Source organism: Hibiscus syriacus, unplaced genomic scaffold, assembly GCF_006381635.1.
Source record: "Hibiscus syriacus cultivar Baekdansim isolate YM2019G1 unplaced genomic scaffold, ASM638163v2 tig00110783_pilon, whole genome shotgun sequence".
Lineage (NCBI taxonomy): Eukaryota > Viridiplantae > Streptophyta > Magnoliopsida > Malvales > Malvaceae > Hibiscus > Hibiscus syriacus.
In genome coordinates this window covers 1,731,158-1,803,246 of record NW_024062861.1, presented here as the reverse complement: position 1 = coordinate 1,803,246, position 72,089 = coordinate 1,731,158, and the positions used below count along the sequence as shown (strand labels likewise).

Here is a 72,089-nt window from a genome sequence, read left to right as displayed (position 1 = left end):
CCACAATACTTTGACCAATGGAATAGTCTTATTCCTTAGTTGTTTCACTTCGTGAGCTAATATTTGAACATGTTCTTCCTCATAAGTTAGGTCAAATCGAACCTCGATCTCTTCTGGTGTCACGATATAAGTAGGATTAGATATATATCTTCGAAGAATTGAAACGTGAAAGAATCATGTATCTTTTCCATCTCAGGTGGCAGATCTAGTTGATATGACATAGGTCCTACTCTCTTTACAATTTCATAAGGTCCAATAAATCTAGGACTCAACTTTTCTTTTCGACCAAACCGTAATACTTTCTTCTAAGGAGATACCTTCAAGAAAACTTTATCTTAAACTTCAACTTCAATCTCTTTTCTTTTAAGATCAAAATATGACTTTTGCCGATCAAATGCCAATTTCAGATTGTTCTGAATTTCTCAAACTTTCTCTTCCACATCTTGAATCAAATCCAGACCAAGAACACTTCGATCTTTGAGCTCATACTAGTTTAATGGTGTAACATCCCAAAATACGGGTTAGTGACTAAATCATAAAACTTCAGAGTTTAGTGATTTAAGTATGATATTTGTATAGTCCAATGATTTGTTCAGAAATGTTTCCTGAAAGTTATTAGTAATTATCAAAGGAATTAAAGGGCAAAATGGTCATTTAGCATGAAAGATATTTTTCCCCCCAATAATATGAATGAATCACGTGGGGGTGGGGGAAAGAGTTATCTGAAAACTCTTTCTTCTTCCTTTCTTCTTCTCCCAACCGTGGAAGCTAGGTAAAGGTAAGGGTTTTCTGATTTGTTGGTTATTTGTTAAATTAAATGTTAGGTTTTGATCACTAAATAATAACTAAGCTTAAGGAAAGCTTAAGTTGTCTTATAATCAAAAGATGAAGAAGTTATAAAAGATTTAAAAAAACGAGTTTTTATATGAAATCATGGAAAAGAGTTGATAAGTTGAATTTGAAGTTAAATTTGACTTGTCATCATGCTAATTAAGGAATATGAAGTGTTAGAATGGTATTTAGAACATATTGAAATTTGAGTATGATTCTTGAATTACATATGAAGAATAGGATTTTGAAGTTATAAATGATTTTCATGGATATAAGTTGGTCTAAGTAATGGTAGTTGAGTTTAATGACATGATAGGGGTTTAAAATAGAAGAATTAAGTGAAGAATTGATGATTTTCGGGGTTAAAATATAATTTTTGGGTAGAGGGAACCGATACCCTATGAAGGGAATCGATTCCCCCTTTTGGACGAAAATTCCAGTATGTGCAGGGGGAACAGATTCCCCCCTGGGGGGGTATCGATTCCCCGGGAACAGATTCCCCCTGGGGGGTTTCTATTCCCCCCTAAATGAAAAAATAGAATTTGATTCATTAAACCGATTTAAGTTATTAACATCAAGTTTAAAGTTTAGGCTTCTGATAGTTGTTTTGAAATGTTATATTTATGTAGATATTGAGCCTAAACAAGTTCTGGAATAATCAAAGGATTAGAATTGATTCAAATCAAACAAGGCTAAGGTGAGTGAAATTTTAATTGTACTTATATTATTGAACGAACATTGGCTTGCGATGAGCCAATGATGGAGTTACTACGGTAATAAGTGACTCCTAAAATGTTATTTGATATGTGATTCTTATATGTACATGAATACATGATATGCATAAACATAAGAGCATGAAACATAAGATATATGATATGATATACATGATTATATGCATATGTGATATATGCTATGAGATATGACCAATGTGAAATGAAATAAACTATGTGAATATATGAAATGACATATGAATATGCAATATGTGATATGATATGAAATATATGGTTACACATACATGTGGTATGTGACAGAAGAGAAAGAATAAGTGATGAGAAATATATTCATAATAAATGCCCATAGTATATGATACGAGAGCTATAGGTATAGTTGGCATGCCAAGAGTCGAGGGTATTGTAGTCCTTCGGGACGTAGTCCTTCGGGACGTAGTAGACCTTCGGGACGTAGTGGTCCTACGGGACATATATAACAGTCCTTCGGGACGCATACTGAACAAATGTTCGGTGCCCCATGAGGGAATTTATACGAGCTGTGGTGACAGCATTAGTGCACAACCACAATGTACTCACATACCTATATTCTCAATAATATACATGGGCAACAACAACATCAATTGAAATATAAATTAAAGTGAAAGTGATGCAAAAAGGTAAGTTTCATGTGTGCATGACTTGATTATATATGTCATAGGAAATATATCCATGCATAATTAAATATCATGATCAAATAGTAAGAATGCATATTCATGAATCTACTGTTACATGTTTATTTATTGCCTCACTAAGTCTATGACTAAGCGTGTAAGTGATTTACACGTAGGTACCAAGAAACGTGAAGAGCAAGAATAGACGTAGCAAGGATAATATTATTATTAGAAGATCATATCAGAAGTAATCGACAAAGTATGTATTTTGTTGTGTATAGAGTGTTGGCATGTAATAAGTCGTTAATTATGAGTACTCTGATCAAGTTTGTATTTTGTGGTATCTTTTATGTAAATTAAAGTATTTTGTTTTAAACAAGGTTTAAATTCCCCGGGGTTTTTCTTTAAGTGTCAAGGTTTGAAAAGTCAATGTGACACCTCAGACTCGTATTCGGGTCGGGTACGGGTTGGGGTGTTACAGTTAATGGCATCAGAGCTAAGGTTTAGTCGATTCTCGGCATAAACCGGAGTCTAGAGTGTTTTATAAGGTATACATGCCAACAAAATAGTGAAAACTTCTGATCTGATGGAATAGTAAGTGTATTGTCTTGCTAATAGAATTAAAATATTATGTTATATTAGATATATGATCATAAGAGTTTCTAAAGTGAAATACAAGGTGATAGATCTGAAGGTAATAGCATTCACCTGCCCTGGCCAGGCAGGGAGAAGAACGAAAACCTCAGGGAATGCCTGTATAAGATTAGAGAGTGATTCATGATGTTGAATGATATTATGATGTGTTTTAATTTTATACTTCTATAATCCATAGAATTAATGTATTGAAAAGAGTTGAGAACACCCGAGTTTAAGAGCGAATTTTAGAAATATTCCATTGTTATGGAAATTTGATTAAATGGTAGGAAGATAATATTAGAAAATTTTCATTTCTCCACAGTGGAGAAGTTAAATTGAGTAGTTTTATTACTACGTAGGTGAGCTAGAAGTATGGTGAATAAATGTCACCATAAGAATATTAAAATATCAAGTGACATGGTTATCAATTGTAGAAGAATTTATGAATAAGTACATGAATGATCAATTCATAAAACAAATGAAGATCGAATATATGAGATTAACAAAGAAATTACACATGCATTTGTATGAGTATAAGTTTAATAAGTTAAACTGATTTATTGTTGTGTTAATTTTGATTAGGAAGGATAAGGAAGAACATGTGATTGGTTGTTTAGGGCTTGCGCCTTAAATTAAAAGAGTGTTACTGGTTTTGAAATTGTTCTCAATTCAAGAAATGATTAATCACGTTAAAATTCTATAGAGAACTAAGAATAAAAGGATTGGAGAACAAAAATTTCAGATGATTAAGAGAATTAGTGTTTAATAGAGTTAAGCACCATTAAAGAAAGATAGAGATTCTAGCTTTCAACTTCAAATCAGATATGAATTAGTTGCATTCTCATCCAGAGAATCAAATCAGATGAGAGTCAGACAGACTAAAGCGGTAGGGTCTGATATTTGAATATTAAATAAGGAGTTAATTGATGATAAGTCAGGGTTAAAGACAATCTTTGTGAATTGGGTTAAAAGCTCTGTTAGAAGTTATGAAAATTGAAGAAAAAAATTATTTTAAAGGGATATAAATAAGTTTAAGTATGTGTATGTGAGATAAGGATTTGAATGTTCAAGATAAGATACAGAGTAATAGAAAAGTTTGAGAATGAGTAAGTCGGTGAACAATTTATAAGATAAAGGAAGTTATAATGTTCGATTTTAATCAGAGAAGTAATATTGCGTGTGAGTAAAGTCCAAGTTTGAAAAGTTGAGTAAGATATCATTGGATATATATATATATATATATATATATATATATATATATATATATATATATATATATATATATATATAATAATAATAATAATTTGATTGAAAATATGGTATATGATTGAGTGGATAAGGGTTGTACCCTAGATTAAAAATTAAAGATTTCGTTTAAAAAATTAAGGTGCTATTAAATAATGTTAAAGGATATCCACTATTATAAAGTGGAGAATTTAGATGAGATAATTTAGTTGCTATGCAGTTGAGCTAAAATATGGTAAATAAATGTTGTAATGGGAATAATGAAAGATTTATTGATGTGAATATTGTTTCAGAAAAGGTTTAAGAAATAGATATGTCAGTAATTATTTTATAATATGGAAGATGTTGAAATGTTGAGAGTGAACAAATAAAATTTCATGATACATGAGAATGAATATGGATTTGATAAGTTAAGTAAACAAAAGTTGAGATAATTCTGATTGGAAGAAAATATAAAGTGAATTAATCAAGTATGATATGGATTTGAATATGGTTAGGTATTTGGATCATATATATATATGATTAAGGCAATGAGAAGAGTATTTACATGTTTTAAAAGGCGCTTTGAGAAATAAAAATAATGCAAGTATAAGAAAGGATAAAGAATAAAGTTATGTGAAAATAATGTTAAATATTAAGGTTATGAAAATGTGATAAATATTAGTAATCAAATATAAGTATAACTGTTATTATGATGTTTTTCATATAGATATGAAAAATGTAATGGAGTAAAAAAAATGAATGAAATGATTTAGATTGCAAGGAGATTTTGATTTGTGAAGGAATAAAGAGATAAGGAAATTAAATGATAGAGTTTAAAGGTTTAAGAATGAAAAGGGTTATGATAAGGTGTAAAGTATAAGTTTGGTATAAAAGTAAGAATTTTTCAATTCTAAGTGGAAAGGATAAAGAGTTATGAATTTTGTATCAGAATTTCAGTAGAGACTAATTTTGGAGGTTTATGAAGAAACTGATTAAGTTAGTAATCCTTTATCATGCCGAGGTAAATATTTCTTGGATAAGTATGTAAGGTTATATGAAAAGATTGTTGGATTTTGTAAATTGTATGTCTTAATTATATTTGATGAAGACTTAAGATTATCTCAAAGTTGTGGAAATCTTTGAAAATGTCTTAGGAATTTAAATTAATTGTAGCATTGATATCTATGCATAGACAAATAGTGAGTTTAACATATGATTCATACTTTAAAAAGGGTATGTATGATTGAGTTCAAAGAATCATGGGAATATTATTTACCTTTAGTAGAATTTGTCTATAATAATAATTATCAATTGAGCATTAAGATGACTCTGTATGAAGTTTTATTTGGGAGAAAATATCGGACATCATTAATTTGGTTGAAGTTAAAGGATCATAATTTTATTTTCCAGGATTTATTGAAATTGGTTGAGGATAAAGTAAAGATAATTTAAGATAATTTCAAGATGACATCTAATCGATAGAAGTATTAGGCATACTTGAGATAGAAATAAATTGAATTTTATGAAGACAATAAAGTTTTCTTAAAGTATCGTATTAGAAAAAAAATTAATTTCAAAGGGGAGCGTATAATAGAGTTTAAAAGATCGGAAAAAGAATGTCAGACTAAGTTAACCAAGTGTAACATGTATTGGTTTAAGGTTGTGGTTCTTAGCCATGTAAATATAGTAAAAGAGATAAGGATTTATTTATATATATGAAGGAAACTTGAGATATATTTGAATGATAGTATTCTCTCTAATCAAGTTGTTAAAGATAAGTATGTTACTTTTGAGATGAAAAAAAAAGAGTATTGACATCAATTTCAAGATTGATATGAGTAAAATTTAGAAAGAAAGGTGTATAATAATTTGGATGAAGATGGTATAAGATTAAATGTTTGGTTTATGTTGTAAGTCATTAGAGATGGATGAAAGAAATCAACGGACTCATGATGTTGAGTGATAAGGATTGAGATTACCGTATGGATGGAACCTTATTATTTCCATGATGAGCGACATTATATTTATACGAATTTATAAAGATTAAAAGGTGTAGAATCGAATGAGTGAAAAGATAAGAATGAATGTAATTCCTTGTTGATTGAAAATAAGCTTAGTAATTGCAACCACGAATGGAAATTTAAAGACTTAAAGTCAAATATGTTGTCATAGGAAGAGTTATTATTGAGTTTATTTAATGAGTAGTAGGTTCGCAAGTAAAGAAATATATCAAAATAGTTTTTTGTGACATTGTGTAAAAGAAATGCTGGAAACTATTAAGTTAGTTGAATAGAAATATTGAGATTTTGTATGGACGGATTGGATCAAAACAGTTGAAGAAAAGTGGAAAAAAATTAATTAAGATAGTGGATAGTTAACAGAGGTTTTATATATATATTTAAAGAAAAAAATGGAAGTGCAAATAAGATATAAGTAGACAGTTCCCATCTCTTTGTACAATGAAAATTCGAGGACGAATTTTCTTATGGGGGAGAGATTTATAACATTCCAAAATACGGGTTAGTGACTAAATCATAAAACTTCAGAGTTTAGTGATTTAAGTATGATATTTGTATAGTCCAATGATTTGTTCGGAAATGTTTCCTGAAAGTTATTAGTAATTATCAAAGGAATTAAAGGGTAAAATGGTCATTTAGCATGAAAGATATTTTCCCCCAATAATATGAATGAATCACGTGGGGGTGGGGGAAAGAGTTATCTGAAAACTCTTTCTTCTTCCTTTCTTCTTCTCCCAACCGTGGAAGCTAGGTAAAGGTAAGGGTTTTCTGATTTGTTGGTTATTTGTTAAATTAAAGGTTAGGTTTTGATCATTAAATGATAACTAAGCTTAAGGAAAGCTTAAGTTGTCTTATAATCAAAAGATGAATAAGTTATAAGAGATTTAAGAAAATGAGTTTTTATATGAAATCATGGAAAAGAGTTGATAAGTTGAATTTGAAGTTAAGTTTGACTTGTCATCATGCTAATTAAGGAATATGAAGTGTTAGAATGGTATTTAGAACATATGAAAATTTGAGTAAGATTCTTGAATTACATATGAAGAATAGGATTTTGAAGTTATAGATGATTTTCATGGATATAAGTTGGTTTAAGTAATGGTAGTTGAGTTTAATGACATGATAGGGGTTTAAAATAGAAGAATTAAGTGAAGAATTGATGATTTTCGGGGTTAAAATATAATTTCTGGGTAGAGGGAACCGATACCCTATGAAGGGAATCGATTCCCCCTTTTGGACGAAAATTCCAGTATGTGCAGGGGGAATAGATTCCCCCCTGGGGGGGTATCGATTCCCCGGGAACAGATTCCCCCTGGGGGGGTATCGATTCCCCCCTAAATGAAAAAATGGAATTTGATTCATTAAACCGATTTAAGTTATTAACATCAAGTTTAAAGTTTAGGCTTATGATAGTTGTTTTGAAATGTTATATTTATGTAGATATTGAGCCTAAACAAGTTCTGGAATAATCAAAGGATTAGAATTGATTCAAATCAAACAAGGCTAAGGTGAGTGAAATTTTAATTGTACTTATATTATTGAACGAACATTGGCTTGCGATGAGCCAATGATGGAGTTACTACGGTAAGAAGTGACTCCTAAAATGTTATTTGATATGTGATTCTTATATGTACATGAATACATGATATGCATAAACATAAGAGCATGAAACATAAGATATATGATATGATATACATGATTATATGCATATGTGATATATGCTATGAGATATGACCAATGTGAAATAAAATAAGCTATGTGAATATAAGAAATGACATATGAATATGCAATATGTGATATGATATGAAATATATGGTTACACATACATGTGGTATGTGACAGAAGAGAAAGAATAAGTGATGAGAAATATATTCATAATAAATACCCATAGTATATGATACGAGAGCTATAGGTATAGTTGGCATGCCAAGAGTCGAGGGTATTGTAGTCCTTCGGGACGTAGTGGTCCTACGGGACATATATAACAGTCCTTCGGGACGAATACTGAACAAATATTCGGTGCCCCATGAGGGAATTTATACGAGCTGTGGTGACAGCATTAGTGCACAACCTCAATGTACTCACATACCTCTATTCTCAATAATATACATGGGCAACAACAACAACAATTAAAATATAAATTAAAGTGAAAGTGATGCAAAAAGGTAAGTTTCATGTGTGCATGACTTGATTATATATGTCATAGGAAATATATACATGCATATTGAAATATCATGATCAAATAGTAAGAATGCATATTCATGAATCTACTGTTACATGTTTATTTATTGCCTCACTAAGTCTATGACTTAGCGTGTAAGTGATTTACACGTAGGTACCAAGAAACGTGAAGAGCAAGAATAGAAGTAGTAAGGACAATATTATTACTATAAGATCAGATCAGAAGTAATCGACAAAGTATGTATTTTGTTGTGTATAGAGTGTTGGCATGTAATAAGTCGTTAATTATGAGTACTCTGATCAAGTTTGTATTTTGTGGTCTCTTTTATATAAATTAAAGTATTTTGTTTTAAATATGGTTTAAATTCCTCGGGGTTTTTCTTTAAGTGTCAAGGTTTGAAAAGTCAATGTGATACCTCAGACTCGTATTCGGGTTGGGTACGGGTTGGGGTGTTACAAATGGCGTACGAAATTTTCTTCTATATAATGCCTCATAGGGTGCCATCTTAATACTAGACTGATAACCTTTGTTGTAAGCGAACTCTACCAGTGGTAAATACTTCTCCCACGACCCTTTTAACTGAATTACACATGCTCTCAACATATCTTCCAAGATCTGAATAGTCCTCTCCGATTGTCTATCAGTCTGAGGATGAAAAGACGTACTAAAGTGTATGTGAGTTCCCAACGCTCCATGTAGGGAGTTCCAGAATCTTGAAGTAAATCAAGGTCCCAGTCTGAAACAATAGAGACAAACACTTTATGCAATCTAATAATTTCTCTAATGTACAATTTTGCGCACTTTTCCATAGAGAAATATGTTCTAACTGGAAGGAAATGTGCTGACTTAGTCAATCGATCAACAATTACCCAAATTGAATCTCTTTTGTTTGGAGCCCCGAAACAAAATCCATCGTCACATTTTCCCACTTCCATTGTGGAATGGAAAGCGGTTACAATAATCCTGACGGAACTTGATGTTCGGCTTTGACTTGTTGACATACTAAACACTTAGACACAAAATCGGTGATGCTTCGTTTCATCCCTGGCCACCAATACCTACCCTTCAAATCCATATACATCTTGGTTCCACTGGATGCATTGTCAATGGACTGCAATGAGCCTCTGTCAATAAATCTTTCTTCAAATCCTCATTGTCGGGTATCACAATTCTTCCTTTATAATACAAATTCTCATCCGACCTAACCTCAAAATCTTTAATCTCTTTATTCTTTACTTGCTCTATTCTTTTTAAACACATTTCATCTTTACTTTGTAATTCTCCAATTCGATCTAACCACGTTGGTTTAAGCTTTAACTCTGCACATAGACCACCGTCTCTATTTAAAGATAATCTTGCGTCCATAGCTCGTAAAGCTGCAAACGTTTTCCTGCTAAAAGCATCTGCTACCACGTTAGCTTTTCCTGGATGGTAGTCAATTATCACATCATAATCTTTTAAGAACTCAACTCATCTCCTTTGTCTCAAGTTAAGCTCTTTTTGAGTCATCAGATACTTCAAGCTCTTATAATCCGTATACAAGTAACATCATAATCCGTAGAGGTAGTGACGCCATTTCTAAATCATGGGTGGGGTAATTCTTTTCATGTGGTTTTAACTGTCTACATGCATACGCTACTACTTTCCCCTCTTGCATTAATACACATCCCAACCCATTATAGGACGCGTCATTGTATACCACAAAATTATTTCCAGATTCAGGTTGAACCAATACAAGAGCTTCTGTCAAAATTTTCTTTAAAGCCTCAAAACTTTCTTGGCACTCTGAAGTCCATACAAATAGTACGTTCTTTCTCATCAGCTTAGTTAAGGGTAGCACTATCATTGAAAAATTCTTAATGAATCTTCGATAATAACCTACAAGTCCAAGAAACTCCGAACTTCAGACACATTCTTTAGAACTTCCCAGTCTATTATAGTTTTTATCTTATGAGGGTCCACCCTAATCCCACCTGCAGAGATCGCATGCCCCAAGAAAAATACTTCATTTAACAAAAATTCACATTTGGACAGTTTAGCATAAAGCTTCTTATCCCTGAGAATTTGCAATAATATCCTCAGATGTGCGCTATGCTCTTCATGTGATTTCAAGTACACAAATATGTCATCAATAAAGACAACTACATACTAGTCCAAATAGGGCTGAAAAATCCTGTTCATAAGGTCCATAAAAACAGCATGTGCATTTGTTACTCCAAATGGCATTACGATGAACTCATAATATCCATATCTCGTTTGAAAAGTTATCTTTGGAATATCTTTCTCTTTAATCTTCAATTGATGATATCCAGAGCATAAGTTAATCTTCGAGAATATTGAAGCTCTTTTAATTGATCGAATAAGTCATCGATTCGGGGAATGGGATACTTGTTCTTGATTGTCACCTTATTAAGCTATCGATAGTCAATGCAAAGACGCATCGAACCATCTTTCTTCTTAACAAATAACACTGGAGCTCCCCAAGGCAACACACTTGATCGAATAAATCCATTCTCTAGAAAATCTTGCAATTGTTTCTTCAATTCCTGTAATTCTTTCGGAGCCATACGATAAGGTGTCATTGCAATAGGAGTTGTTCCTGGAATTACTTCAATTTGAAATTCTACCTCTCTATCTGGAAGTAATCTTGGCAACTCAGCATGGAACACATCAGGAAATTCTCTTACTATCGAAATCTCATCTAACCCTTTCTCTTTAACTCTTGTATCTACTACTTTTGCAAGAAAACCTTGACATCCTTGTAGCATCAACTTCTTTGCTTCCATTGTTGATATTACATTTGCTAAAGGATTAGACCTTTCACTAATCACATTTACTTTTATCCCTTCTAGACTCTTCAGTGTTACCTTTTTCAATCTACAATCAACATTCCCATAATAAAAAAACAGCCAATCCATTCCTAGAATCACTTCGAAATCATCAAAAGGTAGTTCCATCATATTAACAGGGAGTTTAATTCCCTAAATCCTTATGGGACATCCCTTACAGACTTTATTCACCCGAGTACTGTGCCCTAAAGGGTTAGTTTCTATCACCTTATTACTCGTAGCTTCTAATGACATTCTCAATTTCTTTATTAATTTACTAGTAATATAAGAATAATTGGAACCCAGATCAATCAACACCAATACTAATTTATCATACAACTGAAAAGTACATGTTATAACATCGGGATCATCACGGTCTTCACTTGTCTTTAAATTGTATACTCGTGCAGTTGAGCGAATTTCAGGTTGTGCAGAGGATTCATATTGATTCCTCCCTCTACATCTTCCTTGTCCTCTTTGGGAAGTAGAAACATTTCTTTCAAATGGTGCAGACTCACCCACCATTAATGGACAATCCCGGATAAAATGTCTGGCATCTCCTCATCGGAAACAGACTCCAGAAGCCATTCGACATGTTCCAAAATGATTTTTCCCACAATGCTGACATAGTCTCGCTTGACTTTGAGTGGCTCTCCCAGTACCGGATCCCACTGATTGCGTCTGTCGAGCTCTCATCTAACTTTCTCCTCTAGCAGAGGATGCAATTGATTCTGATCTAACTTGAGGTCAGAATCCCGAATCTCTTCCTCTTTTTGATGGTGCTACGCTTGAAGAAGCACCAGTCCTCTTAGATGTCTGAACTCTTGAGTCCCCAAATCTCTAGTTCTGATATCTCTCAAGAGCTTTAGTACGATTAATAACCTCCTAAAATAATGACAAATTCAGTACTATCAGCATCTCTTTCAATCTAGGGCGCAAGCCCTCCACAAACCATTCACAAGCATCTTTTTCTGTAGTCACAAGCTCTGAAGCAAACCGACTCAGCTTATTAAACTCGCACTTGTATTCATATACGGAGCAATTCATCTGTTTCAAATTCATAAACTTCTGCTTCATTTGCCTGATGAATTGATCTCCAATATATTTGTGCTTAAATTCTTCCAAGAACATAAACCAAGTTACTTGATCACTTGACACCCTCATGGTGACATTCGTCCACCATATTCTACCTTGTCCTTTAAGTAAAGACACAGATCCATCCAGCTTCTGCACTTCAGAACAGTGGAGACCATCTAACATGATTTTCAAATCATTTAACCAAAGATTCGCTACAACTGGACCTTCCTCAGCTTCTCCATTAAATTCGAAAGCTCATAATCCTCTCAACTCCTTTGCTACATTTACTCTAGGAGTTGATGGAGCAGGAGGTTGGAAACGTGTCAGTATCACATCTAATGTTCTAAAGAACATATCTTGATCAGTTACAGGCACTACAGAAGGTGTATGTTCTTCACCTTGCCTGGCCAGGGCAGGTGAATTACTACTCTCAGCGGGCCGATCATCTCCCACTTCACTTCGATAACTATCATGTCCGGACATCTATTAAGAATAAACATATCATTCTATTAGCAAAACAACATACTCATTACTATACCAGATCAGAAGTTTTCACATTTCTGTTGGCATGTACACATATAAATATACTCTATACTTTGGTTTATGCCGAGAACCGACTAAACCGTAGCTTTGATATCATTAAATGTAACACCCCAACCTATGTCCGACCCGGATTCAAGTCCGAGATGTCACATTGACTTTTTAAAACAATATTCATATGAAATAAAAAAAACATTTGAACTCAAAATAAGAAAATACAATAATATACTATTAAATTATGTTTCATTATAAAAATTTAGGGCAAAAACGTATTTATAAACAGTATCGTGAACAGTAATGAATAGTACCATTAACAGTGCTACAATGTACCGATGCACTGCTACAGTGTACCGATGCACAAAAACATCAAATATAAATTGTGTATCGATGCACTACTACAGTGTACCGATGCACTGCTATAGTGTACCGATGCACTACTACAGTGTACCGATGCACTGCTACAGTAACTTTCGTAAAACGTACTTAAAACTCATAAAAATTTACTCTTTCATCGTTATACATTTACATAAATACGTTTAAAACATTACAAAACTCGATCAGAGCATAAATACTTAATTTACATAAATACGTTTAGAACATAAATACGTTTACATGCCAACCTATTTTCACATAATAAGACGTACTGTTTAAGTTTCTTCTGATCAGATAGTTGTAGGAGTAATGTTGTCCCAGCTGTCTAACCTTGCTTGTCTATCTTCTCTGATCCTACGTGTGAAACACTCACACGCTAAGTCATCGACTTAGTGAGGCATAATAATAATGACAATAAAATATAATGAAATGTCATAATGAAATGCAATATCATGAAATCATATATTCAATTCATGCAAAATTGCATAATCATGTATCTTACCTATAATCTGATCAAACTAACCATCATGAATTCATATAATAAGTTCAATAGCCCATGATACAATACTGAGAACATGAGGTATGTGAGTACTGTGAGGTTGTGCACTATGCTGTCACCACAGCTCGTATAAATTTGCACCGAAGTGCCACGTAGAATTTGTCCCGAAGAACTGCGTAGAAATGCACCGAAGTGCCACATAGAAATGCACTGTAGTTCCATATAAGATTTGTCCATAAGGACCACATAGAAATTCCTTAAGAATCATATACATTTACCAAAGATCAAGTAGGTGTCTCAAAAGACCTCATACATGTTCCAAAGAATACATATATGTTCCGAAGGACCACATAGAATTTGTCTAGAATGACCTCGTGGACCCTCTACTCTTGGCATGCCAATTATACCTATAGTTCTCATCTACATAACATGGGTTTTCACAATTCACATAGTGTATCTCATACACATATTATTTCCATATCACATAGACCTATCATTTCCATACTTTTATCACATAGCTCATATAACTTTTCATGTATATTCATGTCACATAATGCATATGGTATGAACTCATATCATATATCATAATATGGAATGTGATCATGTATCAAAATATTGAATCTAGACTTATCACAAGTCTAGAACTGATTATAATACTATATTCATGCTATGCATACGCACTCACCTATATCTCTTTGCCTTTTCCTCGATCGATCTTACTTATCACTTGTTTCGGAACTTGTTTAGGCTCTGTATCTACATAAATATAATTTTCAAGATGATTATCAGAAGCCTAAACCTTATACTTCGATGCTATTAACTTAAACGAATTTAATAAACTCATATTCTTAATTTCCTTTAGGAGTGTACCGATGCACTATGGGTGCATCGGTACCCAAAATAGCTTCAAAATTTCCATGCATCGATGCACCCCTTAATGCATCGATGCACCTTCAAAATTATTCTTAGTGCATAGGTACCCATTCATAGTGTATCGATGCACATGTCAATAATAATCTGATTTCACCCAAAAATTTTACAACTTTTCATTAAATTTCCTCATATAAAACTCCTTTCATATCACTAAACTCAACTACAACCATTTTAACTAACTTTTATCATTCCAACACTTTAGAATCTCCCATATTTCATCCAAATTCTTAAAGTTAAAATCGAAATTTACATGCATCGATGCACCCCTTAATGCATCGATGCACCTTCAAAATTAGTCGTAGTGCATATGTACCCATTCATAGTATATCGATGCACATGTCAATAATAAACTGATTTCACCCGAAAATTTCACAACTTTTCATTAAATTTCCTCATATAAAACTCCTTTCATATCACTAAACTCAACTACAACCATTTTAACTAACTTTTATCATTCCAACACTTTAGAATCTCTCATATTTCATCCAAATTCTTAAAGTTAAAAATCATACCCAAATTTTCATGTTATCCAAACTTTGATTTAACACTTATAACTTCTTATTCACACCTATAACAAGTCAATTTCAACTTCTAAATCCATTTATACATCCTTATTCAAAATTTCACTTATTCACTTCCTATCTTTAATCCTTCATAACTTACAAATCTTTGAGTTTTTATGACATTTTTTATCTCCATCATCTGTCCTAAAGCTTCATGAATCAAAACCATGCTTGAATTTAAAGGATTAACCAAAAGAAATCAACTCACCTTATCTTAGCTTTGGCTTCACGTTGGAGAAGAAAAGAAGATGAAGATGGGAGAAATGTCTGGAAATTTGATTTCCCAACATATGCTCCACATGGGTATTATAATACCCACTAATTATTATTTAATTATTTTCCTTGTTCAATGACCCATTTACCCCTTTACTTCTCCTTCATTTATTAATTCATCCTACACTAACATCTTTCAACTAATTCTTGAACTTTTCAATTTATTTATATGGTAACTAAATTTTAAAATTTCACACTTTGGTCACTAACCCGGTATTGAGGATGTTACAGTTAAGATATATTATTCTTATGATTTTATATTTTTCTTGTACAAATTAATTATTTTGTAATTTCTTTGACATATCACTAAACTCATTTTTACTCATTACGAATCTTAATATCCATATTTTTTTGGGACATGGCAGAGCGTAGGATTACCAACATGTGGGTGACTTTACGGTTCAGGTCGCCTGTATAATTTTATGTTTGGAGTGAAGTTATAAAAAATTTTAGAGGAACTAATTTATACTGTAATTAAAAATATATATTGGAAAATTATAAAATAAAAGAATTTCAAAATTTTTGAAGAATAATTGTCCTCACTTGTCCCTAGATTCATCCCTAATTAGAGAGATTGTGTTTGTGCGTCGTTCATTTTAATTAGTGTCTATATTGTTTTTGGAATCACAAATATAGATATCTCGTTAAATTTGCTCAATACTCATCAATCATAATTACGTGCGTTCAATCGGTCGGTTTAGTTAATTGATCGAATTGAATTATCCAAAATCCATCAATCAAAAATATTTTCCCTTTAATCATTAAATAAATCGATTTTTTTTTTCAAAATTTTTTAATTAAATCGAACAAAGTCAATTAATATGGTCGATTACTTGAATTAACCGAAATCATTTATAATTTTTTAGTTAGACTAATTTAAATTTATTAGATGTATTTTCTCAAAGTTTAAAAGGTCTAGTATAATTAAAATATAGTTAAATATTAATTCTTAAAGAGTTTTGACTTAAAATATATATTCCTTGGCAGTTAAATTCCTTTCATTATAGGGCCATGCTTCCCTACAATTTGGAACATTCTCCACAAATTCCTCAAGAACATTGGTGATCTCAACATCGTCTCACTCATTGGGACGCTCCTTTAAACAACGACACCACATATTTCTCATGGTGCAAACTTCTTCAAAACGCTACGGATGATCCTTCTACAATCTCTGTATTTGTCTCACCTCATCAGCAGAAAATTTACGCGGGGCCGCACAACGACTCTTCGTCGGCTTGCTCAAAACTAGAGGAAATGGGAACTGCCCAAACTGCCGCTCCACCTTAATAAACTTCGACCGATTCAGGCGAATATTGGAAGACATTCATTGATGGTTCTTTCTCATGAAGCTTGCAATTCAGAAATTAAGTCATCAAAATCCACCAACTTGACCCAACCGATTGCCCTGGCGGGGTTTCAAATCACGGTCCGAAAACATGATTTCGTCCGTGAAATAGCAGTTTCACCGCCGTTCGAGTTAACCGCTACACTCGCAATAGCGCCCGCGACGGCCACAATCATAGTAAACATGTAACATCCTCAATACCGGGTTAGTGATCAAATTGTAAGATTTTAAATTTCAGTGACCAAACTAGATAAATTGAGAAAAATTCAAGGATTTAATTGAAAATTTTGATGAAGGATGAATTAACAAATGAAGGAAAAGTAAAAGGGTAAAAGGGTCATTGAACAAATGAAAGAATAAAATATTATTTGGGTTTATCTTATAACCCACGTGAAACATAATTGTGGGAAACAAATGTTTTCAGACAATTCTCTTCTTCTCTCTTCTTCTCCATCGTGAAGCACCCCAAGCCCAAGGTGAGTTTGATTTCTTTTGGTTAATCCTTAAGATTCAAGTATGGTTTTGATTAATGAAGATGTAGGAAAGATGATGGAGAGAAAAAGGGATTTAGAAATTCAAAGAATAGCAAGTTATGGAGGATTGAAGATACTAAGCATTTAAGTGAAAATTTGAATAAGAGGGTTTAAATAAATTTGGAGGTTGAATTTGACTTGTCATCTATGATAATAAGAAGTTATAAGAGTTAGAATTAAGTTTGGATAACATGGAAAATGTGGTAAGATTCTTAGTTTTAAGAATTTGGATGAACTATGGGAGATTATAAGGTGTTGGAATGCTAGAAATTAGTTATAGTGATTATAGATGAGTTTGATAGCATAATAAGGGTTTTATACATGAAAATTTGGGTGAAGTATTGACAAATTTAGGTGAAAATAGTCTATTATGGGCAGGTGCATTGGTACACTATGAAAAGGTACCGATGCACTCAGACCAAATTTTGAAGAACATCTTTAAGGTGCACCGATACTTGTGTATCGATGCACACATGCATGAATCAATACATGGAAATTTCGAACCTAATTTGGGTACCGATGCACCCATAGTGAATCGATACCCCCTAAAGGAAAAAGTGAATATTGGTCCATTAAATTCATTTAAGTTATTAGTATCAAATTACAAGGTGTAGGTATCTGATAATTGCCTTAAAATTTATATTTATGTAGATATTGAGCCTAAAGTAGTTCTGGAACATTTGGGAAGTAAGAACGATCAAGGGAAAAGCAAAGAGATCTAGGTGAGTGCATATGCATAACATGATTATAGTAGTATATCCAGTTCTAGACTTGTGATAAGTCTAGATTCAATACCTTAATACATGATTCATTCCATATTATGCTACATGATATGAATTCATATCATATGCATTATGTGACATGTTTTAAATGAATATGCATGAAACGTTACATGAACTATGCGATAAAGGTAAGAAATTATATGTCTATGAGAGATACTATGTGAATTGTGAAAAGCCCATGTTATGTAGATGGGAACTATAGGTATAGTTGTCATGCCAAGAGTATAGGGTCTACGCGGTCCTTCGGGACATATATGTATTCTTTGGAACATGTGTGAGGCCTTTTGAGACACATACTTGATCCTTGGCATATGTATATGATTCTTAAGGAATTTCTATGTGGTCCTTATGGACATCTTATATGGCACTTCGAAGTATTTCTATGCGGTCCTTCGAGACAAATTCTACGTGCCCTAGTGGGAATTTATACGAGCTGTGGTGACAGCATAGTGCACAACCTCACAGGACTCACATACCTCAGGTTCTCAGTATTGTATCATGGGCTAGTGAACTTATTATATGAATTCATGATGGTTAATTTGATCAAATTATGGGTAAGATACATGGTTATGCAACTTGCATGGATTAAATATGTAATTTTATTACATTTCATATCATTATGACATTATCATTATGCCTCACCAAGTCTATGACTTAGCGTGTAAGCGTTTTACACGTAGATACCAAAAAACAGAAAGATCCAATATAAGCTCAGCAGAACAACATATCTCCACTTGAAGATCAGATCAGAAGTAAATTACACAGTATGTCTTGTTATGTGATAAATAGGTTGGCATGTAAACAAAGTCGGTAAATTAAGTATGTATGTTCTGATCGAGTTTTGTAATGTTTTAAACGTATTTATGTAAATGGTAACTTTATAGTGATGAAAGTTTAAATTTTTATTAGTTTTATATATGTTTGGCTGAAATTACTGTAGCAGTGTATCGGTACACTGTAGCAGTGCAGCGATATACATTTTAAATTTGATGTTTTTGTGTATCGGTACACTATTTACACAATATCGATATTATTCATACAGTATAGTACTATTCATAAAATATTTTTTCCTTAAATTTGTTATAATGAAACATAATTCAACAGTATATTATCGTATTTTCTTAATATAAGTTCAAATATTCTGTTATTTTGTAAGAATATTGTTTTAAAAAGTCAATGTGACATCTCGGACTCGTATCCAGATCGGGTACGGGTCCCGAAATGAACGAAAACGTGACCGCGACCGCAATTTTAAACCCTGCCCGACGCTACGCCAAACCAATTGAACCAATCCACGAAAAAAGTAGTGGAGTGGCAAGTGAAACCCAACCTTAAAAGCATAGAGTGGTATAAGAAACAAAGCATGGTTCTCCTCGCCGATTTCACTCAAACAGTGAAGTCCACGAAGCAGGTTAAACTGATATAGGAAATTACCCCACGAGCAACCCCCTACGCTCCAAAGTCCATGTCATTTCCTCATCAGACGCATTACCTTCGTATTCATCACTAATTACTGCCTCCAATGATGCACCAGAAGCTATAAATATAAGTAGAACAAAGGAGCAAAAGAAGCAAAAGGAAAATTACCTACTCAGTTTTCCAAAAGTAAAGGACGGAGATAAAACAGAAAAATTCTTAAACCCATAGACTCTATTATTTATAAACCCTAAAAAACTTCTTCAAAATATTTCACCTTCTAGGTCGAAACTGCTCGTTTCATTAAAACATGTGGACGTTTAACATACTCAAATATAGTCATGTAACTCAAAATTCAAAAATTCAGAAATTACAACACCACACATTTTAGCGCTCCAACTTACCGTTCATTTTCCAGGTTCGTGGATGTCACTTTATAGCCTCCCCTCACCTGGGGGCAATTGTTTCTACCTACAAACCTCCAGCTCCGCGATCCTCCATATAAACGAACTGTTATTATTTGCGATCCTCCATATAAGCGAACTGTTATTATTTGCGATCCTCCAGTTTCGTGATCCTCCATATAAGCAAACATACCACTCGTACAAATCATCGGAGATACGAATGTAAGATCCATGCAAACCCTCAAACACGTGTAGCACACACTACAGTAAAACAGGTTTTTGGCGGCGTTTTATTTTACCTATAACGGTGTTTTTAAGCGCCGCTAAAAACACATGCGGCGTTATGACAAATGTCACAAAAAGCACTGCTGAAAATAGCGCCGCAATAGGTGACAACATAACAAATGCAACAATAGGTGTTGTTATTTAGAGGCGTTTATCAGAAAAACACCGCAATAGGTGTTGATGTTTTGTGGCATTTTTCTGGAAAAACGCCACAGTAGATGTTGATGTTTAGCAGCGTTTTTCCTAAAAACGCCGCAGTAGGTGTTGAGATTTAGCGGCGTTTTACTTACAAACGTAAACGCCGCAGTAGGTGTTGATATTTTGCAGGGTTTTCCCACAAACGCCGGAGTAGGTGTTCATGTTTTTTGCCCACAAACGCCGCAGTAGGTTTTCAAATTTAGCGGCGTTTGTATCAAAAATGATGCAATAAGGGTTGAGAATTAACGGCGTTTTTATCGAAAACGCCGCTAAATAACACAAAATTTAACGGTTCTAAAAATAATGCTTGATTACCCCAAATCTATTTTTTCAACCTGTTCCATTATCAAACAAACAAAACAACAATAACATCAAACTCTATAAACATAACAAATAACATCAAATCTACTATAATAAATAAAAGTTTTCATTAACGTAATATAAGTTCAGTTAAACAAGGTTCAGTAACATTAACAGAATGCTCATAACATAAATGAGACTACGATGGTGGATTCTGAGGTTGCGTTTTCTGTATCATCAGCATCATATCATTGAGTCATTTTTCAAATTCTTCACATCTCAGCTGATATGTTATTTCTCTCTGTGTTGCCGCTGCTTCTCTATGTGTTGCCACTACTTCTTTCTCTGCTTCCGCTGCTGCTCTGGTTGCTTCCACTGCTGCTCTCTCTGCTTCCCTTGCTTCATTCTCCGCTTTCAAGTTAGCCATTTGTTGATCCATCTCAGCCAACTTTTCTTTTAAATGACTAACTTCGTGGTGGGAAGATCGAGACTGCGATGACATGTACTATGATGATCTGGATCCAAAATATTTGGTGGGAGTAACGAATAATCCTTAACAGCGCACCCGACCATATATTTCAGAACCTAAAACGTCATTAATAGCTTGGTATTCAATGTCATCATCATTAACAATACCTCGACTCGAAACAGTAGCATGATTCTCCCTCATTTTTTCCTAATAATAAAGTGAATAATTAATTAAAATAAAAAATGCCATGGTACAAATATAAATAAAGTCAGGTAAATTTAAAACATCTACCCAATAAACGTACCATAATTTATGCAGCGTCAGCAGTCATAGGAGTGTCATCCTTCTTCGTATGTGTCATGTCGAAGAGTTGGATTCGACCAACTTTAGAACCGGATGTATTTTCCTACAATGTACCATAATATAATTACTATGAGTTAGTATGTACATGGAATACAAAAAACTATTTCAATAATCTATAATACCTCCTCATGAGCTATACAAGCAAAGCTCTTTGATCCAGCCGTGTGCGTAAACTTTTGTTGTTGCCTGCTAGCAACACCAACATGCTCTCGGTCTTACAATGTCAAACAACCACTTTTAATGATGATTTAAAATTCGTTACAATTATTTCTGAAAAATACATCATACATGTCCTTTTTGTGAACTCCAAAATCTGACTGCATCTTCCCATTGATACATGAGCATTCCTGTAACACCCCCAACCCGTACCCGACCCGGATACGAGTCAGAGATATTACATTGACTTTTAAAACACAACTCTTAACAAATAATAGCAAAATACTTGAACTTATATTAAGAAAATACGATAATATATATATGGTAATATAAGTTTACCAAAATATTCAGAGCATACACAACTTAACCCTTTAATTACATGCCAACTTCCATTTACATAACAAAATGACCTACTGATTAAGTTGCTTCTGATCTGATGGTTGCAGGAGTAATATTGTCCAGCTGCTTAACCTTACTAGCCTACTTTCTCGGATCCTACGTGTGAAACACTCACACGCTAAGTCATCGACTTAGTGAGGCAATATAATAACAATGAAATATAATGGAAATGTCAACATGAGATGAAGTATTAAGATAATATATATATATTCAATGCAATAACCATAATCATATTTCATACCTGTATACTTATCAAATTAACATTCCTGAGTTCAACTTATTAAGTTTACCAGCCCACGATACCATACTGAGAACCTAAGGTATGTGAGTACTATGAGGTTGTGCACTATGCTGTCACCACAGCTCGTATAAATGCACCGAAGTGCTGCGTAGAATTACACCGTAGTGCCATATAATAATGTCCATAAGGACCACATATAATTCCTTAAGAATCATATACATATACTAGGGATCAAGTATGTGTCTCACAAGACTTCACACATGTTCCAAAGAATATATACATATCCCGAAGGACCGCGTAGAATTTTATCCCGAAGGACCGCGTAGACCCTCTACCCTTGGCATGCGAACTATACCTATAGTTCTCATCTACATAACATGGGCTTTTATATTTCACTTAGTTATATCGCGTAGACATGTAATTCTTACCTTTTCACATAGCTCATATAACTTTTCATGCATATTCATGTCACGTAATGCATTTTGTATAAATTCATGTCATGTCTCATAATACAGAATATGATCATGTATCAAAATATAAAATCTAGACTTATCACAAGTCTAGAATTTAGTATAGTTCTATAATCATGCTATGCATATGCACTCACCTAGATCTCCTTGTTTTTCCCTCGATTGTTCTTACTTCCCAAATATTCCAAAACTGATTTAAGCTCGGTATCTACACAAATATACAATTTAAGGCAATCTATCAAAATGTAACCTTAAAATTTGATACTAAAAGCTTAAACGACTTTAAGAAATCAACATTTCCATTTTCCTTTAGGGGGTATCGATACCCTACTGGGGGAATCGATACCCTCATGACATTCTGGAAATCTGCTAGTTTGAGAGGGTATCGGTACCCCTTTGAATGGGTACCAATTCCCCCTAGCCCAGAAATCATTTTTGAACTCGAACATTCCTTCATTTCCAGCTCCATACCTCATACTTCACTTCCATTAATATTCCTAACTTTTATACACATAATTAAACTCGTTTCTACTCCATAATCACTTCCTTAAACTCTAAATCCTATCTTTTACATGATATTCAAGAATCATACTAAAATACCAACATGTTCTAACTTTAATTCTATCACCTTATACTTCTTAATTAGCTTGATAACAAGTCAAATCCAACTTATAATTCTCATTATGACCTCTAATCCAATATTCCATTCAATGGCTTCTAACCTTTAATCTCCATTAACTTATAATTCTTTGAGTTTCTACACCTCTTTTTCCTTCTATAATCTTTCTTAAGGCTTCCATAATCAAAACCATGCTTGAAGTTGAAGGATTAATCAAGAGAAATCAAACTCACCTTAGCTTGAGCTCTTCACGTTAAAGAAGAAAATGAAGAAGAAAGAAGAATCAAGAGTTATCTGGAGACTCTTGTTTCTTTCACTTGGGTATTATAATACCCATTATCTATTATTTAATTATTACCTTTGCTCAATGACCTTTTTACCCTTTTAATTCTCATTCACTTAATAATTCATCCTACCCAACATCTTTAATTAATTCCTTGACTTTTCGATTAATTTAATTTGATCACTGACATTTTAAAATCTTACACTTTAATCACTAACCCAGTATTGAGGATGATACAAATCTCCCCTCCTTAAGAAAATTCGTCCTCGAATTTTTCTTGCACGAACAGATGGGGGTATTGATAACGCATATCCTCTTCACGCTCTCATGTTGCTTCCTCTACTTTGTGATTCCTCCAGAGAACTTTAACCAACAGAACTGATTTATTCCTCAACTGTTTAACTTCATAAGTCAATATTCTTACTGGTTCTTCTTCATAGGTTTGATTTGATTGAACCTCTACTTGATCTGGTGCAACTATATGAGAGGGATCAGACCTATATTTTCGTAACATTGACACATGGAAGATGTTATGGATTTTCTCCATTTTCGGTGGCAAGGATAACTGATATGCCACAGGTCCTATCCTCTTAACAACTTCATATGGCCCAATGAACCTAGGAGTTAACTTTCCTTTCCGACCAAAACGTAATACTTTCTTCCAGGAAGATACTTTAAGGAAAACTTTATCTCCAACCTCGAATTCAATCTCTTTTCTTTTAAGATCAGAATAGGACTTTTGTCGATTAGAGGCTACTTTGAGGTTATGTTGAATTTCTCGAACTTTCTTTTCTACATCTTGAATTAAATCCGGACCAAGAACACTTCAATATTTGATTTCATACCAATTTAATGGAGTACGACATTTCCTCCCATATAATGCCTCATACGGGGCCATCTTTATACTGGACTGATAATTATTGTTGTAAGCGAACTCTGCCAGCGGTAAATACTTTTCCCATGATCCTTTGAATTCCATTACGTATGCTCTCAACATATCTTCCAATATCTGAATAGTTCTCTCTGATTTCCCGTCAGTCTGAGGATGAAAAGTCGTACTAAAGTTTAAAAGAGTTCCCAACGCTCCATGCAAAGATTTCCAGAATCTAGAAGTGAATCGAGGGTCTCGATCAGAGACTATGGAAACATGCACTCCATGCAATCTAATAATTTCTCTAATATACAGCTCAGCGTACTTTTCCATAGAGAAATTTGTTCTAACCGGAAGAAAATGCGCTGACTTAGCCAATCGATCAACAATTACCCAAATTGATTCTCTTTTGTTCAGAGTCAATGGTAACCCCGAAACAAAATCCATCGTAACATTTTCCCATTTCCATTGAGGAATGTAAAGCGGTTACAATAATCCTGATGGAACTTGATGCTCAGCTTTGACTTGTTGACATATTAAACACTTAGACGCAAATTCAGTAATGCTTCGTTTCATTCCTGACCACCAATATCGATCCTTCAAATCCATGTACATCTTAGTTCCACCCAGATACATCGTTAACGGACTGCAATGAGCCTCAGTCAATAAATCTTTCTTCAAATCCTCATTGTCTGGTATCACAATTTTTCCTTTATAAAACAAATTCTCATCCGACTTAACCTCAAAATCCTTAATATCTTTATTCTTTACTTGCTCAATTCTTTTCAAACACGTTTCATCTTTACTTTGCAATTCTCCTATTCGTTCCAGCCATGCTGGTTTAAGTTTTAACTCTGCACAAAGACCACCGTCTCCAGTTAAAGATAATCTTGCATCCATAGTTCGTAAGGCTGCAAACGTTTTCCTGCTCAAGGCATCTGCTACCACGTTAGCCTTTCCGGGGTGATAATCAATTATCACATCATAATCTTTTAGGAACTCAACCCATCTTCTTTGTCTCAGATTAAGCTCTTTTTGAGTCATCAGATACTTCAAGCTCTTATGATCCGTATACAAGTAACAACGCTCTTTGTAAAGATAATGACGCCAAATCTTGAGAGCAAATACAACAGCAACTATTTCTATATCATGGGTGGGGTAATTCGTTTCATGTGGTTTCAACTGTCTCGATGCATACACTACCACCTTCCCTTCTTGCATTAATACACAGCCCAAACCATTATGAGATGCGTCACTGAATACTATAAAATTCTTGCCAGATTCTGGTTGAACCAATACAAGAGCTTCTGTCAAAATTTTCTTTAAAGCTTCAAAGCTATCTTGACATTCAGAAGTCCAAACAAATGGTACATTCTTTCTCATCATCTTCGTTAAAGGCAGCACTATCATCAAAAAATTCTTAACGAATCTTCGATAATAACCGGCAAGTCCAAGGAAACTCCGAACTTCATATACGTTCTTTGGAACTTCCCAGTCCATTATAGCTTTAACCTTCTGAGGGTCCACTCTAATCCCATCTGCCGAGATCACATGCCCCAAGAAAAATACTTCGTTTAACTAGAACTCACATTTGGACAATTTGACATACAACTTTTTATCTCTTAAATTTTGCAAGACAATCCTCAGATGTGTACTATGCTCTTCATGGGATTTCGAGTATACCAGTATGTCATCAATAAATACAACAACAAACTGGTCCAAGTAGGGCTGAAAAATCTTGTTCATAAGATCCATGAAAGTAGCAGGTGCATTCGTTACTCCAAATGGCATTACAATGAATTCATAGTGGCCATATCTCGTTCTAAAAGTTGTCTTCGGAATGTCTTTCTCTTGAATCTTCAATTGGTGATAACTGAAACGTAAGTCAATCTTTGAGACTATCGAAGCTCCTTTTAACTGATCAAACAAATCATCAATGCGTGGGAGGGGATATTTATTCTTGATTATTACCTGATTGAGTTGTCGATAGTCAATGTAGAGACGTATTGATCCATCCTTCTTCTTAACAAATAATATTGGAGCTCCCCAAGGCGATACACTTGGTCGAATAAATCCCTTCTCCAGCAACTCTTGCAATTGATTCTTTAACTCTTGCAGTTCTTTTAGAGCCATTCGATAAGGTCTCATTGTAATCGGAGTTGTTCCCGGTATTATTTCAATTTGGAACTCTACCTCTCTACTTGGAGGTAATCCTGACAATTCAGCAGGGAAAACATCAGAGAACTCCCGAACTATTGGAATCTCTTCTAACCTTTTCTCTTGAGCTCTTGAATCTATCACATTAGCAAGAAAACCTTGACATCCTTGTAGCAGTAATTTCTTGGCAGACATCACTGATATTACATTTGCTAAAGGATTACACATTTCACTGATCACATTTACTTCTACTCTTTCTGGACTCTTCAAGGTTACCTTTTTCAATCTACAGTCGACATTCCTATAGTAATGAAACAACCAATCCATTCCCAGAATCAATTCAAACTCATCAAAGGGTAATTACATCATATTAGCAGGGAATTCAATTCCCTGAATCTTTATAGGACACCCCTTACAGACCTTGTCCACCCGAGCACTATGCCCTAACAGATTAGTTACTATCATCACATTACTCGTAGCTTCTACGGGAATTCTCAATTCATTTACTAATTTACTGGTAATATACGAATAATTAGAACCCGGATCAATCAACACAAATACTAATTTATCATACAGCTGAAAAGTACCTGTAACGATATCAGGATCATCACGGTCATCACTTGTCTTTAAATTGTATACCTGAGCAGTGGATCGAACTTCCGGTTGCACCGAGGATTCAGACTGATTCCTTCCTCTACCTCTTCCTCGTCCTCTCTATGAAGTGGAACCAACTCTCTCAGATGGTGCAGGCTCACCAACCAATAACGGGCAATCTCGGATAAAATTTCCAGCATCTTCGCATCGAAAACAAGTCGCAGAAGCTATACGACATACCCCAAAATGGTTATTCCCACAGTGCAGACACTGTCTCGCTTGACTCAGAGTAGATATCCCAACACCAGATCCCACTGACTGCGTCTGTCTAGGTCTTGCCTGACTTGCTCCCCTAGCAGACGATGCAACTGATTCTGATCTAGCTTGTGATCGAAATCCTGAGTCTCTTCCTCTTTTTGATGGTGTTGAGCTAGAAGAAACACCCGTTCTCTTTGATGTCTGAACTCTAAAATCCCTGAATCTCTCATTCTTAGCTCTTTCCAGAGCCTTTGCACGATTAATCACCTCTTTGAACGAGGACAAGTTTAATACTATCAGTATTTCTTTAAGTCTGGGGCGCAAGCCCTCCACAAACCATTCACAAGCATCTTTTTCAGTAGGCACAAGCTCAGATGCAAACCCGCTCAGCTTGTTGAACTCACATTCATACTCATATACAGAGCGATTCATCTATTTCAAATTCAAAAACTCTTGCTTTCATCTTCCGAATAAATTGATCTCCTATGTACTTGTTTTTAAATTCATCTAAGAATAAGGACCAAGTCAACTGGTCACTGGACATCCTCATGGTGATATTCGTCCACCATATCCTCGCCTGACCCCTCAGCAACGAGACAACTCTATCTAATTTCTCTACTTCAGAACAGTGGAGACCATCCAACATGATTTTCAAATCATTTAGCCAAAGATCCGCCGCAACCGGACCTTCCTCGGCTTCTCCCTTAAATTTAGGAGCTCCTAAACCTCTCAACTCTTTTACTACATTCATTCTTTGAGTTGGTGGAGCAGAAGGTTGAAGACGCGTCAGAATAGCGTCTAACGTTCTGAAGAACGTATCCTGATCTTGCACAGGCACTCCTTGAGATGCATGTTCTTCACCTCGCCTGGCTAGGGCAGGTGAATTATTGCTTTTAGCAGGCCTATCTTCTCCCGCTTTACTTCGGGAGCTATTATGTCTGGACATCTAATAAAATAAACACATTGTTTTATTAGCAAAACAACATACTCATACTATATCAAATCAGAAATTCTCACTATTTGTTGGCATGTATTCTATTTAAAGACTCTATAGACTCTGGTTTATGCCTAGAATCAGCTAAACCATAGCTCTGATACCATTAAATGTAACACCCCCAACCCGTACCCGACCCGGATACGAGTCAGAGATATTACATTGACTTTTAAAACACAACTCTTAACAAATAATAGCAAAATACTTGAACTTATATTAAGAAAATACAATAATATATATATGGTATTATGAGTTTACCAAAATATTCAGAGCATACACAACTTAACCCTTTAATTACATGCCAACTTCCATTTACATAACAAAATGACCTATTGATTAAGTTGCTTCTGATCTGATGGTTGCAGGAGTAATATTGTCCAGCTGCTTAACCTTGCTCGCCTACTTTCTCGGATCCTACGTGTGAAACACTCATACGCTAAGTCATCGACTTAGTGAGGTAATATAATAACAATGAAATATAATGGAAATGTCAACATGAGATAAAGTATTAAGATAATATATATATATTCAATGCAATAACCATAATCATATTTCATACATGTATACTTATCAAATTAACATTCCTGAGTTCAACTTATTAATTTTACCAGCCCATGATACCATACTGAGAACCTAAGGTATGTGAGTACTATGAGGTTGTGCACTATACTGTCACCACAGCTCGTATAAATGCACCGAAGTGCCGCGTAGAATTGCACTGTAGTGCCATATAATAATGTCCATAAGGACCACATATAATTCCTTAAGAATCATATACATATACTAGGGATCAAGTATGTATCTCACAAGAATTCACACATGTTCCAAAGAATATATACATATCCCGAAGGACCGTGTAGAATTTTGTCCCAAAGGACCACGTAGACCCTCTACCCTTGGCATGCCAACTATATCTATAGTTCTCATCTACATAACATGGGCTTTTATATTTCACGTAGTTATATCGCATAGACATGTAATTCTTACCTTTTCACATAGCTCATATAACTTTTCATGCATATTCATGTCACGTAATGCATTTTGTATAAATTCATGTCATGTCTCATAATACAAAATATGATCATGTATCAAAATATAAAATCTAGACTTATCACAAGTCTAGAATTGAGTATAGTTCTATAATCATGCTATGCATATGCACTCACCTAGATCTCCTTGTTTTTCCCTCGATCGTTCTTACTTCCCAAACATTCCGAAACTGATTTAAGGTCGGTATCTACACAAATATACAATTTAAGGCAATCTATCAAAATGTAACCTTAAAATTTGATACTAAAAGCTTGAACGACTTTAAGAAATCAACATTTCTATTTTCCTTTAAGGGGGTATCGATACCCTATTGGGGGAATCGATACCCTCATGACATTCTCGAATTCTGCTAGTTTCAAAGGGTATCGGTACCCATTCAAATGGGTACCGATTCCCCCTAGCCCAGAAATCATTTTTGAACTCAAAAATTCCTTCATTTTCAGCTCCATACCTCATACTTCACTTCCATTAATATTCCTAACTTTCATACATATAATTAAACTCGTTTCTACTCCATAATCACTTCCTTAAACTCTAAATCCTATCTTTTACATGATATTCAAGAATCATACTAAAATACCAACATGTTCTAACTTTAATTCTATCACCTTATAATTCTTAATTAGCTTGATAACAAGTCAAATCCAACTTCTAATTCTTATTATGACCTCTAATCCAATATTTCATTCAATGGCTTCTAACCTTTAATCTCCCTTAACTTACAATTCTTTGAGTTTCTACACCTCTTTTTCCTTCTATAATCTTTCTTAAGGCTTCCATAATCAAAACCATGCTTGATGTTGAAGTATTAATCAAGAGAAATTAAACTCACCTTAGCTTGAGCTCTTCACGTTGAAGAAGAAAATGAAGAAGAAAGAAAAATCAAGAGTTATCTGGAAACTCTTGTTTCTTTCACTTGGGTATTATAATACCCATTATCTATTATTTAATTATTACCTTTGCTCAATGACCCTTTTACCCTTTTAATTCTCATTCACTTAATAATTCATCCTACCCAACATCTTTAATTAATTCCTTCGCTTTTCGATTAATTTAATTTGATCACTGACATTTTAAAATCTTACACTTTAATCACTAACTCGGTATTGAAGATGTTACAATTCCTGGTAGGACTGTTTGCAACTTCTCTTCAAGGCTGAGATCATTCTTGAAGTATTTCTTCTTTAAGGAGCTCTTGTGGTCCCTTCATCTCTTCCCTAACGCTTGCTTCACATAATCGTGAGAGACCTCTAAAAAAAATTTCTCCTATACAGCAAATAAGTGTTCACCGTAAGTGTAAATTAGAAAAATTATTAATTGATCGGTAAGTATAAATTTCTCTATTATAATGACATTATTACCTTAACAAAATCCAACGCTTGATTTTTGTTACTATTAGGCATTTCGCGTCATGACTCGTAATTGATCGGTAACAGATTTGCATTACGTCTAACTATGCATAAGTAACCTGCTAGAAGACGTGATTCTGGGCCAATAGGTTGATCGACATCGTTTCTTGAAACTTTGACACGATGCCCAGGAGGAAGTTGGTATAATTCCTTCAAAGTTGTACGTCCTCGAGTCTTGCGCGTTCCAACATTTTCAACTATATAATAAATTATTAAATGCCAGTTTTGAAAATGAACAAAGTAGTAAATAATGTTTCGAAGATTACTTTGAATTTCTACTTCTTCTTCAACAGTTTCAGGAACTTCGGAAGACTCAGGTGCATTCGATTCCTCGTTATTTCTTTCTTTATGGTCTTCAGAAGCTCAAACAACCCGTAAATCATTTATTTTTCTCCTCGGCATGATATCTATAATAAACAAACATGAGTAATAAAAAAATGAATTAATGAATGAATATATTGAAAGACAACATGTTAAAGGTTATATCATTATAAATAAAAAAATGAAGATATAAAATCGTACAAAAGTCTTATGTAATGTCAATTTTCATAAATATCTTCATCAACGTCCTCCCGAACCCATTGAAATTGTGTTGTATTACTGATAGTTTCATCTAAGTTTTGTGGTAGTAGAGGTAAACATTCTGATCTTGTTTCAATGTCATCTCTACTTCCATCCCCGATGTCTATCAAGTCTCTGGGAGTATTTCGAAGCACAACATATCAACCATCATCCATTGGATCGTGACAATAAAATACTTGTTTCACTTGAGAAGAAAATACATATGGTTCATCCATCAAACATTGACCCGTGTGAATTAATCGAGAGAATTTCACCATTGTAAACCTGAATTTATCTCTTTTTATATATCTGTTTACATCAACCCAGTCACACCGAAACAGCACAACCTTTCATTTTCCATAATAATCTAACTCGATAATGTCCGTAAGATTTCCATAATAATCGACCTCTCCCTCATGCGGATTATTGTCCCTTACAGTAACATAACGTGTAGTTGACGAAGTAACTACGACTCCACAATTTTGTGTCCTCCTTAATCTTTCAAGAGATTTCGTGTGGAACATGAACTCATTAATGAGGAAGGCATTATATCTTTAAACTATTCTATTCAGACCTTGAGAAAACCATTTAACTTCTTCACTAACTTCTCTCCCACTCCAAACCTATTACACATGAATGGTGAATTAATTTGTATTGATGACGATATAAAAAGCAAGACATATATAATTTATAAGTGTTCCATAAGATTTAGTTGCTTACTGTCTGACCTAACCATTCATGAAAAGTTTCTGTGAATAACTTATGTAGCTCTCACTGATTTAATCTTCGGGAGCGTGCTCGAGATCTCAATACTTCTTTAAACTCACTATAAAGAATATTATGTCGTTAAAAATTGATAAATATAAAAGATAAAGAGATTTCATTAGGATTGGGTCTGAAAGACTTACGTACGAAATGGATCTATTGAATCGTGATGGAAAATCATTAATTGTCCATAACAAAGTCGCGCGTAAATTAAAGTTCTCCTTCATCAACACATCGTACGTTTCGACCCCTTCCCATAATTGTTTCAACTCTGCAATTAGCGGCTGCATGTAAATATCAATATCATTTTCGGGGCTTTTCTCATCGGGGATTATCATGGATAAGATGAAATATGATTGTTTCATGCAAATCTAGGGAGGCAAATTGTATGGAACAAGTACAACAGGCCAAGTACTATACGAAGTACTCATGATTTTGAATGGATTAAACTCATCAGTTGCAAGACCGAGCCTGACATTTCGAGGATCTCTCACAAAACTTGGATACTTATTGTCAAATGACTTCCAAGCTAAAGAATCCGCAGGATGTCGTAATAATCCATCATCAGTTCTGCCATCATGATGCCACCTCAAAGACTCAGCAGTCTTAGATGACAAAAACAATCTTTGAAGCCTAGGTATGAGAGGAAAATATCAGAGAATCTTGATCGGTTTCTTTCTTGATGGTGCTTGAGCTTCATCCTCAGTAACATTTTCTGCCTCCCAACTCATCCATCGAGATTTTCCGCATACATGACAAGACTCCTGATTTTTTCGATCACCCCAATACAACATACAATCATTCAGACAACTATGAATTTTGTCATATCGAAGACCCAAATCTTTTATCATTTTCTTCATATCTTTGCATGATTGAGGGATTTTTGCAAAAGGAAACACTTCTCCTAGTAACTCCAACAATTGCGTAAAGGAATTCCCAGTCCACCCTTCTAGGCATTTTAAGTGGAAAAGACGAATGCAGAAAGAAAGCTTTGAAAACTTTGATCCATCATAAAGTTGTTCATTCATTTCATTCAGCAGCTTGTAAAACTTTGCTGCTTCTTCATTTGGCTCTTCATCGCATTCAATTCTTCCCATCTCAATGGAATCATTAACATCAGTCTGCCAATAATTTTCTGTAACATATGGCTGACTATTGTTCATATTAAATGGATCTCGTAACATCCCTTCCATGTCATCTTCTCTAAAAGTTGGATGGTGAAAAGGAGCAGAATAAGTCGAATAACTCGTGGAAACAGATCTATTTGATACAAACTCTCCATGAAATATCCATTTTCTATACCCCCGAACAAATCCAAAAATAACTAGATGCTCGTACACAACTTCACGAATGTGCCAGTTAATGTTAACACAGTTCTTACAAGGGCAAAGAATCATATTCTCTTGGCTTGCATTCAGAAAAGCTAAATTTAGAAAGTTTTCGACTCCATTTCGATATTCAAAGCTCACCCTTGAGAAATCCATCCAAGTCTTATCCATTTCGTATTTCTGGAGTTTCAATTTCAAATGTTAAATGCTAATATTATAGAAAAAGTTAGAACCTAAACATAAGCATTAAACTATCATACTTAGTGCATACTAATATTTGCATAGTATAGAACTAATCACTCCTAAATTATAAGACTTTAAAATTAGAAAATGTTATGGAAGCAATTGTATCTCTGCTATTTTATAAAAATTATAAGGGTGCATATATAGAAATACATAATATAGAACTAATCACTTTCACAAATGTTTCATCGAAATCAATATGCATTTATATCTAAACAAACTCATGTTTCATTCTTAAAGAGAGAATATTACCTTTGTTTCTTGAGAAAAGTGTTCCTCACAATCGAATTAAATTCGAGCTGTTCAACTTAATTAACACCTAGAGAAAGAATTCAAACCGATGAAAGTGTATAACAAAAAAAATATCGACATTCATGTTATGCAAAAAAACCAAAAAAATGGTTTATTTATTGCAGAAAATATCGACATTGGTGTAGCTAATTATTCTAGGTAAACTATATTCATTGGTGTAGTTAATTATTCTAGGTAAACTATATATAATAATCGAATATATCAGATGAGCATCAACAATCAAATGGGAATGCAATGGTTATGCTTTATAAATTTGCTTGTTGTTTATTGGAGAGTGGAAATGGGTATTTGAAAGAAAACGGCTGCTTGAATTACAGTGTATCAAGCAGGGAAAGTTATTCATGGAAACAAATACTTTCAGAAAGAAACTAATTTTAAGTGTTCCTATATCAACTCATCCTGTAACTTTGTGTGTACTGTTCCATCATTTGTTTTACCTCTAATAATCAATAAATTGACAGATAATGTTTCCTAATTTTCCATCTTTATATGTAACAACAATCTTAATATTGAATTTCATAAATGCATTGCTTAATGAAGGTCAAGTATGCGTTTTCTTATGCCCTATTGATATGCCTGCTTATTGCAAACTTGAAATGGGGTTATTGAGAAAAAAATAAGCAACTGCTGAATTTTATGAAGCATTGAAAGTTTAGTGAATGGAAACAAATAATTTTAATAGTGCCGTAACTCAAACTGTCACTTATGAGTGATACTGCCAATAGTGCTGCAACTCAAACAATGTTATATCAACAAACACAGTAAAAGACTCATGTTGAGCAAATCCCACTTCACAACGTCTAATTTGTAACTAAAACAAGAGTTTACATTTCAATTTTTCTCTTTAATGCACAAACAACTTACTTTGAATAGAATATATATATACACAACACACACAAAAATATTGCATCAAAAACAGTAACAAAAATACATCCTATAAGAACTAAGAATAAGAAAAGATGGAGCCAGCAGAAGACTAAGGAAAGCAATACTTCACTAATAACTTCTCTATGAAGAGTACCAATAAAGAAATAAGCCTTGAGATACAATAATGCCTACGTAAATTATTACATATAAAAAGATAGGTCAAACGTGTGATGTGTTCAAACAATGAAAACAAACAGTAAACTCACAGGAATATAATTTAACAGCAACAAATCCTGTTGATAAATTTGACACAATAATTTCACTATTTTCGCCTAAAAACAAAAGAAATAAGCTCAACAAATCAATTTAACAGCTAATGCTTATCTCGAGACACTTTTTCCAAAGCAAAGGTATTCCAAAGCTAAAAGAAATACTATTAGTTCAATATAATACTTTTTTCAAAAACTTGGTCACTTTTTAATGGAGTTTATTTAGTTGGGCTGAAAAGAATTGTAAAGTGCAAGAGATCGCAAAGGAAATATTATGGGGTTAAGATTTTTAGTTCATATTACAGCTTGGGCGTATACAAAACATTTACAGTTCGAGTGTATGCAAAATTCTTCTCAATTTCTAGCTAAAAAAAAGAGACATAATTGAGCACATAAGGACAGGGTCCTAAAAAACAGCGATTCTTACACATACTCCTATAATCATCGAATGTTTCAGTGCTCTAAACCAATATCTGCCAACAGTCCCCTAATAAGAAACAAGGCAGAAGTGAAACTGAAATCAAATACAAACCACAAATTTTCATAATTAAACATCAAAACCAAATTAACACAGAAGGAAAAGGTCATCGTACCGACAAGATTTGTAGCAATTAAACGTTCTCCAACAGCTTTAACAGATTGAATCAAAGCGGCAACCTGGTTTGTATAAGGCACTCGAGTTTGTGAAATGACCGACTGAAGAAGTTCCACTGTCTATTTTGTTGTTGCCTGTGAACCTTCAATCTTACTGCCCAACCACCCAAACAAAGAAAGGGGTTCATATCTCTTTTTTTCCTTCTAATTTTTTTTCTAAGATACCAGTTTATAAATAAGATTACAGTATATTACTAAATCATTAACACCACCAGGCTTGAAAATTACCTTTATTATTGTCTGGAGCAACTGGTTTCACCATCCATTATGTGGTTTGAGGAGTGGAAGATGACTTTGTCGGGGCCTTTCTCGACAAAAGATTGCGGGAAATGATACATATGTTGAATAGAAAGGAAAGATGGCTCGAACGAAGGAGAATGAAGAATGAGAGAGTTTGATAGAAACATATTTAGAGTTTTTAACTAAGTTTGTGGGTGAAATTTAATTTGGGGGTGTTAGGGTTCGTCAGTAAACTGCAAAATGAAGAGGGAGATGAAAATTTAGGGTTTTTTATCTAAGTTTACGGCATTATCAAAAAAAATACCTCTATATTGTCGATATATTACGGCGTTTTTAAACAAAACGCCTCTATAGTACAGATATATCGCGGCGTTTAGGTAAAAAAATGTCACTATTGTTGAACTCGATTGCGACATTTATAGTAAAACGCTTCTATTATTCAACTCTATTGTGGTGTTTACATAACAAACACCTCTATAGATTAAACCTATTGCGGTGTTTGTACAAAAACGCCGCTAATTTATAAATATTTGCGGCGTTTGTTGAAAAAATACCGCTAAAATATAAATATTTTGTGGCGTTTGTTAACCAAACGCCACTATAGATTACAGCTATGGCGGCGTTTGTATAAAAAAACAGGAAAAGTAAAAATATTTTGTGTCGTTTCTTCATAAAACGCCACTATACAGTAAACCTATTATGGCGTTTATTAATATAAACGCCGCAAAAGTCAGGTATATAGTGACGTTTATTGATACAAACACCGCTAATGACCTTTATTTTATAACTTTTTATTTTATAACTTGATATTTTAAATATTTTATTTAGGCTCTACATAAACTAAAGTTACTATCATGTAGTTTTATCTAATTACCAACAACCATACATTTAATTTTAGGATACAAAAGTTATGCATAAAAATACTTAACAACAAAATACATTAAAATTTAAAAACATTAAAGTAATGCATAAACAGTCTTCACCATATTGTTTACTAGAATTTATTCTTCATTGCTCCTTCGTGGGGAAAGGACGTAAGAAAGTTGTTTTCCTTGTTTGACGACGCATCGTTAACTTTTTCCTCTGTGTAAACTCTATATGGAGAAACTCTTCATCCATTTCACCAAATAAATCCCCTAAATTCGGTTCACCAAGAACACTCCTTGCTCGCTGCAGTGCTTCATTTGAAACAGATAACGACCTTCCATCTACAGTATGAAACTTGATTGGAGGTGGCTTTGGAACTGAAACAAACATTAAATAAATTTAAATAGAAGATAAAAACGTTTACTTGGAGTATCAGTAGAGCCAATGTCATCTTCATTGAGGATAGATATTGCTTTTGCAATTGAAGATTCTTTCAACGCCACTGAGTTACCGATTTCGGTTCTAAACATCGGGTATTTATCCACTCCTCTATCATCGTTCTCAATAAGCTTTGAACATCCTACATGCGTGCTATCTATGAAATTTTAGAGTACAAAATAAAAATATAGTAGCATAAAATTTCAACGATTAATTATTACCTTCACTTAGTAGATCGGCCATGGAAGGGTATTTTACAATAGAAGGGCCTTTCGGGTCATCATCGAGTTTTGCTGGCAAGTTCGGACTGATAGCCTCCCAATGATAATTTGATCCATCGTCAGAGCAAAGACGCCACGTGGACATTCCGACTATATTTTCTGTTACTGAATAACTTATCTTGCTCTTCCTATAGATATTCACGTTTTCAAAAGCTATTATTTTCCTTTTCGAAAGTAATTATTTTTCTATTCGAAAGCAAAAAAACACTTCTCCCAAGCAGTAAACCAGTAAAACAATATGTATAGATATTCTTTTCCTATTCGAAAGCTATTATATTTCTCCATTATGTTAGTTTTCTGGGTTTTCCCCATTTTCAAAATACCAACAAAAAATAAATGAAAAGTTCAGTAGTGAGAGAATGGATCAAACCTTGCAATCGTGAGATAATTGTTCGCTAGTGAGAGGGCAAATTTGGTCGCCGGGACATACAAAAGACGATGTCGGCTGCAATTGTGTGAGGGTCGTTGTTGTACGAGAGAAATCCCTTTTAGGGAAGCAGCGTTGAAATGATTTTAGGGATTGGGCAAGAGAAAAGTGTGGAGCATATATTGATACTTTTGCAGCGTTTTTAAAAAAGCATCATTGTAGTTCATATTTTTGCGGCGTTTTTTGCACAAACGTCACTATAAACAATACTATTGCGGCATTTTTTATTAAACGTCGCGAAATTACTTCTCTATAGCGTCGTTTGTTGAACAAACGCCACTATAAACAACACTATAGCGTCGTTTGTTTAAAAACACCGCTAAATTACCACTCTATTGCGGCGTTTATTGAAAAAACGCCACTATAAACATCTCTATTGCGGCGTTTGAGCTATAAACGCTGCTAAATTACCCTCTATTACGGCGTTTGTTTAAAAAAACACCGCTAAAGTGTCATTTTGTGGCGTTTGTATTGTAAACGTCGCGATATGCTTAAATGTTGTGGCATTTTCCCTTAAAGCGCCGCTACATAACACTTTTGATGTAGTGACATCATGTAAGTAACCATGTGTCGATCACTTACTACCCTTGCGAACACACCCTTGTAATATCACCAACGACCATGTGTTGACACATGTGATCTCATAGTTTAAGCTCTCACACCCTAGGACGTCTAATCAGTACTAGTGACACGATAACTCTTTATCTAGAGTATTATAAATATGCAACCAATGGAGCGTAGAAGGGGACTATGGACTCAAACCCGACAAATCACCAACATCCCAAAAGCTACCAGAATCATCATTCTACCACCCTCTACCAGTGTTGATGACTTCACCCGACAACAATAATAAAAATATAAAATCATAAGATCAATGTATCTTAATATTTTTATTTTTTTCCTTTATTTTAAATTTTGTATACTTTATTATTTTCACCCGGAGAGTAAGTTTACCCATTCCAAGTAATACATAAATATCTCAAAATATAAACAATACAAATATAGAATACTTAACACAACTAATAAATACTAAAATATAATTGTCCTTTACCAATTAGGACGAAATACATAATAAAATAGAAAGTCGAAAGCTGTTCATCCTAACTTCATACATCATCTTCATAAACTGCTTCTTCAATATCCTCTATAAAATCATTCTCTTTCTTTTCGTCTTTTATTTAACTAAACAGGTTCTCTTCTTCTTCTTCTTCTTCTTCTTCTTCTTTGATTTTCATCTTCCAAAAACAAAATTAAATTTTTTATTTTCCTACGTACGTTAGCATGGCGGAAGCTCCCACCGAAACCCAACAACGTATTTTCCACTTTGGCGACGATGGAGCGGACGCTGGCAGTAAACATGGGCCGGCGCCGGCATCAAAAGCTTCGATAGAAGCAATGCCGAGCATAAAAGTGAAAGAGAGCGGTGGAGATTGTAGTATTTGTTTGGAAGAGTTTGAAGTTGATGAGGAAGCTAGGGAGATGCCATGCAAGCACGTGTTTCATTCGGGTTGTATTCAGAAATGGTTGCAGATCCATGGATCGTGTCCCGTTTGTCGGTTTTTGATGCCCGCTGAGACGGTCGAAATCGGAGGCGGTGATGATGGTCGGAGAAGTTCGGAAGATGCGGAGGTTATTGGTTTGGAGTTTTTACATATGCTTTTATCTTTTGCTAGTCTGGCAAGCTTCATGGGTGCGTGGGGTTCAGGTCGGGGTCCTCATCAACCTGGTTCGGGTCGTTTTGATGATGATACATCTTCCGATTAAGAAGCGTACTGCAACAGCCAACAATAAGTTAGTTTAATGGGACGGGTACTAAATTTTTTAAACTATATCATAGATTTGAATCTTGACATTTTTTAATCCCGTAATTAATTTTTGTAAAGTGATTAATTAAAAAGAAAATCCAACTGCAACTTAAACAAATTATTACTATTTTTTTATTTATTTTCCCTTGAAGAAGCGAGAAATTGTAAAAATAAATTAAAAAATAATTTTATTATTAACATATTTTTTAATATACAATTATTTTTTTAAAAGAAAAACTTATTAAAATTTATACATTTTCAAATGTTTAAGGTTTCAATTCCAATTATCATGTATTATCCAAAATCATTGCATGTATATATGGACAAGAAAAAATTCACATTTATGATAATCAATAAAGACTTAAAAATTTGAGGTGTATTATTTGATTTTTCTAAATGATTGTCATTAACTTCATATCTAGACATTTTCTTTCGTCAAGGATATGCAGACTTTTTCATGAGAAAAGCCCACATAATATTCAATTAAAATTAAAATTATTTTTTTGACAATAAATACACATATATTTACATACTCTGTGCTTAAACTCATAACCTTAAGAGACAACAACAAATCTATTAATCATTGAGGTCGTTTGGTTCGTGTAAAAAATTGAAAGAGACTTAAAATTAAAATTATTAAATAATATTTTAAGGGACTTAATTGTAAAAAAAATGAAAGGAAATGAGTATGAAATGACAATTATATGTATCCCATAGGGAATATATTGAACATAAAAGAAACTAATGAGCTTTGAAAAAAAAATTACCATATAATGTTCATAGTGTCTTGATTTACAAGGTACATATCCAAAACACTATAACAAAGTGTTTGCTAAAAGGTACAAAATTGATCATAATCAAAACGAACAAAGGACACCTATAAAACCTATCCAAAACACAACATTAGAAAACGCTCAGATCAAAATACCAAAGCAAAAAAACATCTTATACATGTAGCAGCCAAAATTTGTAAGAATATCGTCCATCTGATAGTACTTCACTTACACTAATAAAAGTTAAATATCACGAAACCTTTAATGTTGAAGAAGCATTTCAAAACTGAAACAAACAAACACGCCCAACAATACTTAAACAGCACTACCAAAGATCGACCCAAAAATAGTTGGACGTCAATTTACTGACTGATATATGATAAAATTTGATCCCAATATCTTGAACGACTATACAACTCAAACGGTTCTAGATCAAACTTTATCATATCTCAATCAGCGGGTTAACATCCAGTTTAGACGTCTGTCAATTTTTTTAACAGAAAATGACGAGTTTGGAATATATGAATAGTCAGTTGGCTATTTTGTAACTTTTAATAATCGAGGGGCTCAACAAAATAGTGTCTTATAATCAAGAGAATATTTTGTAACTTTTAATAGTTTAGGGACTCAACAAAACAATATGTTGAAAACATTTTGATATTTCGATATAATAAATTAAGTTAAATGAATTTTAAGATTTTCCAAATAATTTTCTAAGTATATTCGATATAACTATTCGAATATCAAAACATTACTCCAAATCTTTCAAAAATCATTTTTAATCCTTACTCAAGTGTAAAATTAAGTTTTAATCTTAAAACAATTTCAAAATAATTTTACAAAGTATTTCGAACCATTTCAAAGTCAAAAATTCCAGATTACTCATAGGGAACCGATTCCCCCTGAATTGTTTGGCTCCGAGAATTCCAGTATGCTCGGAGGGAACCGATTCCCCCCCAGGGGTACCGATTCCCCCCTTGTATAACGGTCGAAATATTTGAATTTTACACTTAGGGAACCGATTCCCCATAGGGGGAACCGATTCCCCCCACGCTCCAAGCTGTTTTATTAATTGTTTTCACACTAAAACGGCTATATGATCTTCACTAATCATCCCCAACGTTCAGAAGTGATTCAAGGTGTATTTAAACAAGTTCTGAAGCCTTTGATCAAGAAGAAATCATAGAAAAACAAGAGTGAAAGCATCAAACACCAAGTTTGTGCAAATCAAGCCAATTTTCCTTTCAATATTCATTTTGCTTTCAAAGAACATCATTTGTGCTCATTTGTAATTATTTGTGAGTGTTCTTTTCTTGTTCTAGAATTGTGCAAACATCTTACCTTGTGAGGTTTTCCTTGTAAGTTTGCAAATTTGTAATCTTCTCTTTGGGAAAGAGTGTTCTCAAGAATTGGGGTATATTCTTGAGGGTGTTGTAAGGTTATCTCTTTGGCCTCAAAAGAAAGAACAAAATAGTGAATTTGTTGGAAAATCCTTAGTGTGGATAGCTAAGGTAGTGGATGTAGACTTTGATTGAGAAAGTCGAACCACTCTAAATCGATGTGCAATTACTTTCAATTTTCTGCAAAAGCTTCCACCAAATTTTTAATTGCCAATTCACCCCCCTCTTGGCCAATTCCGTCAATCGATTAACTCAACAATTGGTATCAGATCCTAACTCATTTGAAGGTTTAATCGCCTCTTGATTCGATTCGGGAAGAGTCATATCGATAATCAAAGTCATCAATGACCTCCGCTTCAAACTTCAACTCCGGTCTCGATTCGATGCCCGTCAACAAGCCTCCTTTCTTCAATGGAGCTAACTATGCGTATTGGAAGAATAGAATGATGTACTTCATTCAAGCAAGTGACATGGGAGCATGGAATATCGTAGTAGAATGATACATCAAGCCTCTCACTCATCCAAGATTGTGGAGTGAAGGAGAGACAAAAATGTTCCAGCTCAACTCCAAAGCCATCCATATCATTTTTTGTGCTCTTGGACCAGATGAATACGGAAGAGTTTCATCGTGTACAACCGCCAAAGAAATATGGGACAAACTTCAAGTCACTCATGAAGGTACCGATGAGGTAAAGAAATCTAAAATTAGTATTCTAACGCATAGCTATGAAAATTTCAGGATGAAACCAAATGAAGATATCAAAGCTATGACGGATAGATTCTCAACGATTGTCAATGGTCTCAAGTCATATGGAGAGATCATTTCAAATGAAAAGCTTGTGAGGAAGTTAGTCTACTCCCTCCCAAAATCGTGGCAATCAAAGAAGACGGCAATCATCGAGTCTAAGGACTTAACGTCCTTAACTCTTGAAGAGCTAATTGGGTTACTCCTCACTCATGAAATGATGCTTGAAGATGAGGTGGACCTTGATAAGATTAAAGAGACACCAAAGGAGAATGAGAATAAGAAAAAGAAAAACATTGGAGTTGCTCTCAAATCCACAAAAGATGAGAGTGATTCGGATGAAGATGACGATGACGAGGAAATGGCATTGTTTGCCAAACGGTTCAGAAAAATGATGAGACCTTACCGAGGAAGAAAATTCAAACGAAATGAAGGCCTCAAAAATGAACCAAAAGAGAAAGATCCAATCATTTGCTATGAATGCAAAAAACGGGGCATGTCAAATATGATTGCCCACAATTGAAGAGAAATGGTCAATCAAAGAATAAGCACAAGGCTCATGTGGCTACATGGAGCGACGAAGAAGGTTCCGACAAAGAGGAACAAGAAGTAGCAAACTTGTGCTTGATGGCATTTGGGGAAGATTCTAAGGTAACCTCTAACTCATCTGATTTTGATGATTTATCCTATGATGAATTATTAGAGGAATATAATGGGTTAGCTTCGGATTATGAGAAATTGTTTTTAAAATATAAAAATGATGTTTCAAAATTGAAAAATGAAAATAAGCTCATATCCAAAACCAACAACGATCTTGAAAGTAAGATCAAAGATTTGCAAATCAAACTAGAAGAATTTGAAAAGAAAAATTTAGATTTGCAAAATTTACTTTCAAAGGTCAATGATGATCATCAAAAGAAAATTGATGATCTTAAAGCTTCTTTTGATAAAGTTGGAACAAAACGTTTTTAATGTGGAGAAAATTCTAAATCCACCTTTGTTAGAAAAAGTTTTAAAAACTACAATCATAGAGGTCCCCAAAGAACCTCTAATGGAAAAATTGTTAGAAGTATATGGGTTCCTAAAGAGCTCATTACTACTAAAGATAAGGATATCCTACACAAATGGATACCTAAGGGGACTAGAATTTTGGAAACTAATGAATATGGACCCAAAAGAATTTGGGTACCAAAAATTAGAAATTAATCTATGTTTGTAGGAAAAGGAGCATTGCTACAAGGCACGGGAAACAAATTCAAACTCATGGTACCTTGATAGTGGATGCTCAAGACACATGGCCGGAGATAAAAGCCGGTTCATTAAGCTTAACGCTAAAAATGGAGGAGAAGTGACTTTTGGTGATGATTCAAAAGGTCACATTGAAGGTATTGTTACTATTGGTAATACCTCTTCCATACAAATTAAGAATGTTTTATATGTGAATGGATTAAAGCATAATCTATTAAGTATTAGTCAATTTTGTGATAAGGGATTCAATGTCATGTTTGATATTAAAGGTTGTAAAGTCATTGACATTGCATCTAATCAGATTATGCTTATTGGTCATAGAATAGGAAACATATACATGGTGCACTTAGATTCTATTGATATGACTAATTTGTGCCTAGTTACTAAGGATGAACATAATAGTTGGTTATGGCATAGGAGACTAGGACATGCTAGTATGAGTGTTTTGCAACGGCTAATTCAAGGTGATTTAGTTCGAGGGTTACCTAAGCTTAAATTTGATAATGATAAAATCTGTGATGCTTGTGCTAAAGGAAAACAAAAGTGAATTTCTTTTAAATCCATTAATGACGTATCAACTAGTAAAGTATTACAATTGATCCATATAGATCTTTTTGGACCAACTAGGACTACTAGCTTGAGTGGAAAACAATATGCATTTTTCTTGGTAGATGACTATTCTAGATATACTTGGGTTCTATTTTTAAGTACTAAAGATGAAGCATTAGAACAATTCATCACGTTTTCAAAAGTAATCCAAAATGAAAAAGGTTACTCTATAACTAGTGTTAGGAGTGATCATGGAACTGAATTTGAAAATCTTGGATTTACTGAATTTTGTAACTCTAACGGTATTAGCCATAATTTTTCAGCACCTAGAACCCCTCAACAAAATGGAGTTGTTGAAAGGAAAAATCGAACTTTAGAAGAAATGGCTAGAACCATGCTTTGTGAAAATAATTTGCCAAAAAAATTTTGGGCGGAAGCCACAAATACCGCTTGTTATGTTATAAATCGAGTAATGATTAGTCCAATTTTAAAGAAAACTCCATATGAAATTTTCAAAAATAAAAAGCCTAACATTAGCTATTTTCATCCTTTTGGATGTAAATGTTTTGTTTTAAACAACGGTAAAGAGAACCTTGGCAAATTTGATGCTAAAAGTGATTAAGGAATTTTTTTGGGTTATTCCTTAAATTCTAAAGCTTATCGAGTATTTAATAAAAGAACTTTAGTTTTAGAAGAGTCTATACATGTTGTTTTCTATGATAATCCCCTTCCGAGGAAGGATTCTTGTGTGAATGATGATGTAGGTGTTATAAATACAAATGACGTTAGACATGACGTTGGAGAACCATCATCAAATGAAGAAACAACAAATGAGGAAACTCATGATCCTTTTGAGAATCCAACCATTGAAGAAAGGGAAGTATCTTATCCAAGAGAGTACAACTATGTCAAGGATGGTGAAATTATAGGTGATTCATCCAAAGGGGTAACAACTCGATCTTCTCTTAGAAATATTTGTAATTATGTTGCATTTATCTCATGCATAGAGCCTAAGAATATTAAAGAAGCATTAAATGATGAACATTGGATTATGGCTATGCAAGAAGAGTTAAATCAATTTGAGAGAAGTAAGGTGTGGACATTAGTTGAAAGGCCTAGTAATAAATCTACTGTAGGTACTAGATGGGTATTTAGGAATAAGCTTGATGAGAGTGGTAATATAGTGAGAAACAAGGCTAGACTTGTTGCTCAAGGGTATACTAAAGAAAAGGGCATAGACTATGATGAAACATATGCTCCCGTAGCTAGGATGGAAGCAATTAGAATGTTATTAGCATTTGCATGTTTTCATGAATTTAAATTATATCAAATGGATGTTAAAAGTGCATTTTTAAATGGTTTTATAAAAGAACAAGTGTATGTGGAACAACCTCCAGGTTTTGAAGATTCAAAACTTCCAGACCATGTTCTTAAATTGACAAAAGCTCTTTATGGTTTAAAACAAGCTCCTAGAGCTTGGAATGAAAGATTGTCAAAATTTTTAATTGAAAAAGGTTTTTCAAAAGGGAAGGTTGACACTACATTGTTTTTAAAGCATAAAGGTAAAGATTTATTAGTAGTTCAAATTTATGTTGATGATATAATATTTGGTTCTACTAATGATGTTCTTTGCCAAGAATTTTCTAAGCTAATGCAAAGTGAGTTTGAGATGAGCATGATGGGGGAGCTCTCATTTTTCTTGGGACTCCAAATCAAGCAAAGAAAAGATGCCATCTTCATCAATCAAGCTAAGTACGTCAAAGATATACTCAAGAAGTTTGGACTGGAAAATGAGAAACCTCATGACACTCCAATGCGCTCTTCAACAAAGCTTGACTTAGATGAAGGAGGTAAATGTGTAGATATTAAATTATATAGGTCAATGATTGGATCTCTACTTTATCTAACTGCAAGTAGACCGGACATTATGTTTAGTGTTTGCTTATGTTCTAGATTTCAATCATGCCCTAAGGAATCACATTTACTAGCTGTTAAGAAAATCTTTAGATACCTTAAAGACTCTCCTAGTTTAGGACTTTGGTATCCTAGAGACTCTAGCTTTAGCTTGCATGCTTTTTCTGATGCGGATTATGGAGATGCAAATTAGATAAGAAAAGCACCTCTGGTACTTGCCAATTTCTTGGAAATATGTTGATTTCTTGGTTTTCAAAGAAACAAAATTGTGTTGCATTATCTACTACTGAAGCCGAATACATTTCAGCTGGTAGTTATTGTGCACAAGTTTTATGGATGAAACAACAACTTTTTGATTATGGAATTGAAGTTGGCATCATTCCTATCAAGTGTGACAATACTAGTGCTATTTGTCTCACTAAAAATCCCATCCAACACTCTAGAACTAAGCACATTGAAATAAGACATCACTTCATCAGAGACCATGTCACTAAGGAAGATGTAGTTCTAGAATTTATGGATACTTTGCACCAATTAGCGGATATCTTTACAAAACCTTTAGCCAAGGAACGATTTTGGACACTTAGGAGAGAATTAGGTTTGACCAACCTATCTTCACTTAGTGTTTAAAATAATTTTAGCACTTTTAATAATAAATGAAAAATGCTTATAATAGTAATTTTTGATTGCATTCATTGCTATTAGTTAGGGGGAGTTTATGATTCTTGATGAAAAATTAATTTTATGTTCAAATATCGTTTAAAGATTAATTTAATTGTTTGAACATGATTAATTTTCAATATATGAGTTGCCAATACCACTAGAGGAAATTAATTTAGCATTTTGGGTGTTTAAAATCGGATTTTAGCATTTTGGTGCAGAGGGAATCGATCCCCCCTTTGAAGGGGAACCGATTCCCCCCACAGGGGAATCGATACCACCTGGGGTTCTGGATATACACGGGCAGAACCCTTCAAAACTTCAAACCCTCTTCTTTTCTCTTCCTTGCCGCCTATCACTCCTCTACTCTCTCAAATCTCCATTTTTGCCTCAAATCAACGTTCATAATCGGAATTCACTTCAAATATCATCTTCTAAACCTGTTGGAATCATAAAAAACGTGCAAACTTCATCTAATCTCACTCAAATCTGAAATCCTTCAAGGTATTTTTCCAAAACTTCTATTTCATCAATTTATGAACATAGAACTAGTTTTAATTAGTTCTAGAATGAACTTTAGATTGGGCATTGAGTGTTTAGTGATTACAAACTAGATATCACAACTAATTTCATCAAAAACACAAGAATTTTCCAAAAATTTTTAAATTTTCGAAATAAAAAAAATGTTGATTTTCAAATTATTGTGTTTTGATTGAATTGTGTTGTTGTTATGAAAACTATACATATATTGTTTCTCAAAACCGTATTTTTCAAAAGTTTTCAAAAACTTTGCCCATTAGGATTGATTTAGAGAACCTTGAAATATTGAGGACTCAATTGAGTTTTGGGATTGATTGAATTGCATACATGTGTTTTCTAAATTGCAGGTTATCAATTCTATTCCGATTTCCTAAACCATGTCTAATCCTAAACGTGCTAGGTCATCATCTAGTCGCTCACACCGTCAACCAAATCCACTTCCAAATCCTCAAAATCCAATTCCTAATCCTAATCCCATTGATCTTAATTTGACTATCCAAAATTCGTGCTTCAGTCATCCTGGTCCTAGAAATCATCGTTTTTGGTATTATCAATATTTCGACTCTTACAAAATCCGGGAAGAACGTATTCCTTCTCGTCAAGTTATGTTAGATATTAATTTTAAATATCTTCCTCTTTTACAAGAGTGGAAATTTGACAAACTTTTTGATCTTGAACTCATTGTCTACCATCAATTTGTTCGTATTTTCTATTCTAATGTCGTTTGTGTTAAAAACCAAACTGAAACCGAAACCATAGGAATTCGTTCCTACCTCCAAGGACAATTCTTATATATTGACTCGGCTTACATAGCCAATACATTCGGATTAGATAACGATGGTATTTCAAATGAAAAAAAAAATCTTAGGATCTCGTTATAAAAGAAGAGATAGTTCAAGTGTCTTAGACCTTCATGAATGTTTTCTTCATCTAATGATTTCTTGGTGGTTTCGACCATTCGGAGGTCATTATTCTACTCTTAGAGCCTTAGATCTTTGGTGGTTACATTGTTTCGAAAACAATATTAAAATAAACCTACCTCAGATTATTTTTGCTGAAATTGTTAAAACCGTAAATCTTGTTCCTAACAAGAAGCTATGTTTATCTCTAGTTTACGGTTGCATTTTGAGTAATCTGTTTTCCAAAGTTGGGCTTAGAGTCGGTCTAGATGTCGTTTTTCCCCTTAAGAAACAAATTAATCTTCTTTCCTTAACGAGAGCGGGATGGATAAAGGATAAGGAAACCGGTGAATGGGTTTGATCTTCTGCAAATACTCTGGGAGCTAGTTCTTCAAAAGCTCCACCAGAAGCTGAGGACGATCTCGAGCTTGAGCAATTAATGCGAGACATCGATGAAGCCGAAGATGAGCCTGAGCAGCCCGAGGAGCAAGCACAACAAACGCATCAAATGCCTGCATATTTTCAATCCTTTATGGAGACATTCGATTTTCGATATGCTACCATGGATTCGCGCTTTACTTCTATAGAGTCTCATTTATCCACAATGGGAGCTCAACAATTAGAAATTCTTCGGGAGATGCGTGCAAACAACGAAGCAACCAACGCGCGTATTAATGAACTCACTCACGAAATGGCCGCTATGCGAGCTCGTTTTCCTCCTCCTGATCCAGATATGTGATTCTGTGCTTAGCTTTAAAACCTTGAACTAAACGATTATTGCTTCAACTTTTTGGATTGTTTGATTTTGTGACTTTGGATTTGTTTGGATGTTTGAATTTGTGGATTGATTGATTTTGAATTTTTTTGGATTTATGGATGATGTGAACTTATATATTTAGTGTGATTTATTCATTATTGCATCATTTACATAATTTTAGCAATATGACCAATTTTGCCATGTCACATTAATTATGAATATTGATTATGGAACTAATGGCTAACGTTTCTCTTGCTTGTGATCTTAGCAGCTTAAACTATATATAATCAATTGGCTAAATAATTTCAAAAACTTGTTTAAATTCTTTAAAATATCTTTTTGATTTAACAATAAGGGGGAGAAGTGTTAAATGTGTTTTAAATGATAAATGGGAGAAGTGTTAAAGTAAGGGGAAGTAATTTCAAAACTTGATTTCAAAATCTTAAAATTACTAAAATGTTTTGTTATATCGAAAAGGGGGAGATTGTTGAAAATATTTTGATATTTCGATATAACAAATTAAGTTAAATGAATTTTAAGATTTTCCAAATAATATTCTAAGTATATTCGATATAACTATTCAAATATCAAAACATTACTCCAAATCTTTCAAAAATCAGTTTTAATCTTTACTCAAGTGTAAAATTAAGTTTTAATCTTAAAACAATTTCAAAATAATTTTACAAAGTATTTCGAACCATTTCAAAGCCAAAAATTCCAGATTACTCATAGGGAACCGATTCCCCCCCAAGGGGGTACCGATTCCCCCTGAATGGTTTGGCTCCGAGAATTCCAGTATGCTCGGAGGGAACCGATTCCCCCCCAGGGGGTACCGATTCCCCCCTTGTATAACGGTCGAAATATTTGAATTTTACACTTAGGGAACCGATTCCCCATAGGGGTTACCGATTCCCCCCACGCTCCAAGCTATTTTATTAATTGTTTTCACACTAAAACGTCTATATGATCTTCACTAATCATCCCCAACGTTCAGAAGTGATTCAAGGTGTATTTAAACAAGTTCTTAAGCCTTTGATCAAGAAGAAGTCATAGAAAAACAAGAGTGAAAGCATCAAACACCAAGTTTGTGCAAATCAAGCCAATTTTCCTTTCAATATTCATTTTGCTTTCAAAGAACACCATTTGTGCTCATTTTTAATTATTTGTGAGTGTTATTTTCTTGTTCTAGAATTGTGCAAACATCTTACCTTGTGAGGTTTTCCTTGTAAGTTTGCAAATTTGTAATCTTCTCTTTGGGAAAGAGTTTCTCAATAATTGGGGTATATTCTTGAGGGTGTTGTAAGGTTATCTCTTTGCCCTCAAAAGAAAGAACAAATTAGTGAATTTGTTGGAAAATACTTAGTGTGGATAGCTAAGGTAGTGGATGTAGACTTTGATTGAGAAAGTCGAACCACTCTAAATCGATGTGTAATTACTTTTAATTTTCTGCAAAAGCTTCCACCAAATTTTTAATTGCCAATTCACCCCCTCTTGGCCAATTCCGTCAATCGATTAACTCAACACAATACCCTATAATTAAGGGACCGTTTTATAATTTTTAATAGTCGAGTAATAAAATAACACCCGAATCATTTATATACTTTACCCTATTTTCTATTTATTTACTTTATCTTAATTTTAGTGATTTTATTATTTTTCACCCGAAGTGTGGGTTTTTCAATTCCATGTAATACACAAATATCTTAAAATATAAATAATACAAATATAAATTTTTTACTCATTAGGATGAAATACATAATAAAATATAAACCGCCTCTTAAATCTCCTCTATAAAAACCCTCTCTTTCGTTTTTTATTTAACTCATTGAGTCTTCTTATTCTTCTTCAACTTATTCGTCTTCTTTGATTTTCCTACGTTGGCATGGCGGAGGCTCCCACCCAAACCCAACAACCTCGTCCGATCATCAACGTTGTTTTCCACCTTGGCGGCGGTGGAGCGGACGCTGGAAATAAACCCGGGGCGGCGCCGGCGTCAAAAGCTTCCATAGAAGCAATGCCGAAGATAAAAGTGAAAGAGAGTGGTAGAGATTGTAGTATTTGTTTGGAAGAGTTTGGAGTTGATGAGGAAGCTAGGGAGATGCCATGCAAGCACGTATTTCATTCGGGTTGTATTCAGAAGTGGTTGCAGATCCATGGTTCGTGTCCGATTTGCCGGTTTTTGATGCCCGCCGATACGGTCGAAACCGGAGGCGGTGATGGTGGTCGGAGAAGTTCGGAAGATGCGGAGGTTACTGGTTTGGAGTTTTTACATATGCTTTTATCTTTTGCTAGCCAGACAATCTTGATAGGTGTGGGTCGGGGTTCACATCAACCTGGTTCGAATCCTGTTGATGATGATGATACCTCTTCGAATTAAAAACTTGTGTTGCAAGTAAAAACGTGGTTCGCTTTTATGCTATTTTTATTGATATATTAATTTTTCTAAATAATATTAACAACAATTTGTGTATTTTTTATACATATTAAATTTTATCGTTCTCGTAGATAATAAGATTGAACTAAATTATATTTTAGATATTACGTCAATAAGTTCAATTTGATCATACAATTTTAGAAAAGAAAAATATGATTTTTCTTAATTTCCTAAAATTATTTAAACCTTTTCATATCCTTATAGATAAAATCGCTTAAATTTAAATTATAAAAAATGAGTAAATCGTGTTAAATCACTAAGATATCTTAATAAATTGAGTTAATTGTATTACATATTGTCAAAGTATGTCTCTTATTTTAAATTGATACTCAAACTTTTAAATATTTTAATTTCATCCTTAATTTGTGACTATTATTCTAAATTAGTCCTTACTTTTAACATTTTAATTTTATCCCTAAACTATAATCTTCATTCTAAATTGGTCTCCAAACTTTTTGAACATTCTAGTTTTATTCCAAACTACACGTATATAATAATCACATCCCTTATTGATAGAATAGCTATGCCAAGTTATATTAATATATATTTGGGGGGAAACAAAATTTAGGCTACTATGCTTGAAACTAATTACATATTTGGATGAAATTGGAATATTCAAATGTTTGGAGACCAATTGAGAAAGAGGGTCATAGTTTAGGGATGAAATTAGAATGTTCAAAAGTTTACGGACTAATTTAGAATGAGAGACGTAGTTTGAGGATGAAATTCAACTATTTAAATATTTAAAAACCAATTTAAAATGAGGTTTATATAATAGGAACTCGCAATTAACTCTAATAAATTCAATAAATTTAAGTGTGATCAGTTTATTAAATTGAAATCAAAATTAATATCTATTAACTAAAATTTATAATTTATTTTTTCTTAATCGTAAAACATACAAATATTCAATATTTTGTATTTTTGATATTAAATGGATTGTAAATGTGGGCCCACAAATAAAACTGGCATGAAAATAAGCTTAGAATAAGAATATAAAAAAAATCAAGTCGCTATCACACTTCTATGAGCAAATCAAGTCGATTATGTGTATACATATATTTAATATTTTAATTTATTTGAGAATCATGTATTTATATCTATATCATTGTATATGTGGAATACAAATATTAAATATAAATCTAAGAAATTATTTGATATATTTTTTATGCAAAATTTATTTTATAAAAAATTATTTATTTTGATGATATATATTCTGTTTAAGATTTAAATATTAAAATTTAAAATTAAATCAGATAAAATAAACTTTACATAACATATACATCAAATAAAACTTCATAAATATATCAAGAAATATATCAAAATATCTTAATCTATAGAAAAAGAAAACACAATTACCCAAAATTTTAAAAATTTCATTTATTATCTATAATAAAGTTGTTGGCAGTTATAATCATTTTTGTCGAAATTGAAGTGGATAAATCATTAATTGAAAATTGATAATTTAACAGTTATTTTTTAATTATTTTAAACTTAGATCGATTGAATTCGAAAATCAAAATCGGTTGCACCTCAACATAAAAAAAATCATAGAGAGCATACTAACCACTAATTAACCTATATTTTTTAATACTAAAACATTTTTAATATTAGATATTAAATCTATTATTTAATATTAGATATTAAATATGTTATTAAATTAAGTTAATAATACTTTATCAAACAACAACAACAACAAAACCCTATTCTCATATGCAATAGGGTAAGGGTGAGGTAGGGTAGTAGGCTTCCCCCAACGCCAGGTTGAGAGCAGCTTCCGTAGAAGACCTTCGGCAGTCAAAAAATTAAAAATAAATATAAAACACAAAGCATGTATAAATAAATAAATACATAGTTGAACAGTCTTTTTATGCAGTCTTCATATGCGCGTCTGTAATGGGAAATAATCCCTGCGTAAAAATCTCTGCATATAGACAGAAACGTAAGACCTGGATAAATTTAAAAAGAGGAAACATGAAGAGAATGATACACAGAAGTTAGCGATAGCAAGCTACGAGAATGAATAAAGTCAAATGTGTTAAAACCTAAACTAAGGCAACACTACTCCGCTACCCTAGTTCTAAGCCTTCATAAACTCCAATGTCAGAAACGTATAAAAAGTAGAAGTCATGAAAATTACTACAAAGGCATTAAAAAGAAGACAGAGATGCTACACCCTATGGTTGTGACCCACACTACTCAGCTACCCTAGTCTTAAGTCTCCATACTTTCCTATCAGAGGTCATGTCCTCGGTAAGGGCTAAATCCTTCAAATCAGATCTCAAGCAGTCTACTCACTTCCTCCTTGGTCGTCCTCTCCTTCTGGCACCGTCGACTGTAATCGACTCTACCCTCCTGACCGCATCCGACGGTTGTCGCCTAAGGACACGCCCAAACCACTGTAGTCTTCCTTCCCTCAATTTTTCGGATATAGGCACCACCCCCAAGGACATCCTAATTGCAGAGTTTGGTGTCATATCTCACAGAGTCCTACCACATGTCCATCGAAGCATTCTCATTTCTACGGCCTCCATCCTCCTTACGTGATCCTTTTTGATTGCCCAACATTCTGATCCATAGAGCAGCGCTGGTCTTATTGTCATTCTATAAAATTTTCCCTTAAGTTTTAAATGATGTTAAGGATTAATTTATAAAGATTGTAAAACATGAGTGGCAAAATGATAATTTTGCTAAATGGTGTTAAGAAAAAGACTATATAGATTTTAGTCCTTATATGATTATTAATTATGAGTTTTATATTCTTAGGAATCAATTTGAAAATTCTGAAAATTTTACAGATTAAATTAAAAAAAATATTAAATGTTGGAATTTGACATTTAAGATATAGTTCAAATGTAAATAATAGTTTAAAAGTCCCACTGGTTAGGCAAAATTTTTGAAATAATGTTGTGAAATTTTTTTATTCTTGAAATAATGCTGTTAAAAAATTAATTGCTGAAATAGATCGTTTGCTACAGTTGTACCCTTGATCACCAAGTGGTCCAAACGACCTGTGTAGGTCGTCAGGTTATCCAAGCGACCAAGAGAGGTCGCCAAACAATCCATGCGTTCCTGCGTGGTTTGCAAAAATACAAGCAATAAATCCAGGTTTTATAAAATTAAACTTGATTTTTTCCCCAACAAAAGTATTATTTGTGGCCATTTATTAACACAACTAAAGCAAGACAAGAGCAAGTGGACAGACCCCACATTGCAAAAACATAAACAAAAACAGTTTCCACTAAAGATTACTAATAATGATTACTATTAATTTCATAATATTTTAGATTATTAATAATTATTTATTATTAATATTTAATGATTTGATACTAATGATTTAATAATAATTAGTAATAATTAAATTATAATAATTACTAATAATGATTACTAATAATTATTTAATAATGATTAAATAATTAAATAAAATTTATTCAATTTAAATCGAATTTATAAATAGTTGAACTTATAACAAGTCGAATTTATATTTATAAATAGTCGAATTTATTCTTTTTAAAAGAAAAGCAATAATGGTGCCTAAAAAATATCGATATTTTAAAAACATGTATCGATACATAACAATATAACAGGTAAAACTATGATTTTACATTTAACGTAGAGACATGCATATTTAATATTATAATATTTAAGTTTTAATAATATTTAACATAACCCCAAATGTTTTATAAAAGAAAAAGCAATATTGGTCCCTATAAAGTATCGATACTTTATAAACATGTATTGATACATAACAATATAACAGGTAAAACTATGACAAAATCGGTTTCATTATGACAAACCGGTAAAGCGCTACCGAATTTGTTGAATGTATCGATTCCATTAAAATAAGTATTGATACTTTTGAAATTTAAAAGAAAAGAAACCATAATAACGCCTATAAAGTATTAATACTTTATAAACATGTATCGATACATAACAATATAGAAGGTAAAATATGACAAAACTAGTTTCATTATAACTAAACCCTACACACTAAACCCTAACCATTCTCCCTCCAATCAATTTCTTCTTGGAACCCCAAAATAATTAATGCTATAAACATATATAATGATTTAGTGTCTAGGGTTTAGATTTTCAACAACAACCAAAATATTTTAGGGTTTAGGGTTTTATTATAATGAAACCGATTTTGTCATATTTTACCTGTTATATTGTTATGTATCTGTCATAACCATTTTTAGGTGAAACAATTAATGATACATATAAAAATAAATAATATGTACATATAAAGGGGCTGAAATAAAAATAATTAAATATTACAAACCAATATATAACATTTATATAAAATGCATAACAATATAACAGGTAAAATATGATAAAATCGGTTTCATTATGATAAAACTATAAACCCTAAACCCTAAAATATTTTAGTTGTTGAAAATCCTAACTCTTAAACCCTAAACTCTAAACACTAAATCACTACAAAGGTTTTCAATATTAATAATTTTGGGATTCCAAGAAGAAATTGATTGGAGGGAGAATGGTTAGAGTTTAGGGTTTAGGGTTTTTAATAATAACCAAAATATTTTAGGGTTTAAGGTTTTGTCATAATGAAACATGTTTTTCCTATTTTACTTATTATATCGTTATGTATCGATATATGTTTATAAAGTATCGATACTTTATAGGGGCTATTATGGTTGCTTTTCTTTTAAATTCTAAAAGTATCGATACTTATTTGAATGAAATCGATACATTCAACATATTCGATAGCGCTTTATCGGTTTGTCATAATGAAACCGATTTTGTTATAGTTTTACCTGTTATATTATTATGTATCGATACATGTTTATAAAGTATCAATACTTTATAGGCACCAATATTGTTTTTCTTTTAAAAAAAATAAATTCGACTATTTATAAATATAAATTCGACTTGTTATAAGTTAAACTATTTATAAATTGGATTTAAATTGAATAAATTCTATTGAAATATTTAATCATTATTAAATAATTATTAATAATTATTATTAAATTATTTTTATTAATTATTATAATTTAATTATTAATAATCATTATTAAATTATTAATATCAAATCATTAAATATTAATAATAAATTATTATTAAAAATATTATTAAATTAGTAGTAATCATTATTAGTAATCTTTAGTGGAAACTGTTTTTGTTTATGCTTTTGCAATGTGGGGTCTGTCCAGTTACTCTTGTCTTGCTTTTAGTTGTGTTAATAAATGGCCACAAATAACACTTCAGTTGGGAATAAATCAAGTTTAATTTTATAGAACCTGGATTTATTGCTTTCATTTTTGTAAACCACGCAGGAACGCATCGATTGCTTGGCGACCTTTTTTGGTCGCTTGGACGACCTACATAGGTCGTTTGGATCATCTGGCGACTAAGGGTATAACTGTAGTAAACAGTTTATTTCAGTAATTAATTTTTTAACAGTATTATTTCAAGAATAAAAGCATTATTTCAAAAAATTTGCCCAAACAATAAGGAAGTTTGAAGGTAATTTTATAAAATTTTAAAGAAAAATATTAACGTCGCTAAATATTTTTGAGATAAAGTGATTAAAATATAAACAAATTAAAAAGTTAAATTTAAATGGTGAGAATAAGAAAAACAAAATTAAGTGAATAAATTTATAATTTATTTTAAATAAAAAAATAGCATACTAACTATAAATAAAAAAATAATTTTTTCTCTGAATATCTATTTAAAGATTATCAAACAATAAAAGTTCACATCTTACACGTGGTACTCGAATTCAAAAATAAAAACTCTAATTATTGAGATAATTTAGTTCGTACGATGTATTTAAATTCTCAGTTGCCGTCCGTTTCTCAAGTGAAAGACACGTCATCATCAACTCGACCCGAACCCACCACACCCATGAAGCTAGCCAAGCCAACTGAAGTCAAAACCGATTGGAAAACTTCCAAACCATTAACATTCTCCCCACCTTCCAACCTTCCCGGACCACCGTCACCACCTCCCGTTCAGCCTTCCCGATGGGGGGGCATCAAAAACCGATAAACAGGAAACGATCCATGGATCTGCAACCACTTCTCGATACAACCCGAATGAAACACATGCTTACATGGCATCTCCCTAGCTTCTTCATCAACTCCGAACTCATCCAAACAAATACTACACTTGCGGCCACTCTCTTTCACTTTTATCGTCGGCATTGCTTCTATTGAAGCTCTCGACGCCGGCGCCGGCCCAGGTTTATCACCATCTCCGGCACCGAGGTGGAAAACAAAGAAGACGAGCCGAGGAGGTTATCGGTTTTCGGTGGGAGCATGTGCCATGTCAACGTAGGAGAAAAACTAAAGACTTCTTTTTTCTTTTTGGCAAAGGAAAATCAAGAAATATTTTGAATTGAGTAACAGTTGATAGAGAAAAGAATGATTTTTATAGATGGATTTGAAGATTCTAGAAGATTCTGTTTTATCTATGTGTTGAATCCTAATTGGGGAACAAATATTATATTTTAGAATGTATTAGTTGTGTAAAGTATTCTATATTTATCTTCTTTTTATTTTTTAGCAAATAAATAATTTAATTATATAAATTTTAACATTTGATATATTATATTGAGATAAACTAAAATATTCTAACATTTATCTACCTATCTTGTCATCTCCCTTGGTTTGACGTCGTCTTTTTTACCGTCGCATTCGCATAGTGTCTCGATTTAAGGTTTGTCGGGTAGCTTTGTTCTTCGTTGGGTAGAGATTGATGGCTATTGTTTTATGACTGTTAGTCAGGTAACTGGTCGTTGGTAGAGGTACGATCTGGTGAATGTTTGATCAACAGCAACAACAATAAGGGCAACGGCTGCCGTGAGTTTAAAGATTGAAATTAAGATTTTTAAAGTCTCGAGGCAATTTTGAGATTTAAGATAATTTTGGTTTTGTTTTTAAAAAGAATTATAAATGTAAAGATTCTTTATTTAAAATGAAAATTTTAAAATTCTATAAATAGGACAAATTTCGGATAACAGAATCTTTTAACGGCTGTTACGGATAAGACATTTAAAACAGTAACAAACTTTCTTTTAAAAAATAATACCAAACTTTCTGCACTCAGTTCATCTGGATACATAAGTATACTAGTTTTTATTCTTCCTCTAAGATTGAAGAGTGCAATTAAAAGACTTCGATTACATTCAATTGAATAAAAACCACAAATTGCAAAGGTTATCAGAATCTAGCGCCCTTAATATGAGAATTAAAAAGCTGACCTCACCATTGGTATTTGGCAGCAACGAGGACTTCCTCGTACTTCTCAGCTGCATTGTCCCAGCTCAGATCTTGCTTCATTCCCCGTATTTGCAACCCTTCCCAGCTTGTTTTATACTCTCTATATGTCAACAAACAATTCCCTAGAGCATGTATCAACTTGTTCGCATCCGCACTGTCGAATGTCCAACCGAGTCCCGACTCTTCAAACGGATTGAATTGCTGGACTGTGTCCCTCAATCCACCCACCGCATGCACAACCGGGATCGTCCCGTAGTTCATAGCATACAATTGGTTTAGTCCACAGGGTTCGAATCTTGATGGCATCAGTAAAATATCTGCCCCGGCTGTTATACGGTGAGCTGTCTTTACTGAAAACCCTACCCATCCCCTTACCTTGTCGCGATGTTCGTTTTCAAACTTTCTTAGCAACTGTTCTAGGTCGGCTCTGCCGGTTCCTAACATGACTAACTGTACATCCTGGCCCATCATCCAGGGAATTGCCTCAGCGATTAGATCAACGCCCTTTTGTTGATCTAGTCTCCCGATAAAGCCGAGCAGTGGGACATCTTCACGAACCGGTAGCCCAAGCTCCTTTTGTAGGGCGGCCTTGCATTGAGGTTTGCCGGTTTTCAGTGTTTCCAAGGAGTAGTTAGTATAACCATCTGACTTGAGGTGAATGTCATACTTCGGATTCCACTCCTTTGTATCGATTCCATTGACTATTCCCCTCAACTTCCAATCGTTTTCGTTTATGATCCCATGCAAACCCCAACCACCTTCTGAAGTTTTGACCTCCCAAGCGTATCCATGGCTAACGGTGACCACTCGGTCAGCCGTCTTTAGTCCAGCCGCAAAGATATTGAAGTGATCACCTCCTATTGGGTCATATAACTTGAAGAGGTCCATGTAGTGTTCCTGTAGATCGACATAGTTGAAATCTTCAACCGGCCCACGACCCTGGATTCAATTCAACATTTAGAATATAGCTATGAAGAAATTCAAATAATCATACCCATATCCGACATCCAAACCTGGTGAGCGATGTTATGGATAACAAGAACGGATCGCGTGAAGGACATCAAACCATTATCCCGATAATATGCCTTCAAGTACACTGGCAACAAGGCAGTATGCCAATCATTAGCGATGAAAACCAGATTTCCATCTCCATAGCAGACACCACCACATGGAACATGCCACGGAACCTGAAATAAAACGAAACCAACTTCACTTTACGACACTAATAAGATAATCGATATTTTAAAAAACCAAAACAAGGCTACACCGAAAAGAAGAAAATGGCCTCGAGAAACCTCAAACTTCACCAATAATGATCTCAATAAGACCATTCTAGCATGGGAAGTCTCCGCATACGAGAGTAAATAATAAGAGACCAGTCATCTGGGCCGTAGAGATAATCCTTAACAAATAATGCAGGTGTTAAAAAGACCTATATATTTTGGCAATTGTATCTAGCAGCTGTTTTGGAAACATGCCGATATCGAGGTCAATCGCTGAACTCAACATTACCTTCACTATGCTTTACATAAATGAGAAAAATTTAGGGGCTATTTGTAAACATAATGAATATGGAAGTCAAACTGACATTGAATATCTGAAGCTATAACGCTAAAGTTCTTTTCCTGAGTATGATCAAAGTTGATCCGGTTTTTCACAACCAAGTCATATAAATTACAGAAACTTTAAAACCAAGAGACAGAGCAAGTCAAATTCTACATATTATTAGGCAATTTAGAAACTGTACCTCGACCGCTGCTTTGCAAAACAATACCATGCGCTTCAAAATATCCTGCACCACAAGACTGAAGTTGTTTAAATTTCGGAGTATAGTTTGTAAACTATATTGTCCTGAACCCATGTCCGACGCACATGCACACAATGATATAGAGATACATCTCTCCACATACATGGAAAAATTGAAAATTTTGAACATATGCATGTCGGAAACATACCGACATCCAACACTTGCATCCAAATCTAAGTAACATAGGCTGTGACTACCCAATCACACTAATACAAGATGTAAAAGAAGCACAAGTTTTAGAAAAACCTATAGTAAGTTATAATCAGCCTTGGATTAAAACATTAAAATTAAGCATTTGATGGCCAATTTCTTTGAACCTTGTAGTAATAGCTTTGACATGTTACGAACATCACATGCGTATTCGAAAATTAGACTATTAACTAATCATAAGTCAATAAGAAATGATAATTCTACCACACGGTTTCCTCCATATATGTTATTCTGCATATGTTGAAACAAGGGACTGTCCACAAAAACAAAATCCACACCATCAATATACGCTTGGAAGTAGGTTACTTCTATATCCTGCAAATAACATAACATCGCGATTGTGTCGTGGAATTAGTCGATTATGTTTTAAAGATCAAAAGCTAAGTAACTTACAACAATATGCTCCATCATACCTGTCCGTCTACCTTATACCTCTTTCGAACTCCGGTAGCTTGAGAATCAGCATATTCCGCATATCGAGGTACCACAACCTAAGCAAAAGAGAAAAGTTGCTATCAGACCATATAAAGCACCCGAGGCATCTGTAGGTTCATTGTCAGGGAACTAAGATGAAATGCCGGGTGCTAAACACAAATTGTTCATAAACTGCGAGAAAGAAAATGTAAAGCATTAACCCTAAATGGTTGACTTCAATTTAATGAGGCCTATCTTGAATGCTAAGATATTCAATTAACATAAAAATCAGAGCCGACATATTACCATAACCCTATGTCCACGTCGAGCCAAAGCCTTTGGCAAAGAACCGGCAACATCTCCAAGCCCACCTATAATAAGAATATCTTAGTGCACAATAACATATAAAATGACAAGTCACATGCCATCTTCCTATCGAGAAAAGAAAGGGAGACTGTCACCTCAGATTATCTATCAATGCCACATTACCTGTTTTAGACCACGGGGCACATTCTGCTGCTACTAATATAACATTCATGACGTTTGCACCTGCTAGTGGCGGGGGGTTTTCACCTTCAATGGCAGAATCATCTACCTCAGCAGCCTCCTTCGAGACTGCTTTGGCCAAATTTTCATTCTGTTCATCTGTAACTCGGGCATTGTCAGATGAACTCAAGAGATAAGAAGGAATCACATCAAACTTAAATGCTTTAGAATCAGCGATTTTCGGCTGTTTCGTAGAACCTATAGTAGAGGAAGCCTTTTCAGGGGGCAAATATAGGTCAGGTTCCTCTTGAACTTCAGTAGAAGGTAGGATCTCCGATACATTCTTTGTAGCTGAATTGGCACGACTGTTTGAAAGAATGCTACCATTTTTGTCTTCATCTACTCTGTCGGAGCTGATAGAAGCAAGGTCTGGATTGGGAAGAGAGTTACTCCCCTGTTTATGAAAATCTCCATCTTCATCTTGGTCAACAATGCTACCTTTTATCGATGAAACCAATTTCCTTCGTTCAGCAATCTGCCATGGATACAGAAAATGAGTAAAACAAATAAGATTTTGATTCTCAATAACAAAATTAGCAAGAGATATAGCTCCTGAAAGGCAAGGTTAGAATATATAACATCATAGACATCACACAGTTCCTTATTTCCATCCATGCGCCAAAAGGTTTCCATCACCAAAATTTCAACCACGGAAACAACACGAAGTTCAGAGCTCAAAATGCAAACCAAACCAAGAAAAAGGTTGATATAAGAATACTGCAGAATATTCATTCTCATCATCGAACAAAAATATACCTGATAGGTACCAAGTAACGGAAAAAAATACCAAATGCTAGTTAGAAGTTAGAACACAAATATCCAAGTAATCCTGCACTCCAATAGTAAGTCGAAGGAGTCCAATACCATAAAAGCAGACACTTATCCCGGATTCAAGTACATAGATATTTCAGAGACGACGTACGAGTATAGATACCCTTTATAAATGCATCTCTGAAATCTAAAAGCACGTAGAGTAAGAAAACTATATATGAAATGGCTGATTACAAATGGAATCATATCTCCAAGAAAGCTACAAAGACTTTTGCTATTACTATATTTGTTTCTTGTTTATTGGTTCAATGGAGTTCCATTGCAAGTTAGGTATAGATTATAGAATTTGAAAGTAGCTAATCACAATAAGATTCAAAGCCATAATTCCCATTATCCCATATCTATTTATCTCTGTTTGCTGCAAAAGTCAACATTTAAGTGTCACATTCAATAAAGTACCAAAGAATGGATCACAACCCATAAAATAAACACCCATCATATGAATAAAAAAGCACATTTTTAGTCTAAAAGAAACCCAATTTTACTATAAAAACAAAAAAGAAAGAAAGAAAGAAAGCTACCTGTTGAAGTAGGTCTTTTTGCATGGCAAGAACCTTCTTGCTCTTCTCAATTGTATCCTGAAGTGTATTATCTGAGCTATCACCACCAAGGCCATCCGTAGAACTAGCCAACCCAACAGGCTTAAATCTCCATAGCTTCCCTTTGTTATTATAAAACAAAGAAACCCCACATGTTGAACCATTCGAAACAGCCAAAGTTTTAATCTTTCTCGGCCTAAAAGTTGAGAAAACAAAAGGTTTGCTTTCCCTATTTCTGTCAATCATAAAAGGTGAAGAAGTACCAATGGAAGCCATTTCCCAGGGCCAGAAACTACCGACTCAAAAATCAAAATAATAAAACCAAAATCCCCCAAGAATACCCTTTCTTCTTCTTTTTTACAACTTAATTTGGGGGAAATGGGTGAATGGCAAGTTATAGTCTTTTTTACATAAAAAAATGGTTTTCGGGGGGGGGGGGGGGAACCATGGAAATGAAGAGGATAATTTGTGGAGTGGTGTTGTTAAAGTGGGTCCCAAAAGCTTGGAAATCATGGTGAATGAATTTGTCTGTTTTTTCTATTTTTTCTGAGGTTCAAATTATCTGAGAATTTTGGAACAGAAATTGGAGAGTTTGCTTTGCTAGAGATCTGGTTTTGGGCCATGGTTGATGAGAGGTAGATGAAATTTTTAGTTTTAGATTTAATATTTTTTATCGTTTATATATTATTATTTGTAAAAAAAGTTTTTTTTCCAGAATTCAATATATTATCATTGTATAATATTCCTTTTAATTATTTTGTATCAACTTGACTTTAATAATCTTCCACCTAACCAATTCATTTAGTCCAATCTTTTGTGAGTTGAAATGTAGTTGGGCTTCATTTTTATGCAAAGTATCTGGGGTAAAGTATAGAAATCATCACTCGACTATAGGATACTATTTTGTTGAGTTTTCAAATTATTAAAAGTTACAAAATGGTCTCCACTATAAGGTATTGTTTTGTTGAGTCTTTGACTATTAAAAGTTACAAAATGATCATCTGACTATTCATATGTTCAAAACTCATATTTTTCTGTTAAAAATTGATGGATATCTGAATTGGAAGTTAACTTGCTGATAGAGATATGAAAAAATCATATTTTAATGATGTTTACTTGCATTGTTGTTGCTTTCAAGCACTGATTCGACAATATAATATTTCAAGCAATGGCTTGATGACATAATGTAAACGAAGACTCGATCCATAGAATACAACTCAAACGATTCTATGATCATATTTTATTATATCCCAATGAGCAGGTTAACATTCAACTCAGACAACCGTCAATTTTTTAACAGAAAAATATGGATTTGAAACAAATAAATAGTCAATTACTATTTTGTAACTTTTAATAGTCGAGTGACTCAACAAATAGGGATTTATAGTAGGAAGTCCAATTTGTAACTTTCAATAGTCAAGAGACTCAACAAAACAACACCCTATAGTCAGGGACCATTTGTGTACTTTACCCATTATTCTATTAGCCATTTTTATAATTTATAATTTATTATTTTTATTATTATTTTAATATATATATTTTAAAATTTAAAATTTTTGATTATAATTTAAATGATAGTTATGAAATTTAACAATTCAAATATGAATCATTATATTATGTGTAATATGTTAATTTAACTTTTGTACTCTAATTTAATATTTTAAGCATATATACGGTATACTTTAATCATATTATCTATATATTTTTAAATTAATATTATTAGTTTAAAAAGTAAAATTTAAATTTGAAGATTTTTTTATTAATCTTAAAGTGAGTATAAGGTAATATCTATTGAAAGATTTTCAATCATTTGACATTAAACCCATGTACCCCTAGCATACATGATACATGATACATGAACTCGAAACTTCAACAAATAATAGCAATTCTTTAACTATTAAGGTAAATTGGTTCGTGTAATTAAAATTTAAAGATTAAATTCATAATTTACAAATAGTACTAAGATTACGATATAATTGGACCTTTTTTTCCTAGGAAAAAATCAAGCATGACAGAAGTAATGGGTTCACCTTTCTTGAGAATTTAAAACGTGGATGAAAAGATGACGAACTTGGTACACAAATGTCAATTCTACCTATGATAACTACTCTTAGACGATTAATCATTTTTTTTTCAAATATCAAAGGGTAGAATTAACTCATACGAGCTGTTTTAATTTAAAGATAAAGTAGATAAATGGTATCAAATTATAGGATATTATTTTTTGAGTTTTTCTATTATTAAAAGTTGTCTCGTTACTATTAGGAGTTATTTTATTAAATTTTTTTATTATTAAAAGTTATAAAATGATCACTCGATTATTCATTATATTCCAAACTCATCCTTTTTCGTTAAAGTATCTTCATCTTCAAGGTAAGAAATATGTTAGAATCTCCAAGGGCTATAGGGTAAGATGCATATTACCTATTTTTGAGAAACTTGGAATTTGAAGGTTTTGAGATAAATTTAGAGAAGGTGAGAGATTTTAAGACCCATTTATAGGTTTAAATTCGTCCATTGGACCTCTTTTTATCATGAGTTTGAATGGTTTTCCATTTTCTTGTGTTTGAGAAGCAAAGGAGCAAGGTGGACCATCTAAAGCTAGAGACAAAGGCAAGCTTAGTGATCACTAATCAAGAAACTTCTTTTTAATGTTTTGGTGCAAGATAATGTATCTCTAACACCTTGTAGTACTATTCCTATCATACAAATGATGCCTTATGATATAATATAAATTATGAGTATGTTATGGGTGTTTGTATGATTTTTAGCTTGGATGTTATTTGGACGTTTCAAATGGTGTTTTTAGATGTTAAATGGACCTATATGACTCTGAGAACTTTTAGAAGCAATTTAGACTTTATGGGTGACTTGAAGACGAAATTTGGGAGTGAAATTTGAGTTTTGAAAGTTATTTTTTGTGTTTCAATATCGATATGATTCTTGAAATATCGATGTCAGATGAACAATAAATAAATATGGGTAAAAACAATTAGTAGTATCGATATTATTCATCATATCTATCGATATTATTTATAGAGTATCGATACTAAGGATGATGATATTAATATTGGGTTATCCTTCAAATCCCAATGGCCTATTTTGGTATTGGTATCAAAAGTGGGTATTGATACTATAAAAAGGAATTATCGGTTTTAGTACGAGAGTATCAATACTCAATTCATTTTAGCAAACTTCATATCTCATTTTGATATCAATATCGAAGAATGATAGTATCGATACACATAAAGGAGTATAATATTGCTAAGCTGACGGGTTTAAGTGTCTTATTTGTTCTGAGCAAGAGTTATGATGCTTGATTTAACTTGATCACATAGTATTAACTCTAATATTAATAACACACTAAGTGTATTCGTCCAAATCAGACTAAGTGGTAATTGATGGTCAACCTAGTGTCGAATGTGAGTTAATGGGCTTTGGGCCAATGAGATGCCTTAGTGACGAGAGTATGGTGGGTGTTGAATGTGAGTTAATGGGCTTTGGGCCAATGAGAAGCCTTAGTGACGAGAGTATGGTGGTGTCGAATGTGAGTTAATGAGCTTTGGGCCAATAAGAAGCCTTAGTGACGAGAGTATGGTGGGTGTCGAATGTGAGTTAATAGGCTTTGGGCCAATGAGAAGCCTTAGGGACGAGAGTATGGTGGATGCTGGTCTTAGTGACGTTCTTGGTAATAACACATTGAATGCTACTTTATTTAATAGATATTGCACTAAATTAATCGTTCTCAACATTTGATGAATTTTTTATTATTATATCTATATCTGAGATTAAAAATGGCATATTTAAAATCATGGTAACTTATAATACTTGAGAAGTATATATATATATATATATATATATATATATATGATAAATTTAGGATGAATATGAGGAAATATCTGTTTAAAGACTCTAAATCATTTGACAATGAATGCTCATATCACTATATATGTGGTACTCAAACTCGAGACTTTAAGGAATAACAACAAACCCTTAATCACTGTTATCATTTGGTTCGTGCACAGGGAAGTATATATATATATATAGAGAAAATAACCTCAGTGACCAAAAATCCCATATAATATACGATTTTAACCAACTTTTTCCGGATTTTCCAAAATGACCAACAAAATCGCAATGCGATCGCTAATTCGCAACGTGATCTCCATTATCGCAAATCAGTTTCCAGATTCGCAACGCGATTATGACTATCGCAATGCGATTTTCCAATTTCGCGTTGCGATTTTCCCAATTCGCAATGCGAATTTGGAAAATCGCAATGCGAACTTGGAAAATCGCAACGCGAATTTGGAAAATCGCAACGCGATACTGACTATCGCAACGCGATAATACAAAATCGCAACGCGATACTGACTTTCGCAACTCGATACTTAATTTCGCAACTCAATACTGACTTTCGCAACGAGATAATACATAATCGCAATACGATTTTTAAAGCGTCATTAGTATCGCAAAGCGTATTTTATTTTCAAATTCCAAACACGAATATTAATATATTGGAACACTGAACCATCCACAGTATATCCCGTAATCGCAACTCATAACCTAAAACCTAAAATCACAACTCAGTCCCATCTCCATCTCCCACTCTCTCACCCATCTCCGACGAAATCCGTCCCTATCTCCGGCGAAATCCGTCTATCTCCATCTCTCAGAGCCACCCTCACAATCAGAAATGGAAAATCAACCAAATCAACCACCGAGGGTTAGTTTTTTTAATTATTTTCTTTTTGAAATTTTTGCATTATTATTAGGTTTTTCATATTGAAATTGATGATAAGTTTACTGGTAATTTCAATAATAGATTAACCATTTCACTTAGATTGCTTATTAAATCAACCGAGAATCGCAACGACAAAATCGCAACGCGATTTTATTCTCTCGTTGCGATAGTCAAATTCGCGTTGCGATTGTCATTTTCGTGTTGCGATTTTCATTTTCAGAAACTATTATTCTTCTGCAAATTGAAACTTGAATGAATTGCATTACTTCAACCAAAAAACAAAGACAAATAAGAAATTCACAGTGTTGCAAATTTAAGTTTGAAGAATAAACTACTACTCTTTATGTTTATTATTGTTTTTGGTATATCTTCACAGTGTAGTTTTTGGTATATCTAACTTAGTATGTTTATTGTTTTTGTAGAACTTTTATTCGGCTCAATTGACCTTAAGAAATAAAGTCAGCCTGGCTAAAACAATTGCGTCAAAGCTTTCACCTACACAAAGAAAAATGTTTGAGGATACTTGCTTCGGGCCATGGCTGAAAGTACAACATCCCGGTGGAGATGCGATGTTGACACACCTGTTTCTTCAAACCATGACTAGGGATCTACCAGATACTATACAACGTCGTGATGAAGAGATATGGTTTGATTTTCCACCGGCGTATACGTGTTTTGGGCGGGAGGAGTTTTGCTTAATCACCGGTCTATGCTTCGGACACGATGATGTAGGTCGGTACACTAGACACATTACCCGCCCATCATGGTTATCCCAGGTTTTTCCTGAGCTGGAGAGGCCGAATCTACACGTGGAAGACCTGACGATATTATTGAATAAGAAAGATGGTTTTACTCGGATGGATGACGTCGATGTTGTCCGAGTATGCCTTCTAATACTTTTGCATGTCGGCTTTTTAGGCAGAGAGGCCAGACAACCTATTCTGAATGATCTAATCAAATTGGTAGAAGACCTAAATGCGTGGAACCTGTTTCCGTGGGGCTCATATTTATGGAAAGCTACATAGAATAAGTTATCGTCTGCCTTGGATGATCGAAAAAGTTTGCATGGCGATGGTTCCAAATACACTTTAACAGGCTTTATTTGGGCCTTTAAGGTAAGAATTTTTATATAATGTTTCCAAAATTATAAGTAATTATTTAACAATTACTAATGTTTGTTATTATATTGTTTGTAGATTTGGATATTTGAGGCCTTTCATGCCATGAAGACATATGCAATAAAAACTTCAAATGATATTCCCAGGGCTATTTCCTGGAAAAGGAAATGGACCTTGCAATGGGAAGATTTACTACGGTATACGACAATAAATAATGTAAGTTAACATAAATACTACCATATGTTTATAAACAAGTTATTACTAGTACATGTTTAACTTTGTTTGAGCTTTTATATTATTAGGAGGCCAACACTCCATTACAGAGGCTGACACCCACGGAAGCAGAGCTTGCCACTGATTGGTGGCAAGCTAGTAAGCATTTTTTTGATGGCAAGGATGATGAGCAGCCTCCACTTCGGGAGCCATCACCTCACCCAGAGCTATCACCTCACCCAGATCCATCACCTGATCGACCCGACTATACACCTCCACAACGACAGCCATCACCTATTCTATCACATCATCGAGCCTCTTCTCCACCATCACCGCAAGATAGGCGACCGGCAAAGATGCCACGACGTTTATCTCCTTGTTCTCCACCTCCACGGGATGAGTTAGGAGAGTTACGTGATGAGGTCAATGCCTTGCGTGAGGAGGTCGGTACTTTACGCAAAGACGATGGTGCATGGCGTGTTGAGGTGTCTACTTTACGCGTTGAGGTAGCCGCTCTACGTGAGATGGTAGCATCGTTGCAGAATGAGGTTCATACTCTACGCAACGAGGTAAGTTTAAGATTTTTCATATTTAACTTGATGATAAATTTACTCGTAATTTCACTTAGATTAACCATTTCACTTAGATTGCTTAATAAATTCATTCGGTTGCTACCAATACTGCTAAACTATTTTTGTTAGTATTTGTTTTTGGTTTTGTTTTTGTCTTTTGGTTGAAGTAATGCAATCCATTCAAGTTTCAATTTGCAGAAGAAGAATAGTTTACTTTCGCAACACGAAAATGACTATCGCAACGTGGAAATGGCTATCGCAATGTGAAATGAAAATCGCAATGCGAAATAAAAATTGCAACGACAAAATCGCAACGCGAAATGAAAATCGCAATGCGATTTGTGTTTCGTGTTGCGATTTTGTCGTTGCGATTTTCATTTCGCATTGCGATAGCCATTTCCACATTGCGATAGTCATTTTCGCATTGCGAAAGTAAACTATTCTTCTTCTTGAATGTTTATATATGTTGTCCTTTTAAATGTTTATATAAGTGCTTACTTTTGGAATGTTATCTGATGCATTTTGTGAACTATGATAGAATAATGACTTGGGTGAATACAATGCAAGTTTGAAACATATTTGTCTTTGTTTAATATCATGTCTGTTTATTTACTGATTTATGTATTAATTTTTTTTAGCGACCCGATAAGGTGGATGCTTTACGTCGGGTTTTCCTTGCATGACGGAGTTCATGCATCAGACGGCGTGCACGTGCTATTACGTCTCCGTTCACCCCAATGGTGCGAAGACTCCGCAAGAAGAAGCCCGACTCACCTGTCATCCCTCAAGAGTCCCCTCCAATCGTTCAAGAGGCCCCTATCATCCCTCAAGAGTCCCCCCCACCGTTCAAGAGGCCACTGTCATCGTTGAAGAGGTCCCTCCCACCATTCCAGAGCCCGATTCACATGGAGTAATATATCAAATTATTGAGAAACCCCCACCGTTTCCAGACATGATGGATGAGAGTTGGCTCTCGTATGAGTTACCGGCTAGTACCCTTCCGGTATCTGAAGTGGAGAGGAGACAACTACCGAAAACAATTCTGGATAATACCCTTTGGGCTAAGACCGCAATTGATTTTTATCTACATGAGCGGAGCCAAGGGTGTTACACTGACATAAGCAAACTCAACGATGAGATGTATTTGTTGTTTAATCGGTCTTGGTGGGGTGTGTTATTAGGGGTTGAAGACAGTGGCTATTTCGATGGGGAGGTAAGTCTTATATTTGTCTTATATATGATTTTGATTAATTTTTTTAAAAATTAATGTAATTCACTAATATATGTCTTTTTTTTGTAAAACAACATATCGATGCCTGGGTGTCACGTCTTCTAATAATAAGGAAGCTTAGGAAAAATAAAAAAATTCGCGATATACAATAATGACGGCGGCTTTTCACGCAGTTCACTTGAAGAATCAACGAGATGAATCATTTTCGTTGGGCAATAGACAAGCTAAACTTTATCCTGCATAGTGGGAGGTCGATAAGGTTAGTGTTTATTTTTTAAATTTTTTAAAGGTGTTCATAAATAAGTGCGCAAATAAATGAATTATTACTTATGATTGCATGTGTTTATCCCTGTTTTGGAACGTCGTCATTGGCTTCTCGTCCAACTTCAGCTCCCATCCCTGAAGATAATAGTATATGACAGCATGATAAATTACATATCACTGTCTGATTTGAGAGATATTATCAAGGGATGGAGCTCTCATTTGGCTAAATTCTTGGATGGGATTAATTATTGGACTCATTCTGGACACAAGAAGCCAAAGAAGTTCAATGTCACAGTTGTCAGAGACGAGACCGTGCCACAACAATCGCCGGGAGCCAGAGGGGATTGCGGTCCTCTCGTATGCATGTGCTTGGCGCGTTTGACGACGGGAAGCACAGAGTTTCTACCTCCCACCGATAGAG

The 72,089-nt window shown here is 33.8% G+C and overlaps 3 protein-coding genes across 3 annotated transcripts; 2 read left to right on the top strand and 1 right to left on the bottom strand.

Moving 5' to 3' along the window:
* Positions 1–30,079: 30,079 nt before the first annotated feature.
* Positions 30,080–63,934, bottom strand: LOC120140280 (granule-bound starch synthase 2, chloroplastic/amyloplastic-like). Its single transcript, XM_039155284.1, has 10 exons — positions 63,509–63,934; positions 62,100–62,631; positions 61,917–61,981; positions 61,610–61,687; positions 61,401–61,511; positions 60,927–60,971; positions 60,193–60,366; positions 59,161–60,118; positions 41,080–41,091; positions 30,080–30,118 (listed from the first exon to the last, which is right to left on the bottom strand). The coding sequence occupies exons 1-8, from the start codon at positions 63,800–63,802 to the stop codon at positions 59,162–59,164; spliced, it is 2,256 nt and encodes a 751-aa protein (XP_039011215.1). The 5' UTR covers positions 63,803–63,934; the 3' UTR covers positions 30,080–30,118; positions 41,080–41,091; position 59,161.
* On the top strand, positions 39,490–39,972 carry LOC120140321 (E3 ubiquitin-protein ligase RING1-like). The gene has a single exon (XM_039155308.1). The coding sequence runs from the start codon at positions 39,490–39,492 to the stop codon at positions 39,970–39,972; it is 483 nt and encodes a 160-aa protein (XP_039011239.1).
* On the top strand, positions 51,381–51,875 carry LOC120140320 (E3 ubiquitin-protein ligase RING1-like). The gene has a single exon (XM_039155307.1). The coding sequence runs from the start codon at positions 51,381–51,383 to the stop codon at positions 51,873–51,875; it is 495 nt and encodes a 164-aa protein (XP_039011238.1).
* Positions 63,935–72,089: the final 8,155 nt, after the last annotated feature.

Coding starts and splice junctions, on each gene's coding strand:
- LOC120140280 (XM_039155284.1), bottom strand. CDS start 63,802: ATGGCTTCCATTGGTACTTCTTCACCTTTTATGATTGACAGAAATAGG. Junction 60,972..61,400: donor TATATGGAGGAAACCGTGTG/GTAGAATTATCA, acceptor CTTGTGGTGCAG/GATATTTTGAAGCGCATGGT. Junction 60,367..60,926: donor TTTGCAAAGCAGCGGTCGAG/GTACAGTTTCTA, acceptor GTTTTATTTCAG/GTTCCGTGGCATGTTCCATG.
- LOC120140320 (XM_039155307.1), top strand. CDS start 51,381: ATGGCGGAGGCTCCCACCCAAACCCAACAACCTCGTCCGATCATCAAC.
- LOC120140321 (XM_039155308.1), top strand. CDS start 39,490: ATGGCGGAAGCTCCCACCGAAACCCAACAACGTATTTTCCACTTTGGC.